Here is a 72089-nt window from a genome sequence, read left to right as displayed (position 1 = left end):
ATCATTTTTTGAAAATATTTTCAAAGAACCAACTTTTGGTTTGATTGCTAGTTTCTCTATTGCTTTTTTTCTATTTGATTGATTTCTGCTCTGAGATTTAATATTTTTATCCTTGGGGTTAAGTGGATCTTCTTTTTCTGGTTTCTTTTCTTTCTTTCTTTTCTTTTTTTTGGCTGCATTGGGTCTTCGTTGCTGCATGCCGGCTTTCTCTAGCTGTGGCGAGCAGGGACTACTCTTCGTTGCAGTGTGTGGGCTACTCATTGTGATGGCTTGTTGCAGAGTACATGCTCTAGGCACAGGGGCTTCAGTAGTTGTGGTGTGTGGGCTCTAGGGCATGCAGGCTTCAGTAGCTGTGGCGCACGGGCTCAGTAGTTGTGGCTCATGGGCTCTAGAGTGCAGGCTCAGTACTCGTGGCACACGGGCTTAGTTGCTCCGCAGCATGTGGGAATCTTCCCGGACCAGGGATCAAACCCATGTTCCCTGCATTGGCAGGTGGATTCTTAAACACTGTGCCACCAGGGAAGTCCCTTTCTGATTTCTTAAAAAGAAAACTTAAATTACTGATTTGAAACCTTTCCTTCTTTCTAACATAGGCATTTAAATCTATAAATTTCTCTCTAAACATTGTTTTGCTGCATCCTATAATGTTTTCCATGTTCTATTTTCATTTTCATCCAATTCAAAATATTTTCTACACTTTGTGATTTTTTATTGAGATATACTTGATTTACAATATTATATGTTTCAGGTGTACAACATAGTAATTAATTTTTAAAAAGGTATTATATTCCATTTATAGTTATTATAAAATATTGGCTATATTCCCTATGTTGTATAATATATTCTTATAGTTTATTTTATATATAGTAGTTTGTATCTCTAATCCTCTACTCTTATCTTATCTACCCCCCTTTCCTCTCCCCACTGGTTACCACTAGTTTATTTTCTATAACTGTGAGTCTGTTTCTATTATGTTATATTCCCTAAGTTTGTTTTATTTTTAGATTCCACATATGTGATACCATAGCAATATTTGACTTCCTCTACCTAACTTATTTCACTAAGCCTAATATGCACCAGGTCCATTCATGTTATTAAAAATGGCAAAATTTCATTCTTTTTTATGGCTGAGTAGTATTCCATAGTAAATATATTCCACATTGTCTTTATCCATTCATCTAGTGCTGGACACTTAAGTTGCTCCCCTATTTTGGCTATTGTAAATAATGCTGCTATCAACATTGGAGTGCATGTATCTTTTAAATTAGTGTTTTCATTTTCTTTGGATATATACCCAGGAGTGGAATTGCCGGATCATATGGTAGTTTTATTTTTAGTTTTTTTAAAGTATGTATTTATTTTTTATTTATTTATTTTGGCCATGCTAGGTCTTAGTTGTGGCATGTGAGCTCTTACTTGTGGCATGTGGATTTCTTAGTTGCAGCATGTGAACTCTTAGTTGCAGGATGCATGTGGGATCTAGTTCCCCAACCAGGGACTGAACTTGGGCCCCCTGCATTGAGAGCACAGAGTATTACCCAGTGGCCCACCAGGGAAGTCCCTATTTTTAGTTTTTTGAGAAACATCCAAACTGATTTCCACAGTGGCTACACCAATTTACGGTCCCATCAACAGTGTACATGGGTTCCCTTTTCTCTACATCCTTGCCAATATTTATTATTTGTGATCTTTTTGATGATAGTTTATTCTGGCAGGTGTGAGGTGATATCTCATTGTAGTTTTGATTTGCATTTCTCTGATGATTATTGATGTTGAGCATCTTTTCATGTACCTGTTGGCCATCTGTATGTCTTCTTTGGAAAAATGTCTATTCAAATCCTCTGCCCATTTTCTAATCAATGGTTTGGTTGTTTGTTTGTTTGATATCAAGTTGTATGAGCTGTTTATATATTTTGGATATTAACCCCTTATTGGTCATATCACTTACAAATATTTTCTCCCATTAAGTAGGTTGTCTTTTCATTTTGTCAATGGTTTCCTTTGCTGTGCAAAACCATTTACATTTAGCTAGGTTCTATTCACTAAATTTTGCTTTTGTTTACTTTACCTTAGGAAACAGATCAAAACAAAAATATTGCTATGATATATGTCAAAGAGTGTTCTGCCTATGTTTTCCTCTAGGAGTTTTATGGTACCTGGTCTGACATTTAGGTCTTTAATCCATTTTGAGTTCATTTTTGTATGAGAAAATGTTCTAATTTCATTCTTTTACATGTAGCTGTCAAGTTTTCCCAGCACCACTGACTGAAGAGATTGTCTTTTCACCATTGTATGTTCTTGCCTCCTTTGTTGTAGATTAATTGACCATAAGTGTGTGAGTTTATTTCTGGGTTCTCTAATCTGTTCCATTGATCTATGTGTCTATTTTCTGGGCTAGTACCATACTGTTTTGATTATTGTAGCTTTGTAGTATAGTCTGAAGTCAGGGAGCATGATTCCTCCAGCTCTGTTCTTATTCCTTAAGATTGTTTTGCCTATTCAGGGGCTTTTGTGTTTTCATACAAAATTTGAGATTATTTGTTCTAGTTCTGTGAAAAATGCTGTTGGTATTTTGATAGGCGTTGCATTGAATCCGTAGATTGCCTTGGGCAGTATGGTCATTTTAACAATATTAATTTTTCCAATCCATGAACATGGTTTATCTTTCCATCTGTTTTTGTTGTTTTCAGTTTTCTTCATTAGTGTCTTATAATTTTCTGAGTACAGTTCTTTTTACCTTTTTAGGTAAGTTTATTTGTAGGTATTTTATTCTTTTCGAAGCAATGGTAAATATTGCTTCCTTAATTTCTCCTACTGATAGCTTGCTCTTAGTGTATAGAAATGGAACCAATTTCTGTATATTAATTTTGTGTCCTGCAACTTTAACAAATTCATTGTGGAGCTCTAGTAGTTTTTTGGAGGCATCTTAAGGAATTCTATAGCATAATGTCTGCACAAAGTGACAGTTTTATTTCTTCCTTTCCAATTTGGATTCCCTTTATTTCTTTTGCTTGTCTGACTTCCATGGCTAGGACTTCAATACTATGTTGAATAAAAGTGGTGAAAGTGGGCATCCTTGTCTTATTCCTGACCTTAGAGGAAATGCTTTCAGTTTTTCACTGTTGAGTATGATGTTAGCTGTGAGCTTATCACATATAGCCTTTATTAATTATACTGAGGTGTGTTCCTTCTATGCCCAATTTCTGGTGAGTTTTTGTTATAAAAAATGTTGAATTTTATCAAAAGCTTTTTCTACATCTTTTAAATCATCATATGGTTTTATTTTACAGTTTGTTATTGTGGTTTATCCCATTGATTGATTTGTGGATATTGATAATCTTTGCATCCCTGGGAAAAATCCCACTTGATCATGGTGTATGATCCTTTCAAAATATTGTTGGATTTACTTTGCTAATATTTTCTTGAGTATTTTTGCATCTATGTTCATCAGGGATATCGGGCTGTAATTTTCTTTTTTGTGATATCTTTGTCTGGTTTTGATATCAGTGTGACACTGGTCTCATAGAATGAGTTTGGAAGCATTTGTTCCTCTGTAATTTTTTTGAATAGTTTGAGAAGGATAGGTGTTAGCTGTTCTCTAAATGTTTGGTAGAAGTCACCTGTGAAGCCATCTGGTCTTGGACTTCTGTTTGTTGGGAGTTTTAAAATTCCTGATTCAATTTCATTACTGGTAGTTGGTCTGTTCTTATTTTCTAATTCTTCTTGATTCAGTCTTGGGAGATTGTACACTTCTAAGAATTTGTCCATTTCCTCTAGTTGTCCATTTTGTTGGCATATTGTTGTTAATAATAGTCTCTTATGATCCTTTGTATTTCTGTGGTGTTGGTTGTAACTTCTCCTTTTTCATTTCTGATTTTATTGATTTGGGCCCTCTCTCTTTTTTTCATGATGGCTAAAAGTTTATCGATTTTGTTTATCTTTTCAAAGAATCAGCTTTAATTTTCATTAATCTTCTCTATTTTTTTTAGTCTCTGTTTCATTTAGTTCTGTTCTAATCTTTATGCATTCTTTCCTTCTACTAACTTTGGATTTTGTTTGTTCTTCTATTTCTAGATCCTTTAAGTGTAAGGTTAGTTTGTTTATTTGAGATTTTTCTTGTTTCCTTGGGTAAGCTTTTATCACTATACACTTGTCTTTTAGATCTGCTCTTACTGCAACCCATAGATTTTGGATCATTGTGTTTTCATTTTCATCTTTCAGATTTTTTTTGATTTCCTCTTTGATGCCTTCAGTGATCTATTGGTTGTTTGATAGCATATTATTTAGCCTCCACATGTTTGTGTTTTTTGCAGTTTTTTTTTTCTTGTAGTTAATTCCTAGTCTCATAGCATTTTGGTTGGAAAATGTGCTTGATATGGTTTCAGTTTTCTTAAATTTACCAAGGCTTGTTTTGTGGTCTAGCATGTGGTCCATCCTGGAGAATGTTCTATGTGCCTTTGAAAAGAATGTGTATTCTGCTGCTTTTAGATGGAATGTTCCATGTATATCTATTAAGTTCTTCTGATCTAATGTGTCCTCTAAGGCCAGTATTTCCTTATTGATTTTCTATCTGGGTGATCTGTCCCTTGATGTAAGCAGAGTTTTAAGTCCCCTACTATTATTGTGTTACTGTCAATTTCTCCCTTTATGTTAGTTAATGTTTGCCTTATGTATTTAGGTTCTCCTATGTTGGGTGCATATGTATTTACAGTTGTTATATCTTCTTGGATTGATCCCTTCATCATTAAGTAATGTTCTTCTTTGTTTCTTATAACAGTCTGTTTTAAAGTCCATTTTCTCTGATATTTGTATTGCTACTCCAGCTTTCTTTTGATTCCCATTTGCATGGAATAATTTCTTCCATGCCCTCACTTTCAGTCTGTGTGTCTTTAGATCTGAAGTGAGTCTCTGGTAAGCAACATATATATGCGTCTCATTTTGTATTCATTCAACCACTCTATGTCTTTTGATTGGAGCATTTAGTCCATTTACTTTTAAAGTAATTATTGATATGTATGTTCTTATTGCCATTTTGTGAATTGTTGTGGGATTATTTTTGTGGGGTTTTTGTTGTTGTTCCTTTTGTCTTCTTTTGTTCTATTCTCTTGTGATTTGGTGTCTATCTTGAGTGTTATACCTGGATTTCTTTCTTTTGTGTGTGTGTGTTATCTATTATAGATTTTTTGTTTTCCTTGCTGCTTTTAATATTCTCTCTTTATCTTTAATTTTTCCATTTTAATTACAATGTGTCTTGGTGTTGTTCCTCTTTGGGTTAATATTGTTTGGGACTCTCCATGCTTCCTGGACTTTGATGTCTATTTCCTTTCCTAGGTTAGGACATTTTTTAGCTATTATGTCTTCGAATATGTTCTCAGTCCCTTTCTCTCTCTCTTCTCCTTCTGGAACCCCAATAATGCAAATGTTAGTAGACTTGATGTCCCAAAGGTCTCTTAAACTGTCTTCATTTCTTCTCATTCTTTTTTTTGTTTGGCGTCAGTGATTTCCATTACCTTGTCTTCCAGCTTGCTGATCCTTTCCTCTGTAAAATTTAGTCTCCTGTTGATTTCATCTAGTGTATTTTTCATTTCAGTTATTGTAGTCTTGGTCTTTGTTTGGTTGTTATTTGTATTTTCTAACACTTTGTTGTTAAATACTTCTAACTTCTCAATCTGTGCATCCGCTCTTCTACTGAGTTCTTCGATCATCTTTACAATTGTTACCCTGAACTCTTTCCCAAGTAGATTGCCTATCTCCACTTCACTTCTTTTTCTGGGGTTTTATCTTGTTCCTTCTTTTGGAACATGTTCCTCTGTCACTTTATTTTGCCTAACTTGCTGTTTTTATTTCTATGTATTTGGTAGGTTGGTTACATTTTCCAGCCTTGCAGCAGTAGCCTTTTGTAGGAGATGTAGCTATGCGTCCCAGCAGTGCACTCCACTCTTGTCACAAGAGCTATATGCTCTAGGGGTGCCCCCTATGTGGGCTGCTTGGGTCCTTCTGTGGTGGTGGGCTGACTACTGTGGGAAGTCTGGTAGGCCTGGCTAGTCCCTGGTCCAGTTGGTTGCCAGGCCCTCCTTGTTTGGAGGCTGCTGACCATTGGTTTTTGAGGCTGTGTCATGAGGTAGCTGGTGGTGGAACCCCAGACGGCTAGTACTCGCTCACCGATGGGCTGTCAGCTTCCAGGAGATCTCAGGGTTGGTTCCTGCCCAGTGGTGGGTGAAACCATGTCCTGGAGCTAGTGATGACCTACCCATAGGCAGAGCGATGTCCTGAGTTCTGCCTGCAGGGCCCAGGGTGTCCCAGAGCTGTTATTGGATGGGAGTGGTTCCTGACACCCCTGGGTGTGGGGTCTGGGGTATTCTGAAGCTTGTGTTGGCCTGCTGGTGGGCAGGCCCAGGGCCCAGCCAGTCCCAGGGCTGGGGCTGGGCTGTTGGTGGGTGGGCTGGGTCCACAGGCTGTGGGGCTGCCGTTGTCCTGGGGCTGGTGTCTGCCCTCTGGTCTGTGAGACTGATCCCAAGGCTAGAGCAGGCTCATGGGTAAGTGAGGCCAGGGATTCTGGGGTTGGTGCCTGCCCACTGGTACGTGGATCTGGATACTAGTGTCTCTGGTTGCAGGGCCCTGGGGTCCCAGGTCTAGGCCTGCACACTGGTGTGTGGGGACAAGTTCCTTGGCCCTCTGATGGCAGGGTCATGTCCAGGGGAGGCTGTGGGCTCAGTGAGTCTTAAGGCAGCTTCTATGCTGGTGTGTGTGTGCAGGGGGCTTTGTCCCTGCTTACTGAGTTGTCCCAGTGTTGGTGACTATAGACTGGTGCATGGGGGCAGGGCTGGGTCCTGAGGCTTATGAGCTAGAGGGAAGATTCCAAGTTGGCGCTTGCCAGCACCAGTGTCTACGTGGTAGAATGAGCTCCCTCAAATGGCTGCCCCAGTGTCTATGTCTCTAGGGTGAGCTCAGTTGCCTCCTGCCTTTCTAGTAAACTCTCTAACATAAGTAGGTTAGGTCTCACCCAGGCTCCTTTCAAACCACTGCTTTTGCACTGGGTCCCAGAGTGTGTGAGATTTTGTGCATGCCCTTTAAGAGTGCAGTCCTTTTATGTTTCTCAACCTTGGAGAAGTGGCCCTCTGTAGGAGATGTCCTATGCATCCCAGCAGTGTACTCCCCTCTTGTCACCCAATGGCTAGGGACCAGCTGGTCCCAGGATAGTGTCTGGCCTGCATTTGTGGACTCTGTCTGCAGCCTGTGGGACTTTAGTTTTCTTGCTTCTGGTGTCTGCCCCCTGGTGGTTGAAGCTGGTCTGGTCTAGAGACTTGTGCAGGCTTCTAAGCGGGAGGGGCTGGTGCCTGCCCCCCAGGGGCTGGAGTTGGTCTTGGTCCTCTGGTGGGCAGGGCCATGTCTAGGGGCGTGTCTAGAGGTGTCTGTGGGCTCAGCAAGTCTTTAGGAGCCTGTCTGCTGATGGGTGGGGCTGTGTCCCCACTCAGTTTGTTTGGCCTGAGGCATTCCAGCACTAGAGCCTACAGGTTGTTGGGTGGGGCCAGGTCTTGGTGTTAATGACCCAAGCAAGATGTCTCCCTCCAGTGAGAGTTCATATAGATGAACGCTCCCCCATATCTCTGCCATCAGTGTCTATGTCCCCATGGTGGGCAAGAGCTGCCCCCCACCTCTCCAGGAGATGCTTCAAGACCGGCAGGTAGGTCTGGCCCAGGCACCTATCAAATTACTGCTTTTGCCCTTGGTCCTGGTATGCATGAGATTTTGTGTGCCCTGTAGGAGTGAAGTCTCTATTTCCCCCAATCCTGTGGAGCTCCTGCAATTAAGCCTCGCTGGCCTTCAAAACTGAATGCTCTGGGAACTCCTCTTCACAGTGCTGGAGCCCCAGGCTGGGGCTCAGAACTCTCATTCCTGTGGGAGAACCTCTGTAATATAATTATTCTCCAGTTTGTGGATCACCCACGCAGGGGGGATGAGATTTTATATTATGAGTCTGCCAGTCTCATTGTGGTTCCTTCTTTATGTCTTTAGCTATAGAGGATATTTTCTGGTATTTTCTGGTAGGTTTCAGTCTTTTTAAATGATGGTTGTTCTGCAGATTTTTGTTATTTTTGTGTGCTCCTGAGAGGAGGTGAGCTTAGGGTCCTTTTACTCTGCCATCTTGGCTGCTGTCCCTCTGTACCTTTCTAGTAAGATTTTAAATGAAGAAGTGTGTTTTCCAACTTTTTCAAGATTGATAGTCTAGGTCCCTTGAATTTCTGTATGAATTTTAGAGACCATGTTGTCAATTTATGCAAATAAGCTAGCCGAGATTTTGGTAGGGATTGCATTTAATCTGTAGATGAATTTGGGGAGAATTACCACCTTAAGTCCTCCAATCCATGAATATTGTCTTCTTTGTTTCGTTTCAACCATGTTTTGTAGTTTTCAGAGTATGAGATTTGCACTTCTTTTGTTAAATTTATACCTAAGAATTTTATTCTTTTTGATTCTATTGCCTATGGAGTTCTTTCTTTTTATTTTAAACCACTGTATTAAGGTATGATTGACATGCAAAAGCTGTACATAGTCTGTACAATTTGATGAGCGGGAGTAAGTATAAACTCATGAAACTATCACCATCATTAAGGCCATAAACATATTCAACAACTTCCAGTTTCCTCCCACCCTTATTATTATCATTTTCTTGTGCTCATTCCTGATTTTAGTAATTTGAGCCCTTTTATCCTGAATTAATTTAGCTCAAGGTTTATTTTGTAGATTTTTCAAAGTCAAAATTTTAGGTGCACTGATTGTATTGCTTTTCTATTTTCATTAATTTCTGCTCTAATTTTTATTTCCTTCAGTCTGTCTGCTTTGGCTTTAGTTTGCTCCACTTTTCCCAGTATTTATAGGTGGAAGGTTAGGATATTAATTTCAGGTTTTTCTTCTTTTTTAATGTAGTTGCTTGCAGATAAAAATTTCCTTCTGACAACTACTTTAGTTACATCTCATAAATTTTGTTACATTCTTTTCATTTCCATTCACCTCAAAGAATTTTTCTAATTTCCCTTGTGACTTCTTCTTTGATCCAGTACTTATTTAGGAGTGTGTTTAATTTCCACATAATTGTAAATTCCCCAAATTTGTTATTCCTTCCTAATTTCAGTTTGCTGTGGTCACAGAGCATACTTTGTGTGATTTCAATACTTCTAATCCCATTGAGGCTTGCTTTCTGACCTTCCATCTAATCTATACTGCAGAATGTTCCATGTGCACGTCAGAAGAATGTAAAGATTCTGCTGTTGTTGAAAGCATCCTGCAGATGTTAGGCCTAGTTGGTTTACCGTGTCGTTGAAGTCTTCTGTTCTCTTGTTGATCTCATGCCTCATTGTTCTATCCATTATTGAAAGTGAAGTATTGAATTTTCTGTTACTGTTGAATTACCTTTTTTTCCCTTCAAGCCTGTCAGTTTTGCTTCATGAATTTTGGGAATATGCCAGTAGGTACATCCATGTTAATAATTATTATACATTCCTGATAAATTGACATTTTATCATCTTTCCTACTAGTACATTTTTGTTTCAAAGTCTATTTTGTCTGATATTAGTATAGCCACTCCATCTTTCTTATGGTTGTTATTTACATATCTTTTTCTGTTCTTTTACTTTCAACCTATTTGCATATTTGAAAGTATCTTGTAGGCAACACACAGCTGGATCTTGTTTTCTTGTCTACTTTTGTCTTTTGGATTATTTAATCCAGTCACACAACATAATTATTGATGTAGTTGAATTATACATGAGTTGAACTTATTTCTGCCATTTTTTGTTTTCTAAATATCTTTTTATTGCATTTAATAATTGCTTTATACTTTATTGCTTTACTTCTGCTTCTTTTGTATTACACAAATATTTTCTAGTATAACATTTTAATTCTATTTTTTAGTTATTTATTTTGAGTTACTTCCTTAATGGCTTCACAAGGGCTTATACATACCTTATCAGAATATACAACAGATTTTTACTAACCCAGTTTCAATGAAATATAGAATCTTCTATATAGCTCTCTTCTCTTCCTCTTTTTGTGCTTTCTGTTATATATGTTACATCTATTTTATAATTGCAACTGTTTTTATAGTTGTTTTATATAACTTAAAGTCTAAGAAGAGCAAATATATATAGTTACATTTTCATACTTATTACTGGTGTCACTTGTTCCTATGATTTCAAGTTACTGTCTCCTGTTACTTCCTTGCTTCCGTACAGCTTTGCTTTCACCCACCTTTGTGCTGATATTGAGAAATATTACATTTTGTTTTACTCCCAATAATACAATTATACACATTGTTTTACATATTTGCTTTTTTAATCAGCTAAGGGATGAAAGGAAAAGAAATATGTATTTATATTCTTTTATAATTACCTTTACTGGTGTTTTTTTCTTCTCATGTGTATTCAAATTACTCTCTAGGGTCACCTTCTGAAAGGATCTGAAGCCTTAAGAACTTCCTTCAGCCTTTGTTGTAAGGTGGGTCTGGTAGGAACACATTTTCTGTTACCTGGGAATGACTTTATTTTGGTTTCATGTTTAAAAGATAGTTTTATGGGATATAAGATTCTTAGCTAATTTTTTTTGAGTACTCTGTCAGCCCACTGCTTCTAGTCTCATTTGTTTTGCATTTATTCTGAGGGATAATATTGTTGGATGTAGAATTCTTTTTTTTTTTTTTGCGGTACATGGGCCTCTCCCGTTGCAGAGCACAGGCTCCGGACGCACAGGCTCAGCGGCCATGGCTCACGGGCCCAGCTGCTCCGTGGGGGATCTTCCCGGACCGGGGCACGAATCTGTGTCCCCTGCATCGGCAGGCGCACTCTCAACCACTGCGCCACCAGGGGAGCCCTGGATGTAGAATTCTTGATTTACTGTTCCTTTTCTTCCTGTACCTAAAATATGTCTTTCACTGACTTCTGGTCTCCATTATTTCTGATGAGAAGTCAACTGTTAGTTATATTGTTTCTTTATATGAAATAAATCATATTTTCTCACTGCTTTCAAGATTTTCCCAACAGTTTGACTCTTAAGTGTCTAGGTGTGGTTCTCTTTGTGCTTATCCTGGGTTTTACTGAAGTTCTTGAATCTGTAGGTTAATCTTTTTCATCAAATTTAGGAAGTTTTCAGCTATTATTTTCCCCAATATTTCTTATGTCCTCCCCTCCTCCACAGACTCCCATTACCTATATTGACATGCTTGATGTCCCACGGATTTCAGTATAAATCTTGCCTGTAACAAAATGGGGCCCTCTCTTTACATTTTTTCTGATTCCATTTAATTTTCAAAACTTAGTTCACTGGCTATTAGTTAAGAATTAGGTATTATATTCTTTCAGAAATAGTAAGGAGAATAGTATTTAGATCTTTGTTCTGAATACAGAGGAACATAAGAGATGACAAAAGTGAAATAGTAATAAGTGAACTGATATGAAATGGAAGAAAACGGTTTCCAGTTACAAAATAAGAATTCTCTTCATAAATAGTAACTAAAAAGGAAAAATGAGAGAATGACAGTGGAACAGTAGTGTTCCTCTTGAGACAATGTTTATAAAACCTTAAATGTAATCTTTAATGAAAAAGTCATATGCATTATATAAAAAGGGGTCATTATGAGTGATGTGGAGATACTTACATATGCATTCTTAAAAATACCACATCCCTTATACAGATTTAAAATATTTTTTAGCTACATTTATGAGCCTTTCAAAAGAATGGTGCTATGTCAACTAAAGGACAACCAATAAATATAATTAGTTCTTCATCAACACAGTAATGTTAACAACAATATTAAAATACTTTCCCTCATAGGCAAATGTGTAATTAGCAAACAATGTACAGCACAGAAACAAGAAAAAGTGTTTTAAGTTTAGTTATTTTGGTAGGTTTTTCTAATACACATAATTGTCAACAACTTATTATAAAAAACCCTACATATACAATTAATAAATACTTGATCAAGTCTTTTAAAATATAATCAGAATGAAATGTGTAGAAAAAGACATTTCAAAGTCATAGCAGTTACTACTATCACAATATTTAATCATTTTTACAATAGGTCTGCTGGTTCATTTCAATTCAATCCATTCTCAGAACCATCACATTTCTTGCTGAATTTGATTTAGAGCAAAAGCAAGTTGCTTAATTTTTATTTCCATTGCTTTTTTGTTCTTGCATGTTTCTTCCAGAAGTCCACGCATTTCTTCTTCAACTTGATGAACCTAAATCAACATATAAATTTTATAACATTTACATTTCTTAATGAAAATGTATTTTAAAAAATGCAAAAAAGTGAAAAATTTATTCTTATACATTTTGTGATGTCCATTTAAAGCAGAGGTTAATAAAATGTTAACTTGTTCAAATACTAATAGGGAAAATGTTATACTGTATACAAAGTACTTACATGTGTATTATCCATTTATTTCTCATAGGTTCTTGTGATTAACACATGGTAATTTATTTTAACTCTATTTTATAATTTAGAAAACTTGTTCAAGTTGTGTAGCTTCTCAGGAGCATATTTGGATGATACCCAGTCTTCTGACTTAATCTTTCCACTGTCCTGTGCTGATTATGAATGCTGAATCATGAATTTGACTTTAAAAACTGAAACAACCTCCGTTTCCAAAGAAACTCTTTAATTTAAACACTGCATTTCTAAAATTGCTGGTGGTGGTTATAAATGACCATATTTTTGAGAGATCATCTTATGATTTTATTGTTAACCTACATTCTCCTAGGATTCAATGTATTTGATACTATTAATTTCTGCTTGAAACTCTCTCTCCTATCATACAACATTCCTGAGAGTATTACCAGTATCATCATCCCTTTCTGTTTACTTCCCTCTTCCTAATCTCTAATACAGACTTCCTAATTTTTTTCCCTTTGAAAACATTTTTCCTAATTTAAATGATCACCTCTATGTGATGCCTTACAATTTTTTTTCATGATAACCGCATTTAAGCTTTGGTGAAATTTTTCTATTCTCTAACAAACACCTCCCTTTGATATTACATCATATTGGCAAGATGTCCATAATCAAACACAGTATTTTCCTTTTAGCTAAAGGCCTAATTTTATACTTTATTTAGTAATACCTAATGTACTCTTGTTCAACGATCGGTAGATTTTAAATAAAATATCTGAAACATCTGTTAACTTGAAATGAAATAAAGAACTAAATTTTGAACAAGTTATATTTCCTTATTCATTGTGATTATTTCCAAAGACCTAAATCCCCCTTTCTGGTTACACAGACTCCTGATAGTAATGTCATTTAATTATACAACCTTGATTATAATATATGAAGTATCACTTTCCTTTTCTATTAACTCTTTTCCTTTTCCAGTTGCTGATTTATAAATCTCCAGTCTTAAAGACTTTTATCTGTTTCTTATTATTACTTCAAAATCAGGGAAAAATGGAAATTTGTAACTGTCTGCTCATCTAGTGGATCTTAACAGAGGGCTCATATCAGAAGCACCTGTTGAGAAAAATACCTGGGTCTGATCCCAGTCTTAGTGAATGAAAGTCTGAGGGGGAAGCACATGCATATGTATTATTAAAAAGCTCTGCAGGTAATTTTGATGTTTGCCTCTGATTTATTATCATCCTAACCCATTCCTTTGTCAATGATATTAAAATGACAAATTTGATAGTTTTGAACCCTAACTGATAATAAAACACTCCTTGAGAACTTGTCCTAGGTAGTGATGGATTGTATTTAATACATTCACATTCTCATCTTGCCTATGTGTAACCAAAGGGGCTTCCAGCTGAAATTGGCTAGGGATACAGAAATTTTTATCCAGAGTTCATGGAGCAGGTGCACATCAGAATCAAACTTATAATCTTGGTTTCATTAAAATTATATTCTGTACCTAATCTAAGTATTACCGACATTTTGGTCTGGCTTCATGATTGTACTGGCAATTTTCTTCACATCTATTTGGTTATTAAATCATGCTTCCTTTTCTCTTTTATCATTGTCAAAGATCCAATTTACTTAGCTATAACAATTTAATACTGATTATCAAAGTGAATTTTACTTACAGTACCTTTAAATTTGCAGAATCGATACATTTCTGCTTTTCACTTGCCAGCTGTATTATTTCAGCTTGATGAGCTTCAACAATTGCATCAACTTGTTTTTTAAATGCATCATCCATACTATGAAGCATTTCTATTGCATCCCTTAAAAACAAAACAAACCCACATATCTACTGGTACATATAAAAATTAGGCTGTTTTTGGTCTTTTTAGATGGAAGCTCTTACATTCATATTTTAATGGAAGCATAACTCCATTAAATAGAAAAGGGCTATCTTGGGTAACTAAAGATATAAGTAGTTCACCATCCAACAGAATCTTAGTAACAGAATAGAGTTAGGTAACATCAATGGAAGTTTGTTACACTATTACCCTCTGAAAGTTAGAGTACATTGGTTCTCATTTATTTTGAGTCTAAGAATATGGTTTATAAGCACCTTCTTAGATGCTACTATCAATCTTTTTTTCCTCCATGTATTAGCAGTGTGATAATAATTTGAGGAAGGTTGATAATAATTTGAGGAAGGTTCAAGTTTGTAAGCATATATGTCTGACTTCCCTATGTTAATGCTTAATGGGTAAAACCCTATGTTAATAAATTATAAACAGTATTCACAAAATTTTAGTGCTAAAAGTTTCTTATAGGCCAAATACCCATTCCTTTAGATTAAGTATGAATAATTTTATTAAAAACATTAAGTCCATAATGAACAAACTTCCTGGTTTTGGCACAGCCCATTGTAATAGTGGATTGAACATTGGGACTGAAACCAAGCAAGACCCTGTGGGGCTCCTGGGCATGGAAGCCTTTCTGTGTCCCCATTTCTTGTTTGTAGGGAATAGACTCCAGCCTCCATGACCTTCCCTGAGTTCCAAAGGGCAGATTCAAACAGTTGCTAATGAGGGAAGGGAGGGGATGCAGAGACTAGGGAGAAGACCACCTGACACCAGATTAAAGGAACCAGAGAAGCTCATCAGGAGACCACCTGAGGCCAGATTAAAGGAGTGCAGGCACTGCACACACCCTGATCCTTATTAGCCGCTCCGCCCTTGAACCATTGCTATAAAACTCCTCACTTCTCAGGCTGGGACACAGTTTTTTGAGGCACAAGCCTGTTGTGTCCCCCTTTGCCCAGCAAAGCAATAAAGCCATTCTTCTCTATTTCACCTGAACTCTGTCTCTGAGACTTGATTCGGCACCAGTGTACAGAGGATGAGTTTTCAGCATCAGGACCATGAATCAAAAGTCTTTTTTTTTTATTCCCAGTTGCAACAGTTGGTAGCTATGTGACTAAGGGCGAGTCACAAACTCTGTGTTTAAAGTTTGTCAACTATAAAACACAATAGTCCTGCCTGTTCAGCCAACCTCACAAAATTATTGCTGGGTTCAAAATAAGATATAAGAAAAAAATCAATTTATACATTATAAGAAACTATGCAAATAAAATCTATTCTTATGAACAATAATTTACTTATTTTATTAAAATTCCATTAAATTAAAAATCATATTATCAATCTTAGTCATAAAAGCATTAATGTATAAAATCAGGCCTTTATTGTTTTGCTCTTAAAGACATGATAAACAATGCAATATAAGAGATTCTAAAAACTGTCAGGCTTTATGATTTTTATTAAGTTTAGGAACTGCTAGTTATATGAAATGATTGTTTCTTTTAGGATCAAAAGGACTCCAAACTGCAAAGCTGTGACCAGCAGGAAAGAAAACTGCAATAGGTTCCAAGTCAAGGTCTCTGTATTAGTGCTTGGTTGTAAAGCAAAGTGGAACAGGGTCCATTAGCAAATAAACAAATGACTGTATTATCAATCAAAACTTTCTGGGGAGTAAAATAACACCTTTTCAAAGAATTAAAATATGAGAAATCAAATTTCCAGGTTCTATTAGACTTGATATAATGGGAACCTATCTCTCTCTATATGAGATTTTTGGGCTACCTATATGCCATGTTATCTATGCCATTCTGTATCTTGACATGAGCACTGGTCACTAAACCATGCTACCTAATTTTTAAGGCAGTCAACTTTGTAAATTATTTTAACAAGTCTAGTTATACAGCTTACAAGGTAAAACCCTCATTTCCTCTAGAGTATTTTATAAAATCCATAAAACAATGGCATATATGTATACATTTCCTTCCCCTTCTTTAAAATCAACTCTTATCCTCAGCTGGTGCAGGCCAACTGCTACCTAAATCTGTTTTAGCTTCTTCAGGAGCTCACTGTCCCTGGTAGTCAGTGATTTCCTCCTCTAAACTCCACATACAACAGCCAAAAATATCACTTGCTGCTTTCATTCAAACAGAGTTTGAAAATAATAATTACAGTAATAAAAATGAAATATTTATACAGAAATTACTATGTGTCAGGCACTATTTAAATGCTAAATAACCCATACAAACCATATATATATACATAAATACACATATATATAAAGTTTAAACCTCACATCAAACATTAAAGTAGGAACTATTATAATCATTTTATAGATGGAATGGAAATAAAGTACTTGGCAAATACCTATGTCCAGCATGTTTTTACCCTCCTCACCCCCATCCCCCCGCCGTCCTACACAACCCACCCATCCCAATTCAGTTTTATGTTTAAAGATATCCCACATACTTTAGGACTTAATCCTTACTTTTGCAGTTCAATACTTTTGTCTCTTTCTGCTTTAAGTTTCCTTTCTTTGTTTTCAAAGTTTTCTTTCACTTCTTTTACTTGCATTTCAAGATGACACAGAAGCTCTCCTTTATCATGCCACTTCTGATTAAGTGTACTAATATGAGAAGAAATAATTTAAAAAATAAAATTGGTTATATGAAATTATTAAGCCACACGTAATTTCTCAACAGGAAATTCGTAAAATACCTGTAAGCTTTTCTAATTTCTTCAAGTTCTAATTCCTTTACTTTCAACTGCTGTTTTAGTTTTTCTTTTCTTTCATTGTGTCTTTCTAGTTTCTCAATTATTTCATCCAGTTGTGAAGATTTTTCATCAAGCTGTTCTTGGGTACATTTTTGTATTTCAGTGATCTTTTCGTGTAATATTTTGATTTGTTCCTCTCTTTCCTGTAAACACTTCATTTTTACAGGAAAAAAATCATTATTTAAAAAAATAATTATTTTTATTAATCTTGAATGTCTCATTTCCTAATTAATTCAATATGGTTTAAAGTTATAAAAACTATAGATTAAAAAATAAATTGAACAAAGAATGTTTTAGAAAAGATTTACAAAACATTTTAAAAATCACAATCAATAAGGAATAGCACTACTACTATGTTTTAACTGCCACTAAGAAAGATGCACTATTTACACTTTTTATTTCATTAAGTTAGTAACTACCAACCACACAGAGGGAGTAGAAGGAAAAGAAAACTGTGCAATGAAAATTTCAATTAACATGGAATACAGCAAAGACTTATGTTCACTGTTCATGTATGATACAAATTAAAATGCTATTTCTACTATGCTAACAAGCCTCTTCTGCATTAGGATGAGCAAATACTTTAAAATAAAGTATGATTTCATCACTATTACAATGTCACATGAAAATAGGCTCTACATCCCCCCAAACTTCCTTTATTATATCTTCTATACTGTGAGTCATACTTTATCCTCTATTTGCATATTACAAATCAGAGGATAATGAAAGCTCAAGACCGCCTTAGGCACTGTTAAGTGTTTGCAGGTATTAGGCCTTATATGGGTTATTTACTTCAATGAACATGTTTGCTTTAAGGGGGTATGCCTGGAGGCAGGAACAGCCCTGCTATAACACCAACTACTGATATCAGTCTCTGAAAGTGAGAAAAGATGAAATTGGCAGTTTTTGTTTTTACCATGTTTCCCCTGCCCCACCTTGCCTTTTTTTCCCTTTTGGGAACAAACAAATACTGAACAAGGCTAATTTAGGCATGAATTCATCACTATTTTAAAAAATGTGGTTCAATTCCTCAGTGTGTTATATATTTAAAAATTCTAAGCAAAGATATCAGGTAGTCTTCTAGTCTTGATAACATTTGCATAAAAGGCATGAATTGTTTATTTTCTCCTCACAACTCTCGTACTTAAGAGTAATACTTAAGTAAGTACTTAGAGGAGAGCAGTCTTGACACATTATATTAGGAATCCACAAAAGCTATAGAAGATTCTTATGAAAAACCCCATTAATAAAAAGAATAACATTGTAGCATCAGAGAATTTTGTGATCCATACTTAAAAGTACCAAAATAATACACAGGAGGAAACCAAATCTCAAAAGATTTGTTTCTAATTTCCATAGTCAGAAGCTAACTACAGGATCTACTTAACTGAAAACATTGAACTCCAAATTTTGCAGATTAGGTCATTATCCCTTCAAGTTATTAGCTATGATGAATTTACTGCTAAAAGAAATTATGCCTAGCTATCTCTGTATGTTCTGTGATTAGATGGAATGTACCATTAATGCTCATATCTTTGAGACTGATACAGTGTTCTTTAAAGTAAATGTACTAAGTTGTGAAAAGAAAAATGATGAGTTGAAAATCTGAAAACTTTTTTTTTAACCAAAAATCTAAGACTAAAAGTCATCTGTTTTTTGGCTCCACTATTTATTCATTTCTAGTCATTTCCTCCCAAAACTCTGCTCAGAGATTAATAAGCAGTAGTCTTACCGTGGAAGCAGTTATGTCAACCACAAGTATTATATACCAAGTATAGATTTTTAAAACAAGAAAAAAATGCTCACTGCTAAAAAATTTAAATAATTTTCAGTGTAGCTTGGCATGTATGACAGATATAATTGAAATTCTGGTTTCATGCAAAACCAGAAAACAAGTATAATTGTTTAGGGTTATACAGTTAAATCATTCACAGCCTAAATCTAGCTATGGATATAGCAACATGGTGATAAATATGTTTCTTTATTTTCTGTACTTGACAAAGTTAAGTTCTCAAGGAGTTTCTTAAAAATGACTAAGGGAAAAAAAAATCAAATCTTAGGTAGTTATAATTACTGTAAAGAATGAGTTCCTAACTTTATGGGTGATAATCTCACAAGTTTCTTAAAAACCCTTTCTCAGCTATTTTTATACCTTAAAGATAATCTCTAGAAGAAAATTTTGGAGTTCAAATTTGATTCACTGTTCATGCTAACTTTCAGAATATTTCTCTGGAAATTTTCATGTAAGATACTTTGAAACAAGTGATCCTGTTAGTATTCTCTCTTAAGATAGGCCATATTGAAGAAAAGGGTAAAAACGGTTTCCCTTGGGAACAAGCAAGAATCTTTTACATTCTTTCTATTCAGATACTTTAAAATATAGGATAGCAGGTTCTGTCATAATTTCGAAATGTGAATTAGCAATATTGGAAGATACTAAACAATGAAAAGTTTAAATAAAATATTTGTTTTTGTGGTTCCTAACCCTTTATGGACACTACTTCCAATTATTTCAAAGGGCCATAATAACATTTTCCGTAAAATTTTGAGGTAAAAGTAATTTCAAGTTAATAAGTTAATAAATAAATGTCATATATAACTTTTAAAAGCAAAGAGGCAAACATAAAAGAAAAAACATGATAATATGTCTTAAATTCCATAACAGCTGGGATGCACTGAGACAAATATTTATTATTATACTATGATCCACAGATTTTTCAAACTTTCCACATGTTCTTTTCCTATAATAAAATGTCAAACTTACTTCTTTTAATTTTCCAATGGTTTCAGTTTGGTCTTCTACGATTTTGCACTTAATTCTTAATGTGTCATTATCACGTTCACTTGCCTTTCGCAGAGATTCATTCTCCTTACACAAACTTTCAATTTGAGCCTCTAGTCTCCCATGATTTTGGGCTAGAGAAGATTCTAAGAAACAAACATCATCAGTAAAAACTTAAAAAGACCTTGGAGAATTTATATTTTATGAACATCTAATTTTACAATGTATAATATAGTAAATAAAAAGAAAAGCTGAATAAAGAAACAAAATATATAATAGTACAATATGAAGAGGAAAGGGGAAAAGAACAAAAAGGCCTTCTAAACAACTGTGGCTATTTGAGAACCTAAAACCACAAATCATGAACAAGTAACTCAGACATGAAATATTTAATGGGTCATGTTATGCTGTCCAAACAAAATCATATTATAGATTTCTATATGGAATGGACAAATGAACAATGTTCCATTTAGGCCAACACCTACTATTCATAATTTGTGAAGTCTCTAAGAATGCCTTAAAATGGTGTATATCTCTTGCCTTATGGTGACTGGAAAGGGAATGAGACTGAAGGTAAGTTTATCTGAACCTAAAGTGGTTTTCATTCATAAACGATTTCACATTTCTCCACATATAACAACATAAATGTTAGCAACATTTTTAGCTAAAAAAAAATGAATGCTGCATATGTACAAATAATTTAAAATCACTAGATAAGAAAGAAATGTATACCTGTTCAGAAACGTAATCAAATTATAGTGGGGAAGAAAACCAACAGCAAAAAAATCAGAGCTATAACTTCATAACAGGTGTAATAAACTACTTCCCAATTCCTAAGTATAATTTCATTCCTGTTTGACTGGCAAATGACTACTTCTCCTTTCATATACAGTGTCACCTTCTTTCTTGGTATGTCTAGGCAGAGTTAAGCCCTTCCTTTTCTAATACCCAGATTTGTTGGATTAGCAGAATGGGCTATTTTTTCCCTTTGAAAATTGAGAATTTTACCCTGTTGTGCCAACTCATGTCCCCATACTTTTCTTTCTGTCCTTAAACCATAAATTAGCGATTCCTTGGCTGCTAGTTCGGAAATAAGCTGCATTTTTTCATGCTTGAGAAGTTCTATTTGAATACTCTTCTGCTTGTCATCTTCACTTAAAATTTCAAGTGTGTTGATTTGATTCTGTATACCACCAAAACACATTGGAAAAAAATGCAAAGTAATTATTATATTTAAGTGTTTCTTTATTTTCTTTTTGCATTTTATAATGAGAAAAAATGCTATTTAAGCAAATACAAAGTAAATGTTCCTAAATTTTACATCAAAAAATGTTTAAATTTTATTAACTAAAGATAAATGTAGGTCATGAAATAAAAAGTCAAATTTTAAGAGCCTACTCCTTTAAATGCTCTGAATTTTATTTAATATCTTAAAAGAGCAACTACACATGTAATACTCAAAATTTCTCACCAAATATTCAATATTTATATCAATAGTCTAAAGGTTACTTATAGAAAGTGAGTCCTTTTGGGCAAAATACCACTAATATTTAAAATTGAGACTATAGAAATAAAGTAATTAAAAAATTATTATAGTTAGGTATATGTAAAAACAACCACTACCACAAAATTAATATATCAACAATTCATGTATTTCCCAAACTTCAACCACCTGTATCACTGTAAAACTGGTACATTTACTTAGTATGCTTCTTAAAATTAATTCACGTATTTTACTTAAATACTATTTTAGTGTAAGCAATACAATCTGTGCAATCATGGTTTATCTCCTAATTATATTACTTTTCACACACGTTAAGAATATATAAGTAGTGTTATCTAGTTCATAATTGTGTACTTCCTCAAATCATCACAATATTCTTGAGAAAATGACATAAAAAATTAAAAAGGAAATATAATGTTACAATGTCTTACCTGTAAATTTGTTGCTGTTTCCTGTTTCAATTTAGAAACTTCTGCCAGTTTTGTTTTTTGTTCCTTCACCATACTGGTTAGATCTTTAATTAAAGAGGAAGATTCATTTTCTTTTCGTTGAGCCCAAACAAGAGCATTCTTGCTCTTTGCTAATTCAGTTGCAACATTTTCAAAACCATCTTTAACCTATATTTCAAAATTGCATTATAAATAGCAGTTCTGCAAATATTTGGAAAATACCTGTTTCTGGAAACAGCTTCTTTCATTTTTAGAATCAGAATAAAACTGACAGATAATTGGCTTTGCAGGCTAGCCAGGCGATACGTGTTTGTGTTGTAAGTCCTCAACCCTGCTATTATAACATAAAAGCAGCCACAGATACTATGTAAACAAGTGGGCATGACTCTGTTCTAATAAAACTTTATTAATAGAGCCTGGAGACTTTAGTTTGCCAATCCCTGCTCTATAGTAATAGAGAATTCAGGTTTCCTAATTCCTATTCGTGCTCTCTTTACTTGACCATTTATAACCTCACTTAGCTTTGGCAATAGCACTGAAGATTAGCTATTATTTATGTGAAAAAATAAGGCTCTAAGAATTTAAGTAATTTGGTTAAGATCATATAGCCAACATGCAAATAGAGCTAGAATTCTAAAACGTAGTCTTATCAAACCATATCTTGTTGATTCTGTTTTCAATAAAAAGCTAGACGCCATTCTTACATCTTTAAATCTTCTGGCTTCAACAGTTAAAGCAATACGGAATTCATTTTCTAAATCCATATACTGTTGGTTTAATGCATCAATTTTGTTTTGGTATTCTTTTATAACTTGTTCATGTTTTCTCTCTTCTTTAGCAACTTCTTTAGCTAAGGCTTCCTGGAACTCAGCTTCACTAAAAAACTCCCTTGTTTCAAGGTCTTTCCTGGGATGAAAAACAAATAAAAATCACAGGATGCTGTTTATCTAGAAAGAAAAACTTTAAAGGTCTTTTAAATAGTTATTAAATGTTCTATATTCCCTATTGCTAAAGATCAGCTCCTCACTTTCACACACAGAAAACTAGGGATAGGATGGTAGATACAGAAAGAATATGAGTTTTGATTGCGTATTCGGTGGTGACAGGGATAAGAGGAGTATGCCAAATCTTAACTTCACTGAGATAGTTCAGAATCATTTTATGGTTTCTAAAATTCTTTGGGTGCATTCACAGAAGTCAGGTTCTGTCTCACTGCATCTTCTACTTTGGTTGAGTCTTTGACATAAAATAAATACAGTCTGACTGGTCCTGGTGGCTGGTTAATTGAAAACAACAGTTATGTGTGAAATTTCACCAATCTTTTAATATAGGGCCAGTTTTTTAATTTCAATGTGAATTCATTCTTCAGAGTTCTCCATTATTTTTCTTGAATAAATCAAACTCATAAAACAAAACCCATTACTTCTGGTTTTGGTTTCTTTAAACTAGAACAAGTTAAAAGATATCTGAAAAGAAAATTAAGTGCCAATTTTTAGATTTTTGTGATTATTTGCCCCCCAATCTTTTATAGTTGTCTTGACCACATATATGATGACAATTTTCCCCAGAGCATCAAAATTTAATTTATATATTAAAATTTGATTTATACAAGGACAAAACCAAAACAGGCCTGAGAACAAACACAATTAACTCATGGCAATCATACAATTCAACTGGTAGTAAGCAGATAACTAGCTGAATGTGCTTAAATTACTGTGGACTTTAAAAAGCAGGTGTTGGCAAACTATAGCCCATAGACCAAATCTGGCCTGCTGTCCTTCTTGTGGGGAAGTAAACTTTTACTGAAACACAACCATGCCCATTCATTTATGTGCTGTGTATGGTTACTTTTGTGGTACAAAGAGATAGCTTTGTGGTATCTATTCAGAGATAGATACCTGAAAAGCCTAAAATATTGATATTTTCTATCTGGACCTTCACAGAGAAAGTTTGTTGAACCCTGCTTCAAAGGGATAAAGAATATTGATAATTTAACAAGTAGTTACTTGGAAGTCAATTAAAACAGCTTTCTCTATATTACAATGATCAATTTTTAGTTGGGCTTAGAGAAATGGAAAATGAGCTTCATTGCTATAAGCCCATACCTCAACCTCAATAAAGTTACTGATTTGTTTTTAAGCTACTAGTTCTAACTCTAAGATTGATTCTAAAGCATACATAAACATGTCATTCTCCATGAGCTAACTGTGCCAGACTTCACCACTGCTCAATCACTGTCTAGTCTTGGCAGGGGCAGGGGGTAAAACCAAATAACTTTTTCCTATTTTTAAATGTCCATATTTTCCTAAAATATACATATTTCATTTACCTGTGTTCTTGTTCTTTCAATGCAAGAAGTTCATGAAGTTGTTGCACGTGTTCCTTTTCTTGATGAAGAGAAGTTCTAAGTAAGTTTATTTCTCTATCAGCAGCTACGGCTTTGAGTTCTACCTCTTGGATAAGTCGCATCTGAGTAAAATACACACCATTACAGTATTTAGATAACAATCTCCTCTGCTTCTATTTTAATGTCAGTTGCCCAAAGACAAGTGCCTTCTAAATAATAGGACCTAGGGACTAAGTTGATTTTCAAAATTTATTAAATGCTATGGTCTCATAAAGTGTAGTCTTAGAAGCATCAAACACATTAGCATTAACTCTTATTTCACCACAGACTTTATTGAAAATTTCCATTCAGAAGGCATGAAAATTAAAAGTCTCCAAGTACCCCAAGGAGACATTTAAAAACTGGCTCTTAAACACAAGGCTAACAACCTGCAGCATTTCCACCAACTCTGCTTTGTGAATGTTGGCAGCCCTAATTGAAGAAATGATTCCATAGGTTAAATTACTGGCACATTTAAACTAATTTTTGCATTCAGCTTAACATCCTTTATGTTTACTATATAATGACATAATTTGTTTCAGGACAGAAGCTATGAATGTGTTAATTCATGGGACTGAGAGTAAAATAGAGAAATACCTGTGCTGCTTGCTGTTGCCTTTTTTGTCTCTCCTTTTTTTCTAATGCTTTTTCCAGGGTTCTTAAGTGTCTAACGTGATCCTCTTGTTGATCTCTTGCTTTAATTAATTCAACAGTTAGTTTTTTAATTTCATTTTGAAGCCTGTGAACCATAATTTCGAGTTGTAGTTTGGAATTTCTCTCTTTAAAAATAATTTCCTTTAGCCTAAAGCATAAATCAAACGTTGCTTTAAGTATATTACACATATAGAAAGATAAAAACTGTACTAAACATTAAAAGTTACAGTAGAGAGGAAGATTTGAAGTATGTTCCAAATTCTCCTTAGATAAAAAACGTTGAAAAACAGTACGCCTTTCGCCCATCCCTGAAACTAGCATTGGGCCAAGAGGGAAAACATTTTACATAAATCAATGAAACTTTATCTAAGAAGATGTAGTACATATATACAGTGGAATATTACTCAGCCATAAAAAGGAATGAAATAGTGCCATTTACAGAAACATGGACAGACCCAGAGATTGTCATACAGAGTGAACTTAAGTCAGAAAGAGAAAAACAAATATCGTATAATATTGCTTATATGTGGAATCTAGAAAAATGGTACAGATGAACTTGTTGGCAAAGCAGAAATAGTCACAGATGTAGAGAATAAACTTATGGTTACCAAGGGGGGTGGGGTGAGACAAATTGGGAGACTGGGATTTACATATATATACTACTATGTATAAAATAGATAACTAATGAGAACCTACTGTTTAGCACAGGGAACTCTACTCGGTGCTCTGTGGTGACCTAAATGGGCAGGAAACCTAAAGAAGAGTGGATATATGTATATGTATAACTGATTCACTTTGCTGCACAGCAGAAACTAACACAACATTGTAAAGCAACTATACTCCAATAAAAATTAAAAAAAAACCCAAAGCTGTAGTAACTAAAACAGTATGGCACTGGCACAAAACCAGACACATTGACCAATGGAACAGAATAGAAAACCTAGAAATAAACCCACACATATATGGTCAACTAATTTTCAACAAAGACCCTAAGAATATATAGTGGAGAAAGGACAGTCTCTTCAATAAATGGTATGGGGAAAACTGGATATCTACATGAAAAAAAATGAAATTGGGTCTTATCTTACACCATACACAAAAATCAACACGAACTGGGTTAAGAACATAGACATAAGACCTGAAACCATAAAACTCCTAGAAGAAAACATAGAAGGAAACTCCATGATATTGATCTCGGAAATGATTTTTCCATGGGGACACCAAAAGCATGAACAAGAAAAGCAAAAATAAACAAGTAGGACTACATCAAAATAAAAAGTTTCTGCACAGCAAAGGAAACAATCAAGAAACTAAAAAGGCAACATGACAAATGGGAAAAAATATTTGCAAACCATATATATGATAATGGGATAATATCCAAAATATGTAAAGAATTCATACAACTCAAAAGCAGAGAAACCACAAATAAACCAATTTTAAAATAGGCAAAACCCCTGAACAGACATTTGTCCAAAAATACGCAAATGGCCAAAAAGTATAAAAAACATGTTCAATGCCACTATTCATCAAGAAAATGCAAATCAAAACCACAGTGAGGTATTACCTCACACCTGTTAGGATGGCTATTATCCAAAAGTCAGAAGATAACAAGTCTTAGTGAGGATATGGAGAAAAGGGAGGCCTTATACACTGTTGGTGAGAATTTAAACTGGTGCAGCCATTATGGAAAATAGCATGGAGGTTCTTCAAAAAATTAAAAAACAGAACTACCATAAAAGTGGGATCCACCAATCCCAATTCTGGGTATATATCCAAAGGAAGTGAAACCAGTATCTCAAAGAGAAACCTGCATTCCCATCTACATTGCAGCATTATTTGCAGTATCGAGATATGGAATCAACCTAAATGTCTATTAATGGATGAATGGATGAAAAGGTTATAAATAAATAAATAAATGTCATATTAGTCAGCCTAATAAAGAATGAAATCTGGCCATTTGTGACAAAATGGATGAACGTGGAGGAGATTATGCTAAGTGAAAAAACTGGTGATATCACTTATATGTGGGATCTAAAAAAAGTTGAACTCATGGGACTTCCCCGGTGGTCTAGTGGGTAAAACTCCACACTCCCAATGCAGAAGGCCCAGGTTCAATCCCTGGTTGGGGAACTAGATACTGCATGCATGCTGCAACTAAGAGTCCGCATGATGCAACTAAAGATCCCGCGTGCCACAACTAAGACTTGGCACAGCCAAAATAAATAAATAAATATTAAAAAAAAAAGTTGAACTCATAGAAACAGAGAGTAGAATAGTGGCGACCAAGGGTCAGGAGTGGGGGGAATGTTGGCCACAGGGTACAAGCTTTCAGTTATGAGTAAGTTCCAGAGACCTAATGTACAACATGGTGACTAAAGTTAAAAGTAATGCATTGTATACTTGAAATTTTCTAAGCAAGTAGATATTAAGTATTCTCAACACACAAAAAAACAACTATATGAGGTGAAGGATATATTAATTGGCTTGACTGTGGTAATGATTTCACAATGTATAACAAAACATCACATTGTACATCTTAAATATATACAATTTTTATTTGTCAGTTATACCTCAACAAAGCTGAAAAATAAAATATTGAGATTGAGAAAAAAAATAAATTAATGAAACTTTATCTTATGTGAACTTTACTATTCAACAGCAAAACTACAAAACACGTTTTTTCAGGCATTGTGCTAGATATCAGCTTAAAAGCAAGCAAGATGAATAAGATACAGCCTGGTCTTCAAGGAGCTTAATATCTAGCAGAGGGGACACTGATGCATTTATAAAGAAAGCTACAGGAGAGAAGCAATACCTGAACAGATACCTGAAGTCAACTCTGACTTCCCTGTATCTTCCCCAGACACTAAGTATTATATCCTAGTACTATACTACCTCTGTGTTACTTAGAGCCTTTTGACTAAAAACTCTTTAACTAGTTTCAGTAAGAAAGGAGAATTTATTGACCCACATAACCAATTCAGGGGCTGGGGTGGCACTATTCCGAGGCACAGCTGAAACCAAGGATATGAATACCATCAGGTCCCTCTCTCTGATTCCCTACAGGCTGGTTTCAGTTTTTCCAATGGCAGGTTTCTTTGTAACATGCCAGGGAGATGGGGAAAGCTATAAACATCTCTGACAGCAGTGACAACCAAACAGAAAAGGTTACCTTTCTCTAGCTCAACTTAGAACTGAGCTCTGGGAAAGGCTTTGGTTAGTCCAATTTGGTTCATATGCCCACTCCATGCAGCGGTCACTGTGGCCATGTGGGCTAAGGCCAGGGGCTCACCTCTTAACCAATATTATAGGCAGAGAGGCAGTTCATGACAGAACAGAAGTCAAGTGTTTGAAAAGGGGACAACGAATAGCAAAGACATAGCCTCATAAAGGAATTTCTGAGCTAGGCAGCCACTCCAATGTGTACCTACTATAATTGCCAAGCCATAATTGAGAAAAATCCCTACACCTCATCAGCTTCTATACTACAGTCATTTCTCCAATTCTTGTCCTCTTGCCTTTGAGAGTCGTCTCCAAACTGGTCTTCCTTTGTTCACTCTCTCAACTCTGGTTTGGTATGTTATATGAAAGAATATTGGACTTTATTCTGTGGACCATATGGTGGAAGGGGCAGAGAAGCTACCGATCAGTAAAATTAGAGAAATCCTCTAATCAAGAGATAAGGGCCTAAACTGATGCAACCGTCTGGGGACAGAGAGGAGATAGTTCAACACCGTTTAAGCAGAATGAAGACGGTATCAATACCAACTGGTTATGAAGTTTGAGAAAGAGAAAGGAAGCAAAAAAAATCATTCTGAAATTTCTAGCTTTGGTGGCTGACTGGAACACCATTTATTAGAACAAAGAATACAGAATAAGGGAGCAGGAAAAAGTCAACCTAAGGACATGCTGATCTTAAGACACTTACAAGCAATGTAGACAAGAAATTTTTAGTAGATGATTAGATGAACAATTTGTTAATCAAGGAGGCCTATAAAACAGATAAAAGGTTTGGGAGCTTATTGGTTAGGTATTAAAAGCATAGTAAAGAAGATTCACTTTTTGAGATAATATATATTCACAGCATGGTACCTAGATGCTAGACCCTGCCTTAGGTATGAGGAAAACAGAGTCCCTACCAAGTCACATAAGGGAATATGAAGATTGGTGAGGATCTAATCCCCAAAAAACATTTGGGGTATAAATGAAAAAAGAATCAGAAAAGATTGAAGATGAATTTCCAAGAGAACAACAAATATGTAACACAGGGAACATGGCACAACAGCAAAGAGGTTAAAGAAGGATAAAGATGAGGTGTGTCCAAAGCTGTCCAATTAAAATAGAATTTGGCTAGCAACCCCAGACATAACTTCCTCTAATATTCCACTAGATAATACCTACAAAACAGAATAAAACAAAAATTCATATACATATGACTCTAAACAAGAGAAAACATAGTGCCAAAATCAGGGAGGAATTTCAACAATAAGGCAAATGGAACTAACTTAAAATAATAACAGCTCTTAGAACACTCAGGCTTTGCCTTGTATCTTTCTGGATTAAAAAAAAAAAAGATATACCCTCTCTTTCATTCTATGACTGTGACTCATTGAGTCACACAGTCTCTATAAATCTATCATTAAACTATGTTGGCTACCTATGCACCTACTGCAAACAAAAGTGCTGTTTCTTCTGAGATGGTCAGAGGACAGTTATTTTATCCATTCTGTTCCTTTACCCCTGTCCAGCACTGTCTTGTATAAGGCAAGAAATTGGTGGGTAGTGGTGGTTTGGCTAGTAATAGCACAAAGCATCGTAGCTTGCGTAATTACAGAGGTTTTCATGGAACACGTTTGGTATTGTAATTTTCCTTATATTCCGTAAGTACAAAGAATCAGAGAATCAGGTAGTGAGGGGTAGAAAATACCACATCAGTACCACACAACTTTACTAGTTAAATGCTTAAAAGAACCTGGGAATTGGGCTGGGAGCCGTGTACATCAACTTACTAATGAATGAAGATTGTAGGAAGGGAATTATCTACTATATAAGCAGCTAAGAAATGAAACCAAGAGCAACTTCCTAAGCCCTATTTGTTGGCAAACACCAAGTCTAGAAACCCGGTGCTCATTCAAGGAGAAGAGATAAAAATTGAAAGGAATCCCATGGAAAAAATCTTATAACCTTTTAAGGAAAAGCATAACTTTTGAAATAATTGCCTATAGGAAACAGAAGAAAAAAGTTATTGTTATTTCAGAAAACCGTTTGGTATTCGCACATCTTGGAATAAGACAATCCTGTATTACATAATTTACTACAGAAAAAAAAGATAAAACGGGAAATGGAATAAGATGGAATGAAAACATTAGAATTAAGAAACTTGGGTTATCTGGTACTGAAGCCCATTGTTGAGAAGAATATGCAACAGAGACTGATTATGACCCAGAATGCCTAAAGAAAAAATGTGCCAAGCCCCGTCCTTTACAGAAAAAGTCTGCCAATCCCAGCTCTACACTCTTCCTGTTTTTCACTTATAATACTTTTTTTTTAATCGATCTGACATCTCCCAGCTTGAGGGCTCAAATTAATATCCTGAATCCTTTGTTAATGTAAAAAACTGACAAAGCCCTAAATCTTTAAATTAGTTCAAACTAAAACCATATGCATAGTTTTTTTTTATCATACTACAGCTAGTTTCCAAGTTCAGCATTCTTTGTGCTATGAGATAACTTAAGGTTTACAGACTTTCCCCTTACCTATCTGTAGTAAGAAGAGCCAGGCTATGAATATCTTTTTTTTCATTTGCATGTTTATGCAGTTCATCAATATAATCCATAAGTTTCTTTTCAGTTTGTTCAGCTTTCCATCTCTTCTCTCTCTCTTGATCTAGTTCCTCAACTAGTGCCTGAAAGAAAACAATATTGTTATGTGAAATTGGAAAAGTTACCTAACCTCTCACTGCCTCAATTTTCTCATTTATAATGTGGGAATAAGAGCATCTAATTCAAAGGGCTGTGGTGAGAATTAACCAAAAGAATGGAAGTAAAGCATGCAGAACAGTGTCTGGCACAAAATATCCACTCAATAGATGTTAGCTGCTATTATTATTGTCATAATGATTTTTATTATTTTCTAAATATTAAGGCCTTTATACCTAAGAATAAGGAGACAAAACCAATAGCATGAAAGGTGTGAACTGTTTCAAAAAGTAATCATACTATTGGAAGAATAGTGCACATTACAATCCTAAGTATAACCAGTTGTTCACAGTAAAATAAGGGTAAGTTAATAAAATATATAAAATAAATCAATGTGTGCTAAAAATTCTTAACAACATGTGAATGATTAAGGAAAATATTGAAGAATTTTAAAATTCTTGAATGCCTCTTAATCTGGAATCCATGGGTCCAAAACTGGGTTTCAGGAGAGCCCATGAATACCCTGAAATTATATACAACATTTTACGAGTTTCTCTAAGGAAGTTTCTCTGCAAAAACCCATAGATTTCCTTAGATATTTAAAGGAGTCTGAGACTCATAAGTTAGGAACCACTGCTTTAGGAAGAATTCAAAAATTCAGACATGTTTTCTCCTCCACAAGCATACAACAAAATGATTTCACTGAAATCTGATCTTAAATAAATGTGTAATTTCCATTCCTTTAAAAATTACAAAAATAGTAACATTACACAAAATCTGGAAATCAGGAAGGGGAAAATAACCCAACCGCAACCCCCAATAAAATTACACAAAATATTTTTTTGCTCATAAAAACATGCATAGTTTTTCTGGGACTAACTTCGAATTTAAAAATAAGATTATTCATATCCAATTTTTTCTTAATCTCTTAAATCATACCCGGTAAGTGGCATTTTCTGAGCTACCGTTGTTTACTTTAATTATTTCAGTCTTCTGCTTTTCTGATTCTTCTAATATATTATTGTTCACTAAAGATGATCTTATGTGTAATTCTTTAAAGAAAGGTGGTTTCATTTTACGATTACAACTGCAAAGAAAAAACCACAAAAAATAACTCAAAGAAATGTATAATACTTATAACTATTTTTCACAACTTAGGTAATGACAATCCAGCATAAAGAGAGCCTTTTCTATAAATTTATATGAAAGTACTGACTAAATTTGAGGCTGCAAGGCTGAAAAGTCAAATCTTTTGACATTAGAATAGTAAAAAAAAATATTACCATGAGATACCTTTAAGAAAGAAGCCAGCAATAGTAACTTCTGTGTGCCTTATCTGAATTCCTAGAACTAAAAGAAGTACCTTATAAAAGCATTGTTGTTTTTACTGTGGCGCTTAACAGTTTGAATAGTTTTGGAATAATATGGGATTTTTGATCTTCGAGGAATTTTTCTATTGCATTCTTTTCTGTTTCCACAGTCACTTTCAGAAGTCACATCTGTGTCTCTTCTTGGTCTGAGATCTTTCTCAGGAACATTATCTATTAAAGAATTAGAAGTCTAGAATAAAAAAAACCAAAGTTTTTTAAAAGTTTAATTCGGTATAAAAGAACATAATTTGACATTTTCTAAAATGTTATAACTTTTTACAAGATTAAAGATTTATAAACTAGGTATGTTTGGAATTAAAGACAAAGGATTCAACTTCTGGTATGCACAAGTAAGCTCCTATGAGGTTGATGCTCTCAAGATAACAATTACAAACTGGGGAAAAATACAAACAAAACAACAACAACACTACTTGGAATCCTGGAAAGTGAACAAAAGTAGTCTTATTCTAGAGGAGAGTAGACACCTGGAAATATGACCAGAATGGATTGTTTCTGCTTTATGGCTTTTATCCTAAGAAAACAGCACAATTGGCACTACGTAGGGAGTCTTAAAACTCAAGTGGGAAACCCACAAACTTTTGGGTCTGAAGAACCTGAGGATAGTATGGAATAGACTGCAAGAAGCCCAGCAAAGGATAAAAAAAAGCAGCAGTTAGTCAAAGCAAGTTAAATGCTTGCTATAACAAAACTATTAACACTCTTTGGAGGCCTATAGCAGCATCTCGATTCTCCACAAAGTAACATTCACACTGTCCAGGACAAAATCCAAAATTACTCACAGTAGGAAGAACCAGGAATATATGACCTATTCTCAAGAGAAATGACAATCAGTGGAGACCTGAGAGGACCTAAATGTTCAAATAAGCAGAGAAGAACTTTACAACAGTGATCATAAGTATGCTCAATGATATAAAAAGTGCTTATCATGAATGAAAAGGAAATTCAGCAGACAAGTAAAAATTATTTTAAAAAATGGAAATTTTACAACTGAAAAATACAACGTCTAAAGTAAAAATTGACTGGCTGGACTAATACAGAATGAGGTGATAAAAGAAAGAATATGTAAACCTGAAAAGAGTTCAGTGGACTTATTCAATATGAAGAATACAGAGAAAAAAAGTTGATAAAACCGACAGAGCATCAGGGGATTGTGGGACACCTCAAAAGGTCTAAATGGAATTTGAAAAAAGAGGAAAGAGAATGGGACAGAGAAATATTTGAAGCAATGATGTCCAAAAATTCCGAAATTGAGTGAAAACATAAATTTACATTGCATAATGATAAAAGAATCAGTTAAATAGGAAGAAAAAGTAGTCATAAATGTGTATGTGCTTAGTAAGAGAGCTTTAAAATGACAAGCAAATGTTGAGAGAATTAAAGGAAGAAATAGACAAATCCACAATCATAGTTGAAGAATCTAACATCTCACATGCAACTGATAGAACTAGACAATAAAAATCAGTAAAATTAAAACTGCTGCTTATTAAAAGACCCTTAAGGAAGTGAATAGCAACCCACAGATTGGGAGAAAATATATTTGACAAAACATTAGTATTCAAGATATAAAATGAATTCCTATAACTCAGTAATAGACTAATCACTCAATAAAAATGTGGGCAAAATTTCTGAACACTGCACAAAAGATTCAATAAGTACATGATAAAGTGCTTAACATCACTGATCATTAGTGAAATACAAATTAAAGTCACAATGAATATCAGTATACACCCACTAGAATGGCTAAAATAAAATCAGTGCTAACACCAAACATTGGTGAGGATATGGAACGACTGGAACAGTCAGTTTACATTGTTGGTGGGAATAAAATGGAACAATCACCTTGGGAAAGCTCTGGCAGTTTCTTATATAACTAAACAAACACCTACCCTATAATCTAGAAATTCTAGTTCTAGCTATTTACTGAAGAGAAATGAAGACCTAAGTTCACAAAAAGACTTGTACTGTAATTTCATAGCAGTTTTATCCACAAACCTGGAAAGAACCCAGTGGTATATCAATAGGGATAATGGAAAAATAAACTGTGGTATACCCATACAACGGAATACCACGCAGCGATAAAAACAAACTACTGATACACATAATAATGGACTGATTTCAAGGTTATTCTGAGTGAAAGAGGCCTTACACAAAAGAGTATATACACTGTATGATTCCACTTATAGTAGGTTCTGGAAGGAGTATTAAATAGTCTATAGTCAAAAAAAATGAGAAAAGTGATGGCGAGGGTGGGGAGTGCAGTAGAGGAACCCCTGTGAGCAGCAGCACAAGGGAACATTTTAGGACAGTGACGCTCACCTTCATAAACGTTTGGGTAACAGGCCTATGTACTGTCAATTCAGGGAATACACACATCTCTATTTTACATCAAAAGTAAAAAAAAAAAAAAAAAGTGAAAGTAAAAAAAACTGTAAAAAAATACTGAACTATAATGATATGATATGCAGGCTTAAATATTTAGGGGGAAGTATACTGATACGTGTGATTCACTTTAAAATGTGTCATAAAATAAGATAGTTTGATAAATGAGTAGATGCATAGACATATGATGAAATAAGTAGAGTAAAATGTTGATGGTGGAATCTAGTTGGTGGGTATCCTGCTAATTCACTAAGAAATTCTCTTAAATTTGCTCTAAGTTTTAAAATGTTCATAATAAAATGGTGGGGATAAAATGAAAACTTAAAGACAAAACAGCCTTTCACAGACAGAATTCTCAAAATCAGTGTAACAATTATAAGTCCAGTAATTAAGAAGAATAACCATCATTATATTATAGCATATTTTCAGTAACTTTATGACTTCACTTATAATTTAAGTGTATATATCAACTGAAATTCAAATTGTATGTTTACCCTTTATACCAAGTAAGTTAACAAACAAGAAGTCCTTCTCCTAAACAATTTTATATGCATAGCAACAAATCATCCTTTTTCCTCCAGAGAGCTAGACTCCTATTCGTAGTTATAAAGTAGGAAGAATTATCACTAACTGAATAAGAAGCATGACAATGGAAAGAATACCAGATTGGATATCAGGACATTTGCGTCTGAAGTTCAACTCTGCCTCACTAAAATAAAGGACTCTTAAATAAACTGAGTTTCTTTTCTATATAACAAGAACAACGATATACTAATCTCTATCTACTTGATTGAGTTATTGTGAGAATGAAATGAGGATGGCATAAGAGAAGCTGAAAATTTCACTTCAAATTTAGGTTATTAAGCTTAAATCTAAGTTCTGACATTGAGAAAGAAGAGTCAGCCATTCTAAGATGGAAGATGAAACCTGAAGAGATGAAGAGCCTAGTACCTCAGTAATATGTTATCAATGATGTCAAAGAATGCATCTGCCAGCATTCTTGTCCCAGTTCTACTACAATCTACCTCTGTGGCCCAAATTGAAATCTCTAGGGATTTTTGGCACACAGAATCCTTATAGTCTTATTCACGCACCCACCTAAGGTAGACCTCATGTTTATCAAGCATTGCTAATGTTATAGCTAAGACAATAGTTCAGGATTATTAACAACCCATCGAACCATAATCATTCCATAAGCATTTTCCACTACCCACCCCCATTTTGAGAAAAAATTTAAATATTAAAATTCAACTACAAATTTCTAGGTCAAACTGACTTTTGACTAATAGCCTTTTGGGCCTATCCCACAGTCTTTCTCCTCCATGTCCAGGTAGGGGATAAAGGAAAAATCCGTTGCATTCTGGGAGGTGTAGTGTTCAAGGAAACAACTGTCAGTATAGGTCAGAGCAAGGATGCTAGAGAGAAGGTTGGAGACTCAAATAGTAGTAAATTCTAGGAATTACGGATCAACCACATAGTGCAAAATTTCTAAAAACCAGAGAACTAGTAGCAGGGGTAAAAAAGGATTAGTATTTCAAGAAAGCAGAGGTTATTTGGTAAGGGTCTGCTGTAAACAGGAATTGAAGCAGGAATTATATAAAATAACTTGCCATTTAGCTATAGGTTATAGAAGTGGCTTTGACCATGAAACAACTGAAGAGAAAGTAGAGGCCAAAAGTAGCTCACATATCCTCTATGTTAATAAGCACTGAATCCAAAGAGTTCTATTTACTTGAAATAAAAGGTGGGTGGGTGGAAATAATAACAAATAATTCCTTTGTTGCAGAACAACAAAAGAATTACATAATGAAGATTTGAAGGAGGACATTAAGGAAAATGAGTGAAAAAAGTATGTTTTTTCTACCACTACTACTACAATAGAATCCTATTTTAAAGAAAAAAAATAAACATACACACCAATGCAATAAATATAGACTGTTTCTGGTGGGTCAGCTTGTATGCAATTTTATTGCACATTTTTTTTACTATTTTTTTCTCCAACAAACACACTGCTTAGAAAAGTAGGAAAAATATTTACTTCACTGAGAAACTGTAAAATTTGGTCATCTAATTTCTGAAGTTTCATCTCATTCTGAAAATCATTTTCATTATTAACTTTCTCTGGCTCAGAAGGACACACAGATATAAAGGATGTCAAACCAGTATCTGCTGGTGTACTTACAAAGTGATCCAAGGGAGTTACCTCATCGATAGGTGGTGTTACCACTGGCATACCATCAGAGATCTAGGACACAGAAACAAACCAAAATCCTTTAAATTTACATTTATTTATTAATTAAAATTTGAAGATATCTTTTATATTAGAAAAAAAAACATACTATACCTCATTTTCACTTATATTTAGGGGAGAGTCAGAAGAAACTAAATTATCCGAAAGACCTTCAAAGCACTGTAGGTGTGATGAGTTTATTTCTGCCATATTTACTGGTTCACCAAATATGTTCTTACAATCTAGGATTCTAAGCTGTGGCAAAGTCTGGAGCATAACTGCTCTGTACCCTTGGAAACAAATCATTCAAAATGAAAACTCAAGCATAAAAAGAAAGGTTAATTATTTCTAGAATGAAGTAAATTTATCAGCTACCAGATATATCACCTGAATGATAAAATTAGTCCTGGAATGCAACTAATAAACGTGTAATAAAAAACTACTTAGTTCTTCTCCAGTACATAATCATTAAATACAAAACAAACAAAACACTACCCCCCAATCCCTCCCAAACAACCCTCCTGATGAAAGTCAGAAAATTAAAAAATCATCATTTCTGGATCTATCTTTTATAAAATTGCTGTAAAGCTATAAATGCATGAAACCAGTAGCAATTTATTCCAGACAGAAAACCAAATATAGCTCTTGTTTATTTGTAATATGATTAGTACAGATGTAAATCAGGATGATGAGAATAACAATCAGAGAAGCAAGAATTTTGCTAGTGAGGCCATAAGCATTAACAAACTTAAACATTCCTACTTTCTCCTCTTAAATTCTATATAACTAGGATTAAAACAGACAATCTATCAAGTATTTAAGAATATGTTTATTTTCCCTAATTACATATGAAAAGTCTGGCAAATTAACATTAATTTGGTGTTTAGGCTAATAGAAACACTTCAATTTTGATAAATTTTAAAACCAAGTAAAATAAAGTGGTTGGAAGAACTACAAAAGAAAGAAGTCTGGAAAATTCATGTTAGAAATTTTGAGGAAAGAAAAGTAATTTCAGTAATAATTCTGGGGGGAGGGCAACTGTGTTCAGAGAAATACCTCATCTAGGAAAGAAAGTGAAAAACAAAGGTTCAAACTACAGGAACTAGAGGTTCTTGAGACGAGATTATTAGGAAAAAAATCCAACTTGTGGGTCAGTAAATTAAAGTTGTCTTAGGAATAAGGTTTTTTTTTCCAAGAAAAGAGTTTCCCCCCAAAATGGAAATCTGCTCTGATTTTTAGGGAGACTCTATCATTATATGGGCTTAGGAAAATAGTTGATCTCAAATCTAATATATTCTTCTGCAAAGTAAAATTATCAAAATAGGTTTCCATTCTGGGAAAAGCCTTCTCATAGCTGCATATTAATGAGAACACAGCCTCTGCAGCCAACTTCTACCCAAACACATCTTTAGAATGTATATTCATATTCTACGTTTGTATCTTATTGTTGGGTTAAGCACTTTGAGATAAATAAGTTCTAGAAATGGCAGTCTGGTCTGCTTTATCTTTGCCAACCTCAATGATTTTGAATTAGATCAAATGGCATTTCAGCAGCATCTTCTATATATCTTGTATCTTAATAAGTCTAAGCTCATATTAAGTTTAAGATTTCTTCTTAAAAAAGTCATTTACTTGTTAATAATTTAACACATTCACATGGTGTAAAATTCAAAAGGTATTCAGTAAAAAGTTTTCCTAACATTTCCTGATTCCTAGATGCCCTTTTCTCATTTCCTGATCCCTACCTACCTAATACTGAAGTTAGCCACTATTATCAGATTTTTGTGTATCCTTCTAGGTATTTTATATATATATATACTCAGCAAACACACACACACACACGTTATCCTTTGCACACAGATGGGAGCGTATTATACACAATGTTTCGCAACTTGCTTTTCTTTCTCTTAACAGTAATATATCTTGGAGATAAGTGCTTATCAGTAGCTAAAGAGATTCTATATTCTTTTTTATGGCTGCTTAGTATTATACTATAAGACTATATCATAAGCACAATTTAATTTTGAGGCATTCACTTATCAAATATAAAACTGTCTAAAGAGAATTACTTATCTCTTCAGCTTGTGTTCCTCTTTTAACAGCAATTTAATTTGTCTTAATAAAATAATTTATTTGCAATTATACTTTTCCAAATACATAATAAAAAGTTGCAAAGCTTAAGACAAATTCAAGGAGGTCATAAATACAAGTTGCAGGAAATAAAGGAGCTCTGAAAATCAACTGTTACAAAAAGTATTAAATTAATTGATCATACCTGGCAAATGACAGACAGGATTATCTTCTCCATTTTTCTCCAAAATAAGATTAGTCAAGAAGCGCAATCCTACCGTACACTGAAGTAGGTGATGGATACTATCTATACAATTACTATGTAGGTCAATATATCTAAGTTTATGTTTAATTCCATGAAGGGGCATCAAACCTGCAACAGGAAAAAAAATGTTTTTGATGTCACAACAGTAATTTTTCTAACAGCTAACTAAAAATAATTTTTATATAGGTTGTATTTCAAGAGGCAAAGGAGTAGCATTAATAAGACCCTTCTGTAAACAGCTATATCTAATGAACAGGGTATCAGCAAAGTCAATTGTTGTTTTGAAGAAACAAAGGTTTGGCATCTCTTTGAGCCTTAGCCCAGGCGTACCTGGGCTGTTTAAACAAAACAAATGGGCCTCCCCAGGCCCATGTACTTTTATGAGAATAAGAATAAAGCGATGGCTTCAGGCTCTCAATCAACACATTATTTTTAATTAGGAGACATAAGCTAACACTCCAATTTCATTGGTTTGAGCATAAAATAAATATAAATAGCACCCATTTGATTTAGCTCCCTGGTAACATTTCTTGCATGAGATTATCTAGAGCATGGTAATGTTAGAAACTAGGTTTGTAGCAGAGGCTACTGGTTCCTGGCATATCTCCCTGGCCAGCCTGACTTCACTGCAGCTGTGGTGGACAGGGGCCATGCCTCAGAATTTTCTTTAAAATGGAGCTTGTTGAGCAAGAGTTTAGCTCAGAAATGTGAAGGAGTTAACACCTCCAGGAACCCCTCAACAAAAGGAGAATCATCCATGGCTGAATGCCCTAGCCTTCCTTCTTTTGGAAGGACCATTCTGAGATACACTCTACACTGTTCTGATGAAGGTCTTATTTTTCAATTTTGCCTAGTTTAGTACTCTCCATGTATAAATTCAACTTTACTCACCTTCCCCCCCCCTTCAATTTCTTCAACCTGACTGGAATACTCTTCTCTCCTCAATGATCTTTATCATATCTGGCTAACTTCTACTCATCTTTTTTACAGGGTTGCCTCTTATTTTCTTCATAGTCCTCATCACTAACTTCTGTTCATCTGTCACACCCTCAGAAAAGTCTTTGACCACTCACTACAGGATCAGATTTCCCGTCAAGCATTCTTATGAGTACTCAGCATTTCTTCTTAATTTACTACCACATTTCTAAGTTCCTGTTCCATGTTACTGGTTCTTTCTCTTATATTGCAACTTCATGTCCCTTTTACGTTTTGATTTTAAAGTGCCCCAGGGCGCATTCCTGGTCGCCCCCTCCTCTATTCATACACTCTTCAGAATCTCCTATAGTGTCACAGCAACAAACAGCACTGATGTGCCAAATCTACAACACCAACCCTGATGCCCTACCCCCAAATCGCAGGTCATACACATACACACACACATATCTAATAGGGCTCTCGAATTTAAGATAGGATCCTTCATTCTTACCCCTTCATCTCTAAACCTGTTCCTCCTCCAATCTTCCCCATGTCAGGAAATAGTACCATCAACCACCTGTTACTACAAAGATAACTCTTAATTATCTTTGATTCCTTTTCCCTTCATCTCCTCATCTCAATCCATCAGCAAGTTCTATGAACTCCACATGCAAAACATAATGTATTTACTCCTCTACATTGTTTCCATCCTAGTCCAAGTCTCCATCATCTCTCATCCAGACCATGGGAAGAGCTTCTTGCCACCTGACTTTCACCGTCCTACTGAAGTCCATTCTTCACCCACTCAGCAGCCAAAGTGATCCTTTAAACAGATGTATTGAGTCACTTACTTGTTTAAAGCCTTCCAATGGTTTCCTATTGTACTTAGAATAATATACAAACTTTTTACCCTGCTTACGATGCTGTACGTGATCTGACTTTTGACTGTTTTGTTATCTCTTTTCTTAGCACATTAATCCCTCATTTGCTATGCTCTAGCCACAGTAGCCTTCTTACTGCCTTTATCATGGCAAGCTTGATCATGCCTTAGTGTTTTTGTATGTTCTTAATCGTATGAACTGTCATTATTTACTTACTGAAGTGTTTCTGAACATATAAAATATTATCATTCTAAGAATTATCTATTAGAACTTATAGGTTTGCAGAAAATATATACAGTAGAGTTTGATGTGCTTTAACAAACATATACGGTTATGTAACCCCTACAATGGAGACACAGAACATTTTCATCACCCAAATCACTGTGTCCCTACGTAAATCAATCTTCTCTCCTCATCTTCAACCCCTGGTAACTAATGATCTCATTCTGCCCCTGTATCTTTGGTTTTGTCAGAATATCATATACATGGAATCATACAGCGTAATCCTTTGTGTCTGGCTCCTTTCACTTAGTATAATTGTTTTTAGATTTATCTATGTTGCCGCATATATAATTAGTTCATTCCTTTTTATTGCCAAGTAGTGTTCCATCCTGTGGATGTATCACAATTTGTTTATCCATTTACCAGGTGATAGACAAATGGGTGGTTTCTAGTTTTTGGAGATTATGAATAATCATATAAACATGATTATATTAAAAAGTAATATAATCATATTAACATTCATGTACAGGTCTTTGATTAGACATGTTTTCATTTTTCTTAGGTAAACAACTAGAAGTAGAAATGCATGATTATACGCTAAGTATTTGTTTAACATTATAAGAAACCTTCAAACTGTTTTCCAAAGTAGTTTTACCATTTTGAATTCTACCAGTGATGTATGCAAGCTCTAGTTGCTCCACAATCTCACCAGTGTTTTGTATTTTAAGTTTTTAAAAGTATATCTACTCTAGTAGGTATGAAGTGGATCTCATTATGATTTTAATTTGCATTTCCTTAATTACTAAGGATTCTAAACATTTTTTTAAATCATGGGCTCGTTTGCAACTTGGATATCCTCTTGGGGAAGGGTCTGCTCAAATCTTTTGCTTATTTTTTGGGGTGGTTTGACATGATCTCATTTATTTGTTTTACTTCCCCACTACAATGTAAGCCCTGTGATAATAACTTTATCTATTTGTTGTTGTTATTTTTTCATCACTATAGAAGTAAATGAATGCACTATATTATCCAAAATTAACATTTTTCAGTTAAGGAAATTGCATCCAAAGAACAATATACTTTGCTCAGCATCACACAGCAGAGACAGAACTACAGTTAATACTCAATTTTAATACTTCCACATTTTGGGGGAAAAAGGTTTTTAAAAATTAAAATACTGTTGCTACTTTGGTTAAGGGTAGGGACTAGGTCATTGTATTTTATTCTTTTGTGTACTAAATACCTGGCATAGGGTCGTATTTTTCTAGCAGGGGAGAAGAACAAACAAATGAATAAGACTGTTTCAAATACTGATAAGGATTATGAAGATAATTAGAGAAATTCTGCTAGTTCTGACAGATAATTTTAAGAATTATCATAAAACTCCGTTCATTTTATCAGTGTATCACTTTAATCAATTAAAAGATTAACAAGTTTTAACCTTCTTATATATGGTAAAGTCAAAAAGAAAATTAAAAAAAAATCCTGGGACTTCCCTGGTGGTCCAGTGGTAAAGAGTCCACCTTCCAATGCAGGGGACGCGGGTTTGATCCCTGGTCAGGGAACTAAGATCTCACATGCTGCAGGGCAACTAAGCCTGCGTGCCACAACTATTGAGCACCTCAACTAGAGAGCCTGCATGCCACAAACTGCAGAGCCTATGCGCTCTGGAACCCGCGTGCCACAACTATGGAGCCCACGTGCCACAGCTAGAGAAGAAAAACCTGCATGCCACAGGTAGAGAGAAGCCCACACACCACAATAAAAGATCCCGCATGCCTCAACTAAGACCTGACACAGCCAAAAAAATAAATTAAATAAATAATAATAAATCTTTGAAAGAAAAACCTTGATTGTTAATTTGCTATAGCCTTTGGAATGCTATATACCTACACTGTCCAATATGGTAGCACTAGCCACATGTGGCTTTTTAAATTTAAATAAAAATTTAATTAAAATTAAATAAAATTACAAATTCAGTTCCTCAGTGTACTAGCCACATTTCAAGTGCTCAAAGGCCATATCTGTCTACTGATTGCCATACCAGATAGCACAGATACAGGATATTTTCATCATTGTAAAAAGTTCTGCTGGAACTATCTCTCTCTACATAATAGTATATTAATTATCTAAGATTAAAACATTATTCTCCCAAAGTAGGTTCTTTCTAACCAAGTTTTTTCTGTTACTGATTACTCTGGTTTTTATTCCTAGTTTTTTATTCAGCTGTAGCTTTAGCACCAACAAAAAACAAATATGACTGAGAAACACCCTCTAGATAAGATTTTTGGTCAAAAACTGGATTATTCAGTTCTTCAACATGCACAGCTCAGTCTAACTCATTATACATGGCAAATACTCAGCATTATAGAAAACATAAGCATATCAACTTACCACTAAGATCATTTATGTGGTTATAAGATAAATTCAGTCTAGTCAGATTAGTTAGTGCTTTAAGTCCTAAAACAAAATAAAGCCATTATAAGATTCAAATAATCAATTAATTAGTTATATAGTATTACAATACTATTTCAGACTGCTCTGAAGCAAATCTACAGTCTGGTAACAGTGAAATCAATTCTGTTGGTATTTTACAAAATATATATTTTTTAAATTGATAACTTTTCTAGAAGAAAACTTTTTATGTAGAGTTTTAGGGTCAGTTTTGAAAAGTTTATGATAATACTTATCCCACTCTTTTGGGAAGAAGATGAAAAATGGACTTAAATCAACTCCCTTATGCAAAGTATTAGATGAAAATCACTTACAAACCTTCTATTCTTGTGATCAAATTGCAGGACAAGTTTAAAGTACGTAGTTTTGTCAGTGTGTTTAGCCCTTCAATTTGACTTATTTGATTAGATGACAGATCTAGATGTTGTAAATTCCAAATGTGATCAATGGCTTTGATCTTCGAGATGTTATTGCAATGAAGATTGATGGCACGAAGGGTTGAATCTAAAGATAACTCTGATATGCTACAAAGGAAAATATATATTTTCAAAAACAAGTAAAAAATGGATTTAAAAATCATGACCAAATAAATAAAATTAACCAAACAGCATGTAGATAGTAAGTATGTACTCTATTCATTCTATAATAAAATCCTTCCTACTTGTGGTAGCCTTGAAATGTCTCATAAGGTACACTGCTTCTTACAACTAACCAGTATTTTGGACCATTATCAAGAGAGGCAAGGGATACCGGGCATTTCTAGCTTTTATATGCAAACAAAGTCATCAGCACTGAGTGAAAGCAGTTATTTGTAAAGTCAGTTCCTGGAATCATAACACCCCAAGTTCAAATCTGCACTCTACCACTTTTGCTGTGTTACTTGAGTAAATGAATTAACCTCTCTAAACCTGTTTCCTCTGCCCATTTAATCCTCACAACAACTCCAAGCAGTAGGTATCTAAGGATGCCACGGTTTACAGAAATTAAATAACTTGTCCAAATTCTTGTAGCTATTACCAAATTGAGCCAGTATAAATACAGATCTGGCACTGGAGTTTACAATCTTATTCTCTTCACTGTCTATGTCTGTTTAACCCAGAATGTAGTTGATTTCAAAATAAACCATTAGTTATCGCTATTCGTAGTGCAACAGTCCCTGTCCTCCCTTGCTGAAATTTGGAAAGCATCTCCTCTAAATGCAACTCATCTCTTCATTCTGTCAATTACTGCTATTTTTAACTGGAACCTCTTCTGAAGATAGGAGTTCCAGGAATATAAACTACAGTGCACATAATTCAGAGATGCTTGAACTGGGACACACAATGTCATTGGCATCTGTTCTATAGCAGCTATAGTAAAGCTGTACGAAATCTAGTAGCAGGAAAATGAGAAGTTTACCAGTCAGGGAGTAAAGGGAAAACAAGGAATTCAAGTTTGCTTCCAAATTTGCATTAAGAATCTCAAATTTAAAATTAAAACATGAAAAGTATGAATAAGTCACAAGGTCATTCAACTTATCCTTTAGTCTTCAGTCTGAAGCACATAAGAACCCCTGGCAGAAAAGATAAAGCATTTCTAAATTTCAAACTGGCAATCTCTAAATGTGACTGTTTCAAATATTTTCCAATTATCTTGCTTCTGTCATTTACTGAGCTATTATTTAATACCAGACGTTATGCTATTAACACATGCTCTTAATGACAGCCATCTAGTTTCTGAAGCATTTCGGTTTCTGGAAATTAGTATTGTGCATATAATGTAGTATAGCCGAAAAAGCAGACAGTGAAATTAGATAGAAATGGTTTTGAATTCAAACTTAATCCACCAGCTGCACGATGTTGGGAAAGTTATAAAGATCCTCTGAATCTCAGATCTGTCCCTCGTAAAGTTACTACCTTGCAGAATTGTTGTGAGGATTTGTGATAATATATGTAACATGCACACATAAATGGCATTCAGTAAATGGCAGCTATTATTAAATATAAATATTCTTTTGAAAAACACCTTCCTGGGGCTTTCTGGCAAATTTTAGATCAGGATCCAGAACAAGCTGCTTTAAGTATCAGCAAGGTGTACAGAGAGGGCAGGCAACAAAGGAACAGTATGTGGAAAGGCACAGAGAAGCCTACTATGGAACTGCCCGCTTGTAGCTTAGTGTGGCTAATCACAGGGTGTAACCGGAGAAAGGGTAAGAGGTAAGACTGAAAAGGCAGCGAGGGACCAATCAGCAACGCAGAACCAAGAGCCTAGTATCGTGAACAAATTTGGGCTGCATGAAAGAGGAAAGCAGTGAACTAAATATGTTAGGTTTAGTATTTTCAAGAAGTATAACAGTATATGTATCACAGGGCTCTGCAAAGTAATTGGACCAGGAGCTAAGACAATCAAGGCAAAACCAATGAAGAGCAGCAAACTCTTGCTTTACGGCTGCCAGAGATACTACTTTGCCACTTTCTGTCACAGAGAAAGAGCAAAGGATAGGACAGAACCCGCGAAGACCAACAATTATAGGGCAAGCAAAGAAATAGTTGCCAGCAAAGAAAGGAGAACCAGCGAAGAAGGGAGGATGGTCAAACGCCGGCAGGGAACCAGGACGTGGGGCAGTTTCCAGGGTGCTCATTAGTCCCTGGAGGAAAGGAAAGGGGGCTCATTGGATTTGTATCTGGCACTTCAGCAGCGCAGTTGTGGCGGAGAACGGCGGGCGATAGCCAGACGCCTTCGTGTGCGGTCTCGGTAAAGCTGCCCCGCGCCTCCGCTCCACCGAGGCCGCCCGCCGCCCTCGGCCCCTGCCGTGCGGTCTCCGGTAAAGCTGCCCTTTACCTCCGCAGGCCTTTGTCCATGAAGCACAGATCCCCGCAGCGGCTCTCGCCGTCCTCATTCTCGACTTCCGGCTCCACCGGCGCCTCCATGGCACCGGCGACGGCGAGATGGGTCTTAACCGGCGCCCAGCGGCGGGTCTGAAAGGCCGGAACACGCCTCCGGGGTGCGCGGAAGTCCGGCCCTAGGGGGCGGGCCGACTTCCTCCAACCGACAGCCGGCACTTTCCCGCCCCGACGGTGTCGCAAAGCCAGAAGCCTGAGCTTCCCCAACGAGGCCTTCCCTCCCTTTTACGGTATCTACGGCGCGACTCCTGAGACTTGCCGTAAAGCGAAACATTTTGCCTGGCCTGTGGTGGTTGGGCAAGGAATGCGTCTTTCCTTTGTGGCTCTTCTGTATGATTTTTGCATTGTAGGCGACTGACTTCTGAAGGCGATTTCACAGCAGTTTGTTTTTACAGACCTGTAGTCTTACAGACCTATAAGTTGTTCCCCCAGGTTATTGCGTCTACTGGATGCCTTACTTGTGCCAGGCACCTCCCTATGCAGTGAGGAATAAGATGAAGGCCATTCTCGTTCCTGGAAGCATTCATAGTTCAGTGGAGGAAACAGAATTGCTGTGCATCAGGGCCAGTGCTAGGAATAGCACAGAAGCATTTAAGCCAACTGTATATTCCTGTGGGTAGTGGGAATGTTTTATAAAAGGAAGTCATCCATAGATGACTGAACAGAGTCTTGCTAGCTCACAGTGTGTTCTGGACAGAATGGCATTCCAGGTAGGAAAACAATACCCAAATAAGGTCCAAGAACCCTCCTGGTTACATTGCTTTCTGGGTCAAGGGAATATTTTTAAATGGAGACAAAATATTTATCTCAACCCTGGACCAGTCACTATCCTAAACTAAAATCTTCCGTGGTTCCTCACTAGTGACGGAAGAAATTTTCACATACTGAGGCATGGGGAAGTCATTCTGGCTTATAGATGATTTGGCTTTATGCTAACTGGAACAGCCTACCTTACGTCAAACATGCATTGTACATCTGCTTTAACCATTAAAGGAAAGAATGCATTTAAAAATCAAAATGGATTAACTGATTCAGATTCAAAATGGAGCTGAGCGGCCTTGTAGATGTGGTTTCAAACACATTCCTGCATCTTCCAGAACTTGAATTTTCTGAACTGTATCAAACTCAAGGACACCACCAGCTGTTTTCAAAACAATATCTGCTAGCAGCTGCCAGCTGCAACATTATGATCTCAAAGTCTCCCCTTGTAACTATGCAACCATTTCAGACCTCAACCTAACCTTGCTTAACAAACACCCTTACTTCTTACCAGCTCCAAGCCCAATTCTTGACAATTTATATAATTTTTCTGTTTTTTGCTTTCCCCATTTTGTTGCCCAGCAGAACATAATGCAAGTACTTATTGAATCTGGGTCCCCTGGGCTATAGTTCTTAGTTTGGCTGGAATAAAACTCTTTCCTATTTATATTATAGATCATTTATTGATTATTTGTGTCAACATTGGCCGTCAAATAAAAGCCTAACCTTCTAATGTTGAAGATATATCCAGACTTAACTGTCATTAGTCTCCTGTTGTTCAGCTGTACCTAATATATTCTAAAACTTGTAGCCACAATTCACTATTTCCTATAGCTACATGCTTTACCATGTGTCTGCAGCTCCTTTTTTTTTTTTTTTTTTTTTTTTTTTTTTTTGCGGTATGAGGGCCTCTCACTGTTGTGGCCTCTCCCGTTGCGGAGCACAGGCTCCGGACGCGAAGGCTCAGCGGCCATGGCTCATGGGCCCAGCCGCTCCGCGGTATGTGGGATCCTCCCAGACTGGGGCACAGACCCGCGTCCCCTGCATCGGCAGGCGGACTCTCAACCACTGCACCACCAGGGAAGCCCTGCAGCTCCTTTTAACAAGAGGTGGAGGTATAAACTCTTCACTGGATCCTTGATTCTGGGCTTACATGTTAGTTTTTGTTTTGGTCAATAGAATTCATTGGAATTCTAGTGCTAGTCCCAAGACATCTAGTGCTAGGCCTCAGGACATCTTGCAGGCTTCTGCTCCCTCTCTTGGAAGACTGCCTGAGCTGCCATTTGAGCAAGCTACATGTAGCAGAAACAAGTCACCCCAGCTAAGGACACACAGATGCATGCGTGAGCCTGGAAGCAGCTAGCTGAACCAGTGCAAATTGCCAAATAACAGAAGTAGGAGCTAAATAAAGGGTTTTGTTTTGTTCTGGAAGAGATAGGATTAGATGACAGATAAGTCACTAATACGATAACTGAATATCAATTAAAATAGAGATTTTTTTCAATGAGGATAAGTATTATAGTCTAACCTAAAACAAACAACTGACATAAGAAACAAGTCATTCTGCAATGATATTAAATGTACTGGATATTTCCTCCAAAATTATGTAATTAATTATAAATTAAATTAATTCATCAAGATATTTATTATAGTTAGTAGAGTTTAAAAATTGTAGATTGTATCTGGGTTACCTCAGCACTTAAAGGTTGATTGTTTTTTCAGAATGATAATTTGATGAATTTGTATTTCTAGTATTTGCCTGTTAAAATCACAAGTGCTTAGAAACCTGCAATTTTGCTTCTAATTCTTCATCTGCAAAACAAAAATTATTAAAGTAGTTTCTATAGGAGATATCAGTTCTAAAATTCAAAAAACCTATCATTAATAGGTTGTAATTATAAATAATTGTAACTGTAAATAATCTGTAATCAACTCTTTTCAATAACTATATTCTGCAGTTTTATTTTATATTTTTAAATTGTACTTCAATCTGCCTTGGACTTGCTTTACATGATATCTATGATGTATTCATGGGTGCAAAATGGGCAATATATCTGGAATCAATCTTACCAGTGTGACATCAAGTATGAGATAGGCAGTCAGGCTGGGGCTGGTGAGATAGCATTGCAGCATCATTTGGCTTTTTAACCATCTAAAAATATATAAGCTTTTTTCAAAATAAAACCCAAAGCTTTAAAAATTTTATGATGACTTGATACATTCAGATCCCAGTGCAGAACATCAGGTCAATGGCATGGGAGCACAAGATCAGTCCCCTTTGTGATTTGTGGCCTTGAAAAAATTTGCATCACTCATGAATTCTAGTTACTTGGTTGTATGTACCACCCCCTCCAAACACTGGGTAGAACATGCCAGAATGTCCTGGCCTTTCATGGCACTGCCAGTGGGGCTGGTTTTGTCATAGTTTGCTGGGGCAGCTAAGAACAAAGGAAAAGGGATGAGAGCCTTGCTGTGCACCCAGGCACAGCTCTGCTAGGTTGGGAGAAGGCCAGGGCTTGAGGCTTCTCCACAGGAAAGCAGGGAGAGCAGTGGAACTGCCTTCCATCCTGGCCCCTAGTTAGTATATCAGTTGGACACCAGAGGGAGTATAAGACTATGGGCTCCTGCAGAAAGAGAACTAAAAACTAGAAAAACACTAGGAAAAATATACAAAACAGAGTTGGTTTTTCAAAAAGATAAAATGGAGAAACTGTTAGACTAACAGAAAAAAAGAGGGAAGCCTCATTAAGCTAAAAAAGATGCCCTACATTAGTTGATTAAGAAAGCATAATTATCTTAATGAAGCAAGGGTCATTTAGTAGATTCAATATTCTTTCATAATTTAAATCTTAGCAAGTGAAGGGTAGACGATGGTGCTGTAACTAAACAGCATTTTCTAAACACCTACAGCAAACATCATACTTAATATGAAACATTAGAAGTATTCTCATTAAAGTCATGAACAAATCAAGGATTCCTGCTCTATTTTAAAAGTGAACTAGAACCAATGCTGTAAGAAAGTAAAATATCTTTTAATAATTTAAAAAGAAGAGATTAAACTGTTTTTATTTGCATAAGATATAATTTTATTCATAGATTCTCTTGAATTTTCTAAATCAACAAAAATTTTAAACTGTGGAATTAGCAGGAAGTATGCAAAATTTTGTGTAAGAAACTGAAGTTTATCAAAAAGTTTAATCAAGAGAAACCTTTAATCATTATTATAAAGATGTCAATTTTCCCCAAATACACTTCAAATAAAATTCCATCACGAGAATCCCCACTGAATCTTTTATAGAACTTGACAAAATTATTCTCAAATGTATATGGTTTCAAAAATTAATTTTGAAAATGAAAAAGATTTTATATTTGAAATGACTATAAAATTTTAATTCAAAAAGTTTTATGATTATCTCTTCAAGTTTTTTTTTTTTGCAGAAAGTTCTTTTATTTTATTTTTTAACATCTTTATTGGAGTATAATTGCTTTACAGTGGTGTGTTAGTTTCTGCTTTATAACAAAGTGAATCAGTTATACATATACACATGTTCCCATATCTCTTCCCTCTTGTGTCTCCCTCCCTCCCACCCTCCCTATCCCACCCCTCTAAGTGGTCACAAAGCACCAAGCTGATCTCCCTGTGCTATGCGGCTGCTTCCCACTAGCTATATATTCTACATCTGGTAGTGTATATATGTCCATGCCACTCTCTCACTTTGTCACAGCCTACCCTTCCCCTTCTCCACATCCTCAAGTCCATTCTCTAGTAGGTCTGTGTCTTTATTCCTGTCTTACCCCTAGGTTCTTCATGACCTTTTTTTTTCTTCAAGTTCTTGATGGTCACCATCGATGAGAAACTTTGCTCACTCAAGTAAAAAGTAAAACAAATTTATAAAATTATTTTTTTCACAGTCTTTTCCTGTCTATCTTCACTGCTTCCTCACCTGCGCTCCATGGACACCTAGAACCTGGGAAAGAAAGGCTGAAATATATAGCCAGATGGTAATAAGATTTGAGCAGCCATTCTTAAGGGATAAACAAAAGGTTTGATCCAAAGACTGAGGAAAGTAACAGAGGATCCAAGAGATCTTTTGAGGAAATAATACTGTGCTTCACTTCTAAGAAAGATCATCCCCAGCTCTGTGTGACTGAGTGGAGATCAAAGTCAGCACAGCACAAGCAGCCCAAATTCTCAGGGAGACAGCTACATTCAGTGAGGAATATTTCAATACCCCTTTAGGAGACAAAGATTCCTGCCCCTATTGTGGCACTAAACATTAAAATGTTTACACAGAAGAATCCTATTGCCCTCAGGAGTTGCATGCTTTTGCCTTTTTTTTTTTAAATCCTGAAAAATAATTTTAAAATTTCATGTGGATTAAAATTTCATGTGGATTGCTGTAATTAAAAAAAATAATTTTAAAATTTCATATTCCTGAAAGGCTCCCCAAACAGTGACATGGCCTTAATTTAGCCATCTCATCCTTCCACAAGTGTTTTATTATTAAACCTAATTTGGTTTTAAAAATGATTTACTTGTGAATTGTTATTCAATGTTGTGACCTCTTTGAAGGCCAGAGTTAAAATGTTTCACACGTTAATTATTTTTAAAAAATTGTCTATGCCACTGAACAAGTTAGTCACAGCTAATTAAGAAAGGACGATTTCAAAGGTTCTGGGTGGAGAAGTCTCCACTGGAGGTATAACAATGATATTATTTAACTCAAATAATACTTTGTAGATGAGTATCTAGGGAAGAAGTTGTAGTTTAATGGAAAGAATGTAAACTTTGCATTCAGGTGTGCAAAGGTTTGGATCCCACTCTTCCACTTACTTGCAGCATGGTTTTTAGCAAGTTGTGTTTTTTTTTAGAATCCACATTTCCTTGTCTATGAAATGAGGATAACAATTTAATATTGTAGTATAAGCTCCATAGTATTGAATGAGATAATATATGTGAAACACCTGTTGGATTACCTCACATATTAGGATTAATTACACCACAATTAGAATTAATTAGTGTATCTATATTGGGCCTGAGTATACATGCAAACCAGTCTAGTATTAAATTTATGTAAGACTACTGCTCTTCCACCAGTTTATAGGTATTAATTTACCCAATGTGTATTTATTCATTAATTCAAACATTTATTCCTCCACTAATTTTGTAGCAGGATCAGCTATAGAGAAATTAACTTGTGATGATGTTTTGTTCATTTCACACATGGTATGTGAAGGAGCCAAAGATGACCTCTGCCTACTGGACTCTAGGTTGTCTGCTTCCTCACAGCAGGCTGAAACCCATTAGCTCTAAAGCCAGCAAGCAAGTTTTTAAACATTCCATTGTTTTAAATATAGTCCAAATAAGCATATTTTAGCCATTTAGAACTTGCCTGCTTTGCATGCCCTGCAAAACTTCACACAACATCTGTTAGCACAAGGAAGGTAAGCTCAGGGCAACAAAGACTCTACATCACTGCTGCCCTTGGAAACTCTCTGATCCAGAGACTGCAGGCTGTGCTGCTGAATGACATCTTCTAGATGCACAAGCCTCTGTCTGATTTTCCTTTCCCCAGGAATTTTCTTGCCTTCCTCCCCTCCAGTGGCCTGCCATGGCCTCTGGGAATTCTCATGCTGTGAGTGACTTCTCTCACTTGCAAACCAGTAAGAGTGCTGCCCAAGTAAGTCGTGTATGTGCTATCACAAGCTGATCTTATCCTTCCCCTTTATCAGGCTCAAAATCTCTAGACCCCCTAAAATGCAACAAATATTTATCTAGTACCCACTATATGAAGCATCAAAACAGTCAAACCTTCTATATTCTAGTCAGGACAAAGTACTTTCTTGTTCTAGTCAGAGGAGAGGTAAGCAAACAAGTAAACACACATGTATAATATGTCAGGTGGTGATGAGTGATGGATGGTGACTGTGTGGAGGCAGAAGAGGTAGTGGTGTTGGTGTCTGTGTGGAAGGAAAGGGTTAATAGTTGGCAGATAAATATTTCCTCAACTACAAGATATTTTTACCAGGTATTTCAGCTCTCCTGTAAAAAAAATGAGGCCATTTATAAAAAAATAACTTCTTATATAATCTTTGAAAGTGGCTTCATTGTAATATATAGTATAAAAGAAAGTGACTTTGCAAATAGTGTGAGCTTACTGGATCATTTTTGTTGAATGCTTACCATGCATTCAGAATCTCTACAAGGTCTGACAGAAGGGATTTTTATCTCAAAGCAAGTCATTAAAGACTGGAGACAGTGACTGCTTCTTCAACTGCAAAGATAGCAATACAAGACTTAAGGGAACATCAAAAATCAAGGAAACATGACAGCACCAAAGGAATACAATACTCTCCCAGTAACCCAAAGATATGGAGATCTCTGACTTACCAGATATAGAATTCAAAATAGCTGTTCTAAGGAAGCTCAGTGAGCTACAAGAAAACACAGAAAGACAAGTCAGTGAAATCAGGAAATCAATAAAACAGTAAAACAATAAATGAATAAAATAAAAAGTTTAACATGGTAATAGAAATAATAATAAAAACCAAACAGAAATTCTGGAGCTGAAGAATACAGTGAATGAATAGAAACATGCAGTAGAGAGTATCAACAACAAAAAAGATCAATCAGAAGAAAGAATCTGTGCAGTAGAAGGCAGGTTCTTTGAAATTATCCACTTAGAGGAGAACATAGAATGGAGGATGCAAAAGAGTGAAGAAAACCTACGTGAACTATAGGATACCATTAGAGAAATAATCTATGAATTATTAGAGTCCAAGAAAGACAAGAGATGGAGAAGGGGAACAGAAATCTTATTTATAGAAATAATGGCTGAGAACTTCTTAAATCTGGAGAGATATTTAAACATCCAAGTTCACAATGCTAATAGGTACTCGAACATTTCAATCCAAAATACTCTTCTCCAAGACACACTATAATAAAACTGTCTAAAATTAAAGACAAAGAATTTTTAAAGCAACAAGAGAAAAGAAAAATCTCTCATACAAGGGAACTCCCATCAATCTATCAGTAGATTTCTCAGCAGAAACCTTCTGGGCCAGGAAAGAATGGGATAACATATTGAAAGTGCTGAGAGTAAAAAAGTGCAAACCAAAAATACTTTACCTGGCAAAGTTGTCTTCCAGAAATGAAGGCAAGATAAAGACTTTCTCAAATAAAAGCTGAGGGAGTTTATCACCACTAGAACTGCCTTACAAGAAATGCTGAAAGGAATTCTTCAAGCTGAAAAGAAAGGACACTAATTAGTAACATGAAAACATACAACACCCTGGTAAAAAGTATATAGTCAAATTCAGAATAGTCTGATACTTTAATGTGGAGTGCTAACTACTTAACTCTAGTGTAAAGGTTAAAGGACAAAAATATTAAAAATTTCTATAGCTACAATAATTTGTTAATGGCTAGACAATATAAAAATAAGTAAATTGTGACATCAAAATGAAAGGTTGGGGCTTCCCTGGTGGCGCAGTGGTTGAGAGTCTGATTGCCGAGGCAGGGGACACGGTTCGTGCCCCGGTCCGGGAAGATCCCACATGCCGCAGAGGGGCTGGGCCCCGTGAGCCATGGCCGCTTAGCCTGCGCATCCGGAGCCTGTGCTCCGCAACGGGAGAGGCCACAACAGTGAGAGGCCTGCATACCGCAACAAAACAACAACAACAAACAAACCGAAAGGCTGGAGGGGGGGAGTAAAAGGTTGGGGTTTTTTTGTGCAATCAAAGATAAGTTGTTATTGAGATATCAGCCAAGATGCTAGACAGCCAAGAGTAGAAAGAGCCTGAGCTTACATCCTCTCTGGGGCACACCAAAATTACAACTATTACAGGACAACTATTGATGAAAATGACCAGAATCTACCAGAAAAGATGTTCTGCAACTAAAGATATAAAGAACCACAATGAGACAGGTAAGAAGGATGGAGTCATGGTATAGTCAAGACCCATACCCCCAGCTGGGCGACCCATACACAGGAGAATAATTATAATTGCAGACGTCTTCCAAAAGAGTGAGGGTCTGAGCTCCACATTGGGCTTCTCAGCCCAGAGTTCCTGCCCTGGGAAGACAAGCCCCCAGAACGTTTGGCTTTAAAGACCAGTGGGCTTACTTTGGGGAGTCCCAGAGTCCCAGGGGGCTGGGGGAGAAAGACACTCCAGTCTTAAAGGGTGCACACAAAATTGCACATGCCCAGGGACCCAGGGCAGAAGCAGTAATTTGAAAGGCATCTAGGTCAGACCTACTAGGGGATTCTACTGGAGAAGCAGGATGCAACTGCAGCTCACCCTGGGGACATAGACAGTAGTGGCAGCCATTTTTGGAAGTTCTTTCTACCACATGGACACTGGTGCTGGCAAATGTCATGAAATATAAACAACCTACCAGGTACACAGTAATAAAGACAGCAAGTTAGGCAAAATGAGGCAACAGAGGAACATGTCCCAAATGAAGGAACAAGATAAAACCCCAGAAGAAGAACTAAGTGAAGTAGAGATAGGCAACCTATTTGAGAAACAGTTTGGGGACATGATTGTAAAGAGGATCAAACAACTCGGGAGAAAAATTAATGCACAGAGTGTGAAGTTAGAAGTTTTTAACAAAGAGTTGGAAAGTATAAAGAACAACCAAACAGAGATTAATAATACATACCTGAAATGAAAAATACATTAGAAGGAATCAACCATAGACTGAATGATACAGAGGAATGGATCAGTGAGCTGGAAGACAGGATAGTGGAAATCACTGAAGATGAACAGAAAAAGAAAAACGAATAAAAAGAAATGAGGACAGTTTAAGAGACATCTGGTACAACATTAGAAATCGTGCTGAAAACTTGAATATACATTTTTCTAAAGAAGACACAGTGAGGGCCAACAGGCAACTGAAAAGATGATCAACATCACTAATCACTAAATGCAAATCAAAACCAAAATACATGTCACATTTCACCTGCCAGACTGGCTATCATCAAAAAGAGCACAAATAACAGATGTTGGAGAGGATATAGAGAAAAGGGAGCCCTAGTACACTGTTGGTGGGAATGTAAATTTATGCAGCTATTATGGAAAACAGTATGGAGGCTCCTGAGGAAACTAAAACTAGAACTACTATATGATACAGCTATTCCACTCTTGGGTATATATCTGAAGAAAATGAAAACACTAATTAACAAAGATACATGTATCCCAGTGTCCATAGCAACATTATTTACAATAGACAAGATATGGAAGCAACTTATGTATCCATCACCAGATGAATGGATAAAGAACAAGTGGTATATATATACAATGGAATACTACTCAGCCATAGAAAGAATGAAAATTTGCCATTTGCAACAACATGGATGGACTGGGAGGGTATTATGCTTAGGGAAATAAGTCAGACAGAGAAAGACAAATATTGTATGATATTGCTTACATGTGGAATCTAAAAAATAAAATGAATAAAATATAATAGAAATGACTCAAAATTATAGAAAACAAACTAATGGTTACCAGTGGGGACAGGGAAAGTGGAAGGGACAAGATGGGGTAGGGGATTAAGAGATACAAACTACTATCTACCAAATAAATAAGCTACAAGGATATATTGTACAGCACAGGGATATAGCCAATATATTATAATAACTACAAATGGAGTATAACTTTTAAAAATTGTGAATCACTATGTTGTACACCTGTGACATATATATTGTAAGTCAACTATATCTCAATTTAAAAAAAGGAAAAAAGAAAATACTTTGTGTGTGTGTAAATGTAGATAACAGAAAACAAAGTTAAGGCATAATATCATTACTCAGAAAAAAAGTTGTTAGCAGATTAAATTAGACTTTTATATCTATAAGATGTTTTATGTAAGCTGCATGCTAACCACAAAGCAAAAACCTACAGTTGATACACAAGAGATAAAGAGAAGGGAATCAAAGTATACCATTATGGAAAATCATAACAAAGACGGCATAAGAGAAAGAAAGGAACAAGGGAACTACGAAACAGCCAGATAATCCTTACCTGTCATAATTACTTTAAATGTAGATGGATTAAATCCTCCGATCAAAAGGCATAGAGGGGCTGAATGGATAAAAAAAAATCAAGACCCAACTGTTTTCTGTCTAAAAGAGACTCACCATGGCTTTAAGAACACACATAGACTGAAAGTAAAGAGATAGAATAAGATATTCCATGCAAATGGAAACCAAAAGAAAGTAGGAGTAGCTATGCTCATATCATACAAAATAGACTTCAACTTAAAACTGTAACAAGAGACAAACAAGGTCAGTATATAACGATGAAGGTGTCAGTTTATCAAGAGGTTATAACAATTATAAATATGTGTACCCAGCATCAGAGCATCTGACTGTATTAAGCAAATACTAGCAGATTTGAAGGGAGAAATAGATAACAAGATAATAATAGTAGGGCACTTCAATATCCCACTTTCAACAATGGATAGGTCATCCAGACAGAAAATCAATAGGGAAATGTTGGACTTGAACTATACTTTTGACCAAATGGACCTAACATATCTAGACATATATAGAACATTCCATCTTGCAGTGTTTCTGCTGAAAGATCAGCTGTTAACCTTATGGGGATTCCCTTGTGTGTTATTTGTTTTTTCCCTTGCTGCTTTAATATTTTTTCTTTGTATTTAATTTTTGATAGTTTGATTAATATGTGTCTTGGCCTGTTTCTCCTTGGATTTATCCTCTATGGGACTCTCTGTGCTTCCTGGACTTGATTAACTATTTCCCTTCCCATATTAGGGAAGTTTTCAACTTTAATCTCTTCAAATATTTTCTCAGTCCCTTTCTTATTCTCTTCTTCTTCTGGGACCCCTATAATTTGAATGTTGGTGCATTTAATGTGGTCGCAGAGGTCTCTGAGAATGTCCTCAGTTCTTTTCATTCTTTTTTCTTTATTCTGCTCTGCAGTAGTTATTTCCACTATTTTATCTTCCAGGTCACTTATCCACTCTTCTGCCTCAGTTATTCTGCTACTGATCCTATCTAGAGAATTTTTAATTTCATTTATTGTGTTGCTCATCATTGTATGCTCTTTAGTTCTTCTAGGTCCTTGTTAAACGTTTCTTGTATTTTCTCCATTCTATTTCCAAGATATTGGATCATCTGTACTCTCATTGCTCTGAATTGTTTTGCAGGTAGACTGCCTATTTCCTCTTCATTTGTTTGGTCTGGTGGGTTTTTACCTTGCCCCTTCATCTGCTGTGTGTTTCTCTGTCTTCTCATTTTGTTTAACCTGCTGTGTTTGGGGTCTCCTTTTCGCAGGCTGCAGGTTCGTAGTTCTAATTTTTTGTGTGTCTGCCCCCCGTGGGTAAGGTTGGTTCAGTGGCTGTTGGAATGTGATACTGGTGCCTGTGTTCTGGTGGTTGGGTCTGGATCTTGTCTTTCTGGTGGGCAGGACCACGTCTGGTGGTCTGTTTTGGGGTGTCTGTGAACTTAGTATGATTTTAGAAAGCCTCTGCTAATGGGTGGTGTTGTGCTCCTATCTTGCTAGTTGTTTAGCATGGGGCGTCCCGCACTGGAGCTTGCTGGCTGTTGGGTGGAGCTGGGTCTTAGCGTTGAGATAGAGATCTCTGGGAGAGCTCTCACCAATTGATATTACATGGGGCTGGGAGGTCCCTGGTGGTCCAATGTCCTGATCTCAGCTCTCCCACCTCAGAGGCTCAGGCCTGACACCCAGCCAGAGCACCAAAACCCTGTTAGCCACACAGCTCAGAAGAAAACACAGGAAAAAAGAAGGAAAAAGAAATTTTAAAAAATTATTAAAAGAAAAAAATAAATTATTAAAATAAAAAATAAAGGGCTTCCCTGGTGGCGCAGTGGTTGAGAGTCCGCCTGCAAATGCAGGGGACACGGGTTCATGCCCCAGTCCAGGAGGATCCCACATGCTGCGGAGCGGCTGGGTCCATGAGCCATGGCCGCTGAGCCTGCGTGTCCGGAGCCTGTGCTCCACAACGGGAGAGGCCACAACAGTGAGAGGCCCGCGTACCGCAAAAAAAAAAAAAAAAAAGTAATAATAATTTAAAAAAGAAGAGAGCAACAAAACCAGTAAACAAATCCACCAATGATAATAAGTGCTAAAAACTATACTAAGATAAACATAAAAATCAGAAACAAGTCATTGGCAGGCAGCAAACCCCAAGTCTACAGTTGCTCCCAAAGTCCACCACCTCAATTTTGGGATGATTCGTTGTCTATTCAGGTATTCCACAGATGCAGGGTACACCAAGTTGATTGTGGGGATTTAATCCCCTGCTCCTGAGGCTGCATGGAGAAATTTCCCTTTCTCTTTGTTTGCACAGCTCCTGGGGTTCAGCTTTGGTTTTGGCCCCACCTCTGCATGTAGATCATCCTCAGACATCTGTTCCCCACCCAGACAGGATGGGGTTAAAGCAGCAGCTGATTAGGGGCTCTGGCTAACTCAGGTTTGGGGGGAGGGAGGGGTACGTAGTTAAAATTGGAATGCAGGGGGATCCTGCGGTGGCAGAGGCCAACATGACGTTGCAATAGCTTGTGGGGAGCAATGTGTTCTCCCAGGGAAGTTGTCCCTGGATCATGGGTCCCTGGCAGTGGCGGGCTGCACAGGCTCCGGGTGGGCCCGGGGGTGGTGTGGAGGGTGACCTGTGCTTGTACACAGGATTCTTGGTGGCTAGAGCAGCAGCATTAACATTTCACGCCCATCTCTGGTTCCAAGCTGATAGCCGCAGCTCGCACCCATCTCTAGAGCTCGTTTAGGTGGCACTCTGCCTTCTGTGGGCACATGGGGAAGGAATCCCCTCTCCTCGCACACCCTGAAACAATGGTCTCTTGCCTCTTCAGCAGTTCCAGAGTTTTTCCCAGACTCCCTCCCAGCTAGCTGTGGCGCACTAGCCCCCTTCAGGCTGTGTTCACACAGCCAACGCCAGTCCTCGCCCTGGGATCCGACCTCTGAAGCCCGAGCCTCAGCTCCCAGTCCCCGCCTGCCCCAGCGGGTGAGCAGACAAGCCTCTCGGGCTGCTGAGTGCTGGTTGGCACCGATCTTCTGTGCGGGAATCTCTCCGCTTTGCTCTCCGCACCCCTGTTGCTGAGGTCTCCTCCGTGGCTCCGAAGCTTCCCTCCCCCGCCCACCCCCTCCCACTCCCGTCTACGCCAGTGAAGGGGATTCTTAGTGTGTGGAAACTTTTCCTCCTTCATAGCTCCCTACCAGAGGTGCAGGTACTGTCCCTATTCTTTTGTCCCCGTTTTTTCTTTTTCTCTTTTGCCGTACCCAGGTACGTGGGGAGTTTCTTGCCTTTGGGGAAGTCTGAGGTCTTCTGCCAGCGTTCAGTAGGTGTTCTGTAGGAATTGTTCCACGTGTAGATGTATTTCTGATGTATTTGTGGGGAGGAAGGTGATCTCCACATCTTACTCCCCCGCCATCTTGAAGGTCTCCCCCTGCCTTCTCTTTTGTCTGTATCTAATCTCCCTCTATCTCTCTTTTATAAATACATCTGTGATTACATTTAGGGCCTACATAGATAATCCAGTAAAATGTTCCTCATCTCAAGATCCTTAATCACATCTGTAAAAACTTTTTTTCCATGTAAAGTAAGATTCAGAGGTTCCAGGGATAAGGGCCTGGAGATCTATATCTATCTATATCAATATCTATATCTATCATCTATATCTATAAAATGAGTTAAATATTAAAAAAATATATAACCTTATACATATATATATATTTTAAAAAATATTTAACTCACTATTTAATGAGGGAGCCAGTGAGATATTATAACCAGTTTAAAAGAGAATTCAAACAATGTGCACACATAGGCAGTCAAGAATGTCGAAATAAATTTACAAGTAGAAGTAAAAGTGGTCAGTATTCATGGTAATCACTGCATCCACTAGACAAAATTCACTTATATTTCTATTGTCAAAGATCATTTGCATTATTATGAGTATTCTACAACTTACAGTTGTAACATGGCTTAAAGACATTAAAAAGCGCAAGTAACTAAGAAAGGTATACTAGACGGGACATCCAATAAGTTCCCCACCTCGATTTCAAAGTCTTTAAACAAGTTTTCATGACATTCTCTCCCTTCTTTTTTTTTTTAAATAATGCCTTGTTTATTTTTATTTTTACAGGAACAAAATAAAATCATTATTACTGGATTTTAGAAACTTTAGTGTCTTTATGTTTTTTTATTCCCTTTTTAATGCCAGTTAATGTATTGATTTTAGGGTTCCACAAAATTTGGGAAACATTTTGATAAACTTCTCTTACTAGATATGGACTTAATTGACCTAGACGTATTTTTGGGGCCATGATTTAGCATATCACACTTTATAAAGGCTAAACACAGAGACTTGAAAGTAAAATATGTTATTTTAATTGGTATCACTGTGAAGAGTTTAGACCAGTGAGTAGAAAGTAATGCATAGTATTTATTAATATCAATTACAGATTTACAATATTTTATTTATTTTTGCTGATGCAACTATATTCATTCATTCAACAAATATTAAGTATCTGCTATACACTAGGCACCTATGAATTTATCTTCCTGGCAATGACTTTTTGTTTTTTTATTTACTTGTTTGTTTATTTTATTGATATATAATTGACATACATTATATTAGTTTCTTGTTTACAACATTATAATAATTTTTACACATGGAAGTAGGCAGTAATTAAGTGACTAAGGCATATTATGCCTTTTAAACTTTGTGTTTGTGTGTGTGCGTGTATGTGTGTGTGTGCACGCATTTAAAATTTTTGACCAAGAAGAAAGTGGTGAGAAACATGTTGGGTGCTATGGAACTAAAGCTTCAGTTACCAGGAGAATAATTTGAATTGTAAAGAGCTTGAATATGTAGCTAGGGGGGTGGATTTGTTATGTGTAGCTGGAGGTTGGGCAGGAGGTAGAGGCTTTGTGTTTGTGTGTATATATTTTAAAGCAAAGGTTACCTTTAAGAATGTATTCATTCATTAAACATTTTACATTTTAAAGTTTCTTATTTACAAAGATTTCTTTAAGGTCATTTTTTCCTGTTGAAGTACCTTCCTCATGGTCTTCAGGTGGTGAAACATTAAACAGTAATTGTAAATAACAAGTGATTTTGACAAAACAGACAGAATGTTGATTAAGGTGAACATGAATCCAGTAACACAGGAGTCCACTGAACATAAAGATAAGCCCATAGACATGCTCTATTTTAGGAGCCTGAATCAATGGCGTCAAAATCAGAAACAAAGATATAGCTATGCATCCAAATATAAATGGCAAAGGCACCTGAAATTAAAAAAAAGATTAAGATTAGTGATGACGCTGTCCTCAGGTTTCTATAAACAACATAAGAACATTCTCTTTCTTATGGAACAGATGTTTCCAAACTATTACATTACAGAAAGTAAATCAATGGCAGACTGAATGATTGTAAAAAAGTGGAACTGTATTTTGTTCATTCTACAGTTTTCATGAATGCCTACTCAATTCATCAGATATTGTCATTTATTTACTAAAATTAGTGCTTCATTTTCAGGCATAGAAAAAATACATTTAAACATCATCAAAAATTAACTATGTCATTCTAGTATTAATCATTGAAGCATTCTTAGTTTTGGGAATTTGAAAATCCAGTAACGTCATAACTGAAATATTTGTTTATAATGCTTCTTTAAGGGAGCATGCGCCAGTCTTTCTTAGGGCAGCACCATCAAGTAATAGAAACAACAGAAATACTGGAATCAGAAAAGTCTGGTTAGAAATGCAATCTCTGTTATTTTAATTGCTCATTCTTTCAAGAAATATTCACTGAATTGCTTAGTGGCATGTGTTATGCTAAGGATACAGAGGTATTTAGGACAGATAAAGAAGGTTCTTCTCCAGAGAGCTTGTGACACTGACTAGCAGTATAACTTTGGTCTACCTAATTAATCTGATCTTCAGACCTATTTGCAGAGAACAACCAGAAGGTGGTTCCCCAAGTGCCTGTTCCACAGGGACCCCAAACATGGCTCAGTGAGACCCTCAGGGCCCCGCACCCCTACCACAACTGAAGGAAGGACACGGTGGGTTGGCGGGTACTAATGGATAATTATGTTCAGAGGTTTTTAATCAAATATTCCTGAAATATGTGTGTGTTGTGTGTTATTACAGTTAAATATAAAGTCTGAGTGTCAAAAAAAAAGGGTCCTCTTAGACTCATTTGCAAAATGAGTTTTTTATCTAATGCTTGTCTCCTAAAATCTTTGTCAGAACTGCATACAGTGTACTTCAGTAAAATGTGCTCAACAAATGGCATTTCTTAATTAACTTTATAACAGTGATTTGTATACATTTCTTACTCTTCTATGAGGCTAAGAAGATTCTTGATGGAAAGATTCATCTTTATTTCTCTGAACTGCCTAGCAGAGTGCCTGAAACATAGCAGATAGTCACTGCACATTTGTTGAATAAATGGATGACTGAAATTCAAGATATTATTGTTTTCTTTTTTCAACTTGGGACATGGCCAAGAGGGATCCATTTTTTGGGGGTGGAAGAAAGTCAAAACTGTCTAAGCTAGTGTTTCTTAAAATATGGTCAATCGACCTCTCTGCATAAGAATCCCCAAGATAATTGATAAATATACCGATTCCTAAGACCCATCTAAGACCTACTAAATTAGAACCTCCAGGGGTGAGACTGGGAATTCAGATTTTTAACAAGCACACTCAAGTGGTTTTATGGTTGCTGGCATGAAATATGGGACTATCATTTTATTTTCCATACAATCTCTACTACCAGGAAGTATCTTAATTATATGGGCCACCGGATTATATTTATAACATGATTAAAGAATAAAACAAAGACTGTTTGGAAACTTTTAGGATTTACATTATAGCAAGGTATGGCTTATTTTATACCAAGACAAAATAAATGAAAATTAGAAAAAGAAATGAGGGAAATAAAGAAACATGGATAAACGATAAATTTGGCTCACAAAATGCATGCCACAAAGCCCCACATAGATTCTGAAAGCAGGCCACCAAAAGGCATAAGCAAATCAGTTGTTTAGAAGAGGCCCAAGTATTCCTGATGCTAAGATCAGAGAAAATTTCCTCAGTGGATCCTTTATAGAATAAAAAATTCATCACTATCTTTTCAGTAAACATAACAAAAATTTGGTCGCTGAAATCAGAATGTGTGGTTTAAATCCCAGCCCTGATCCTTTTATCTAGGGTAATTTACTTAATCTCTGAGATCTAGGATTCTCCTGAGTTAAAAGGGGGTAAAGCTAAGAAAATCTATACCAGCTGTTTGACCTGAAACTGCTCACCCCTCCTTCTAATTCACTTTCTACACTATTGTCAGAATGGTCTTTTCAAATGAGAGTCTGATTTTATTTCTTTTGCATATGGTTGCTTAGGCAGTTCACACTCATACAAGCATACCCATCTGAGGGGGCAAAAGGGGGCTGATATCTAGCTCACCAGGCTCTGTGCCTGGGCACGGGGCTGGGGCTGCCTAGAGGGAGGGGTGCTTTATTATATTTTGCACAAAAACACGCTAGGAACCTACAGTAGCCCTGCTGACATTACCTAGAGGATAGTGATTCTATCTTGCTAGTTAAGTTCAGGTTCAAAATTTTTGTCATCACCTAAACTGAGGCTTAGATTAACATCTTATTGTATAAAATAAAGACCCTATCAAGGCCATACACAAGAAGAGTATGCCACATCACCCTCATTTGTTCATGGACAATGCTTTTGAGCTGGGCAAAAAGTCCTCCCCTCAGAAGTGTTATTACCTAGCTCCTGAAAGATGACAAAAAGGATAACATCTGTCTTCCTTGAGGAGAATCAGTTTTGACATTTTACTCTAGAAAAATCAGACCAAAAGCAGCCCATACAGTTAATTACACATCAGTAAGCTGGGAAATGGAGGTCTGGTTCAGATGTTTCATAAATTTGACTCATGACTGGTTAGAAGCATCCCATATAGAATAAGAAATTATATTCCTAGACAGAGAATAGAAATTTAATATTAACATTTTAATTTTGATTTACCTTGTAAGGTCTAGGTAGATTGGGTTCCTGATACCTTAGTTTAAGTAAACCTATCATATGTAACCCTCTTAAAAACCATATTGCTAATCCTGAATATTTTATTAAATTGATCAAATCTGAGGTTATAATAACAACTGAAGTTAAGATGATTATCTGGCTGACAGCCATGGTTGGACACGAGTGGTTATTGAGCATTGAGAAGATCAAAGGCAGTTGTCCTTCTTGGCTTGCTGTGTAGATCATCCTTGATGCCGAAAGCACTGTACAACACATGCTGCTAAATATTGAAGCTGAAATTCCCAAAGAAATGACCCATTGCATGGAAGGGATTATTTTGTCCGTCCAGGTGACAGCAACAGCATCTATGAAAATTTTAGAAAAATTTCAAAAAAGTCAGTCCCTTTGCTTGATTGAAACTATGCCAATAATTCTTCACTTTCTCTGCAACCATACCCTTTGTAATATGATTTTGCAGCTCCTTCCAAGAAAGGAAGTCTCTTTACTTATTCTTGAATACGGTCTGGCCTTGTGGTCTGTGTTGGTCAGTAGAATGCATTGGAAGGGGTGATTTGCCACTACATTTCAAACTTCCTAAGACTAGCTTGTGCATGGGATTTAGGAGGCACTTTTCAGGACTCAAAGTGTATTAAACTTAGAATAAATCTTATAAGTGGGACATTAAGCATGAGAAAGGCATCTAAATCAGGCGGGGGCTGGTGAGATGGCATTGCGAGGGAGGCAGAGAGATAGTATTTATTCTGGAAACACAGTAAATTGTTTAGAAAGTCTGACGTGTGGTGAGGGTGTGTGTGTGTGCAAGGGAAGGCAGGAGATGAGGATAGAAAGTTAGGCTTGAGTCAGATCTTGGAGAACCTGCCATGGTCAGGTTAGGAGCTGATAGTTGGTCTGAAGGAATGTGATGATGGAGTGATGGTGTGGTGGTTGCAGCAGCTGTGAGAGTGAGACTGGGAGGAGATGCAAGAAAACAAGATGGTGGACTATTTAAGCAGGGAGATGACAGGATTAGATTTGTGTTTTATAGAGTGATGTCTAGAGACTGAGTGGAGGCTGGATTGGAAGGAGGAAGTTAGAGGTGAGCGTATACATTAGGAGGTTATTGCTGTAAATGAAGTAAGAAAAATAAGGGCCTGGGCACTGAGTGGGGGAAAGAAGAGGAGGGAACACCCAAAGAGAGATGTTAGTGACGTGGGTCTTTACAGAACTTGCTGCCTGGTTTGGATGTAGGGTGAAAGGCAAATTATAGTTCTCCCCCTCATTTTCATAGTTAAAAAAATCTCCTTTAGTGTGTTACTGTATTCCTGTGAGACCAAACTGTGGGAAGCAACGTGTTTCTTTTTACTTTTAGAAATTTATATTCCTCTTTTTCTTTTAGAATCAACATAACATTTTTATACTAGTCTCAGAGAAGATGCATAAATGCACCTTTTGACTTTTGGGACCATGTAAAATATCGTTTTTTTAAAAAATGAACTTCAAAGCTTCTTAGTTTTGTAAAGGCTTTGAATGCAGATGATAGAGCAGAACTCCAGTTCAGTGGTGTGGCTCACTAGACTGATCCTCTTTGTGACCTCTGGCCTTGAAAACACATCCATTACAGGGGAATTCTAGTTACTGGAGTGACACAGTCAGCCCCTCCAAAACCACACACCCTATACGTGTTCATAGACCCCTGTGCCTATTTGTATATACAATAGTTTTGGAGTCTATGTTTCTGTATTATTTGACCTCTATCCAGAATATTTGAAGAGCTTGTTGTTCTCAATAAATGAATTTTCTAGATAACCAAACTTCTCTTCTTTCAGGAGTAATTATTTTTAAAAAATTAAATTTTGTAGAATTTTTCTAATATATTTCAAATTCTACTCTGCCTTTTTAAAGTAAAGTGAACATAATTTAACATTTTTTAAAAAAGACCCAGTGGTGTCATAAAAATTCATTACTTGATTCTGTGGAAATATAATTATTTGGTATTAAAATTTTTTTTTCTGATCGTAAGTACAACATGCTAATTGTGGAAAATATGAACGGTATAAAAAAGGAAATAAAAGATATCTTGCAATATTATCATTCAGATGGTGCCATTTACTATTAACTTTTTGTTGTATCTCCATTTAGTCATGTATATGTTATATGATTATATGTATTAATAAACTTCATCTAATATATATTAATAAATATTCATGCTATTGCTTGCTTTGCTAATAGGCCCTATTAGTGGTGGTTATGCTTTGATTTGGTTTGCTTGTGTTGAGGCATTTTAGTATGGTGGTTGAGAACACAGGTCTTGGAGTCAAACAACCTGGATTTGAGTCTGTCTTTTTCAATTACTAGCTGTGTAACTTTGAGCACCATGCTTGATGGAATTGAGAAGAATATATTTTTGAAGGTCAGATCTCGCAAATTGATGTCCACATTTACAATCCATTACTAGCAATAACCTGAACAAGAAGTAATCTTTTATCATTAGAAGAGCATGACTGAGACCTATTTTTGAATCTTATCAATGCTGTTCATTATTTAACTTTCCTCGCTACAGTTTCCTCATCTGAAAAATGAAGATAATGAAGGTGGTACTGCTTGTTCCAAACAACTATTTTGAGGGCAGGTACCTGGGTGCACCTTAAAGGGTGGAACATCTTCTAACAAAGTGTTTCTTCTTTGCCTTCTTGCCTTGCTTGCTCCTGTTTCTCCTCTTCTCTTTCCTCTTTCTCCTCCATGTCTCTCTTCCTCCTCTTCTTCCTCTTCCTCATTCTCTTTTCAGTTCTTACTTCTTCACATTCTTCTACCCTTCGACCTTAGTCTTTAGCATGTGCTCATTTTTTTAATAGATTGTTTAGATGATTATTTTTCCTTTCTTGTGAAAACCAAAGCAGGACCACATCACATTTACACTCTTATGGGTGTATCGAAAAAATAGCAGTATATAGGAGTCCCTGTTTATTCAGAGGAGGTAGTAGTGACTATTTCCTCTTTGTCTAGACACATTCATACCTGCAGAGATGATTTCCCTGGGAGTCAAAACTGCCAGGTAGGATACATTAGCCAGTAAGTAAATCACAGCCACCATGGGAAGGACAGTAATCAGAGATTTGGGAATATTTTCACCAGGATTTTTTATCTCTCCTAAAAAACACAAATAAACTCATCAGAAAAAGTCATATTATTATGAGACTTTTGAAGACTTCTTTGTAATGAAAAGGATGAGAAAGTATTCATGTGTCTGTTGTTTCCTCATCTGCTTGACTGATTCTACTCCTTTGCAAGTTTTGCCTGAAAGCTTGGATTTCTCACCATCTTATACTAAAAATCCAATTTTTCCAATTATTTCATGATTATGGATTTACAGTGATGGAAAAGACTATTTAATACAAGCTACTATGTATAAAATGATAAGCTACAAGGATATATTGTACAGTGCATAGTATATAGTCAATATTTTATGATAACTATAAATAGACTATAACCTTTAAAACCTGTGAATCACTATGTTGTACACATGAAACCTATATAAGGTTGTAAATCAACTATACCTCAATAAAAAAAGAGAAAGAAATGAAACAGGGATGAGAGCAGCGTGGGGGGCGGGAGGAAATTTGCATTAAATAAGTTAGCCGAGAAATGACATTTGAGGGAAGACTTAAAGGAAGTGAGGGAGGGAACTATGTGAAGAACTCAGTGGGCAGTCTTCTATGCAAAGGGATCAGTTGGTGCAAAAAGAAAACAGATGCACCCCTCCCCCATGCCATGGCAGCCTTTTGTGAGCACATCTATGTCTTGCTTTGTCACAGAGGCTTCCAAAGTGTAGTATTGAATACCCATGATAGCATCAAGGACATACTGTGCTTTGTCTACATTTCAAATACAGAGGAAACTGCAGGGACTCAGAGAGGTTAAGAGACTTGCCCAAGGTCACACAGCAAATACGTGGTGAGGGCAGGATTTTAACCAAGTTTGGTCTGACACCAGACAGTAACCACTGCACCCTCCAGCCTTCATGTAGCTAGATCTCTTGGACCTTGAGGTGATGGATTTCTTGGACAGAAGGTGCAGAGTTCTTTTTGACACTTACTCCCACCCTCTTGGATAGACGTCCTCAGTTGGGAAAATCTTTGAGCTCCAATACATAATAAAGTTTTTAAACCAAAAGCAGGGATGAGCTCAAGGCACCTAACAGTGTTTGGGTCAGTTTCTGTCAATTGTAGGGGCCTTTTAGTCAGTTTCTGTCAATTGTAAGGACCTTACCTCAGGGGAGGAGACACTGCATCAACAGTGGATTCCTAAAATTGACATATTATCTCAAAATTCCTAAACGTCATACTGTTTTTCTTAAAAACGAAGTTCAGGGGAGTGGTTAAGAACATAGGCCTGGACCTAAATGGTCTGGAGTTCTAACCTGGCTGTGACCCTTAATGGACTTTGGGAAACAGGTTTTGCAGTTAGCAACAAAGATTGCCAGCCCACAGATTTGTACAAATAAAAAATGTACAGTTGTTTAAAAAAAAGACTGTTTGGTATGTAGCCTGTCTCTTCATCCCATCTGAGATATGTAATTTCTTCCTTTTTTCAGAAGTAACGGTTCTCTCATCTCTTTCCCTCAAGCAAATTGACCTCTGAGGAAGTACCTTTCTCATCCTTACTCTCCCAAGCAAACTTTTCCTACCTAGGTAAATTTACTGTATTAAAATGACTACTGGGTCATCATAAGTAAGAAAGGTGTGAATAGAATTCAGGGTCTTATGGGTTATGAATAAAATAATAAGAGGAAAACAATTTAGAGTCCATCAGGCAGTCAAGAGATTGTTTGAATCTACTCAAGCAGTGAAGGAAATTTGTCATAAGCCATGTAGAAGCGAGACAGTCTGTCCATCCAAATTCCGATTGGAAAGAAATCAGGTGATATTGATATAAAATCAATGTCAGCTGAATTGTGAGGTCTTGGGGTCCGCTATTACTATAGCAACGGTGTGACAGAACCAGCTTGTGCATATGTGACTTGAAGCGTCAAGTGCTCAGATCACATGTCTTATCTTGAATCTGGGAAGTGTAAGTAACTGTGTAAGCTGGGATGGTCCACCCAACAGCTTCAATCACCTGAGAGTGACCCTGATCCCCTGTGTGGGTAAATGACTTTACAACTTGACCGGCAGTTTCTCCTCTCCTACAGCTTCTGTGAATAATGGCTGCTAGTTCCCTATAGCTGAACCCTTCTCCTGAGAATTGCCCTTAGTCCTTGGGTGATTTGGCAGGGAGGGGAGGAAGCTGCTTTGCTTAGAAAAATCTAGAAGTTTACATTCTCCCCTCAGAAGCAGCCCACAGTCATTCATGAACTGATAAAAGGTACAAAAGCCTAATGACTCTAGTTGGGAACATTTAGTATTTTTCCTATTCTAGCAGTACTGTCTAATAAAAATATACTGTGAGCCATTTATGTAATTTTAAATTTTCTAGTAGCTACATAAAAGAAAAACCAATGAAATGGAATTATTAATATATATATTTATCCCCAGATATCCAAAATGTTATCACTGCAGTATGTAACATTTATAAAAAAGTATTAATGAGCTATTGGACATTGTTTTGCTCATTCAAGATTTTGATTTCTGGTGTGTATTTTACACATATGGAGCACCTCACTTTGACTAACTACATTTTAGATGCTCACTAGCCACATGTGGCTGGTGGTAAGAATCTAGACACAAGCTATCTATTCTGTTTACAATTAGTTAGGAATATGACAGCTCAGGAACTCGGAGAACCAGACTTGAGGGAGAGAGTTCTTTCTAGCGAGGATCACCCATTTTGAGATGGAAGAAGCCAGCTCTCTAAATTTGGTAAGTTAATGAAGTGCTGGTTCTGATAGCCAGCCCCATTCAATTAGCCACAAGTTCTGGCCGTGTTACTGTACTCATCGCATTCGACCTTCTGCTCTAATAGTCTGCAGATCCAGAAAATTTCACTAGACATTTCAAACACGACCATATTGATCTGAAGTTACACTTCTCTGTCAGTTCCCGTTATGGGATTCTTGTCTTTAATTCAAGGTTTAACTTGTTTGATAACAAATCAAACCAAGGAGTAGGGGGAGAATGAGATGAGTGCTTCAGACAGAATTGGGTCTAAAGCTGCACTGTGCTGTGTCTTTAGGTAATCGTCACTATCAAGAACACCTGGGCTTGCTCTAGTGCGATGCTTTACTTTAGCCAAGGGGTGCACCAACATCTGGGTATTTATTTTTGCAGAACCCGCCACTGCCCACTGACTAGGTGACCCTTGGAGGATGCAGTTCCAAAAGCAGTGACCTGTGAAACCCTGCCTCCATATATATCCAATATTTTCACTTATGACTCATGTGCCTTTTAATGGCCAAACTAGCAGCAAGGTGACTGTTGGCATAATTAATTTGTGCTAGGTAAATTAAAGTCTTATTTGAAAAGCCTTGATATTTAAAAATTTGTTAATTTTATTGCAAGAAATTTCAATGTTACATTTGTCAATTAAAAAAAAATCATATCAACTAAAATTTTTAGTAATCTACATGAGTAATCTACATTTGTCAATTAAAAAAGGAAAATGCTAAAGTACTTAAAAATCATATCAACTTAAATTTTTAGTAATCTACATGAGTGAGTCAATCTACATTGACTGAGGAACATAAAAAAAAATTCAATAATTCAAGAATTTAGAATTTGAAGAAATCATCACTAAAAGTTTTGATAAAATATTAAGGACATTTCAAACATAAAATCTATAGCAACATTATATTTAGAGGAACAAACTCCAGTTTCTTATTAAAATTTTTGCAAAAATTTTGTTTGGAAGTCTTATATAACTTCAATATTTAATATATTCCTTAAATTTTA

The 72089-nt window shown here is 36.1% G+C and overlaps 2 protein-coding genes across 7 annotated transcripts in view; both read right to left on the bottom strand.

The window, feature by feature from the left end:
- Positions 1–12036: 12036 nt before the first annotated feature.
- LRRCC1 (leucine rich repeat and coiled-coil centrosomal protein 1) lies at positions 12037–46481 on the bottom strand. 6 transcript variants are annotated; one of them, XM_060128166.1, is made up of 19 exons: positions 46334–46481; positions 43832–44037; positions 43454–43519; positions 38982–39149; positions 36821–36996; positions 36659–36721; positions 32070–32266; positions 31646–31793; positions 30545–30693; positions 24732–24936; positions 24078–24217; positions 22453–22654; positions 21731–21916; positions 20804–20978; positions 19778–19941; positions 16957–17165; positions 16727–16864; positions 14079–14214; positions 12037–12236 (listed from the first exon to the last, which is right to left on the bottom strand). In XM_060128166.1, the coding sequence occupies exons 1-19, from the start codon at positions 46420–46422 to the stop codon at positions 12114–12116; spliced, it is 2940 nt and encodes a 979-aa protein (XP_059984149.1). In that variant the 5' UTR covers positions 46423–46481; the 3' UTR covers positions 12037–12113. The 6 variants fall into 6 exon arrangements, with proteins under 6 accessions (XP_059984149.1, XP_059984150.1, XP_059984154.1 ...); XM_060128167.1 differs by having other exon boundaries at positions 24732–24873; XM_060128171.1 differs by lacking the exon at positions 46334–46481 and adding an exon at positions 40647–40779 and having other exon boundaries at positions 43832–43884.
- Positions 46482–62161: 15680 nt separating this feature from the next.
- The window catches only part of LOC132507946 (solute carrier family 7 member 13-like), an 11355-nt gene continuing 1427 nt past the window's right edge, over positions 62162–72089 (bottom strand). The window contains exons 2-4 of the mRNA XM_060127726.1: positions 68221–68352; positions 65209–65570; positions 62162–62449 (exon numbers count right to left, since the gene is read on the bottom strand). Coding sequence (XP_059983709.1) covers positions 62162–62449; positions 65209–65570; positions 68221–68352 — 782 coding nt within the window. The remainder of the gene's footprint in view (positions 62450–65208; positions 65571–68220; positions 68353–72089) is intronic.

Source organism: Lagenorhynchus albirostris, chromosome 17 (assembly GCF_949774975.1).
Source record: "Lagenorhynchus albirostris chromosome 17, mLagAlb1.1, whole genome shotgun sequence".
In the NCBI taxonomy this organism is placed as follows: domain Eukaryota; kingdom Metazoa; phylum Chordata; class Mammalia; order Artiodactyla; family Delphinidae; genus Lagenorhynchus; species Lagenorhynchus albirostris.
Note: the sequence above shows the minus strand (reverse complement) of the source record. Positions and strands in the feature narration are given on the sequence as shown.

Bases quoted from the DNA above. Each gene is read 5' to 3' on its own strand.
- LRRCC1 (XM_060128166.1), bottom strand. From the start codon at position 46,422: ATGGAGGCGCCGGTGGAGCCGGAAGTCGAGAATGAGGACGGCGAGAGC. The intron at 43,520-43,831 runs GTTTGTAAGTGA...ATTTTGTTTTAG, and splicing joins TTTGATCACAAGAATAGAAG to GACTTAAAGCACTAACTAAT. The intron at 14,215-16,726 runs GTAAGGATTAAG...TTTGTTTTTAAG, and splicing joins AAAAGTATTGAACTGCAAAA to GGATGCAATAGAAATGCTTC.